Below are 61,776 nucleotides of genomic sequence, written 5' to 3'. Positions count from 1 at the left end.
TACGCTATCTCTACAGGAAGGAAGAAATAACCAGTATATTTTGTTGTTGCTGCTGTTTTTCATTGCTTTGTTTTGTCCTGTATTTGTTTCCCCTCATCTTGTATGTATGTGTATATATATATATTACACTACTTTCCTGTCTTTTTATTTTCCAATCTCCCTTCCTTTAATATGACTATGTATTAATAATTTTACCATTAATAATACTTACATTCCTAGCTTATGTAAACTAACTCCTCTTTTTTCTATCCTTATGGAGTATGTGTAATTGATGTTTCCAGGTTTTTTTTTAAAAATGTGTACTTAGTATGTGTGTGTTTGCAAGATGTGTGTGTGTATAAGGGTGTGTGTGTGCCACAGTGCGCATATGGAAGTCAGGGGATAACTTTATGCAGTTAATTCTTTTCTTTCACCTTTATGAGGATTATGGGAACTGAACTCAAGTCTCCACCTGCTCAGCAAAGTACTCTTGTTCTCTGAGGCATCTCAAAGGCTCTTTGTTTTTAAACTAGATTTTAAAAAATTATTTATTGTATTTTATCAAGTCATGGTACAATGTAACTAAAAAGCAATAGCAAGAGAAACTAAAGAAAATACAAAAACATTAATTTCCACTCTGATTTGCATATCTCCTCCTGTCTACTTTCCAAGGTGCTGTTTGTGCTTGTCTTCCAGGGCTTTCAGGTGCATCATTAAGTTATTAATTTGCATTATCTTGGTTTTTTTGATGCAGGCACTTAATGCCATAACTTTGTTCTTAGGACTGCCTTCATCGTACTCCATAGGTTTCAGTATGTTGTGCTTTCATTTTTATTCAAGCCTAAGCAATTTAAAATTTTCCTTCTTGATACCTTTCTTGACCCTAATTATCATTTACCATTCTGCAGTTTAGTTCCCATGAGCTTGTGTATATTCTGTAGCATCTATTGCTGTTGATGCCCAGCTGAATTCCATTGTGGTCAGACAGAATGCAGATTATGTTGTCAATTTTCCTTGCTTGGTGTCCTAGTATGTGGTCAGTTTTTTATAGAAAGTCCCATGGGCTTCTGAGAAGGATGTGTATTATTTAGTGTTTCGTGTAATATTCTGTAGATATCCATTTGATTAACGATATTGCTGAACTCCAGAGTTTCTGTTTAGTTTTTTTTTTCCTAAGATGACCTGTCTATTGGTGAAGTGGGATGTTGAAATTACCCATGATTGCTGTGTTGAAGTAAATCTGTGGTTTTAGATTTCAGCATGCTTCTTTCATGAAACTGGGTACCATGTAAAATATTAATGAAATCATGAGTAAAATTCCCCAAATCTAGGGAAATAGAAGTCTAACCAGATACAAGAGGCACATAGGACATCAAACAGAGAAGGCAAGGAAAAAAAAAAACACCTCGCTGTATTGTATTACAGTCAAAATAGTAAATTTACAGTGTAGTTGGTTTTTTTTTTTTTTTACTCTTTGGAGGCCTGCCACCCAGCTGCCAAATAAATACATGCAGACTTATTATTATTTCTGAATGCCCAGCCTTGGCTTGGCTTGTTTCTAGCTAGCTTTTCTAACTTAAATTATCTCATTTCTCTTTAACTACGTTTTACCTCTGGGCTTTTTACCTCTTTTTATTCTAGATATCTTTCTTTCCTTCTTACTCCGTGGCTGGCTGTGTGGCTGGCTATGTGGCTGGCTGTGTGGCTGGCTGTGTGGCTGGCTATGTGGCTGGGTGACTGGCCCCTGGTGTTCTCCTCTCCTCCTTTTCTCGATCCTCTCTTGCTTTTTTTCAAGATTTCTCCTCCAATTTATTCTCTCTGCCTGGCAGCCCCACCTGTCCCTCTCTCCTGCCTAAGTACTGATTGTTCAGCTCTTTATTAGACCAATCAGGTATTTTAGACAGGCAAAATAACACTGTCTTATAGAGTTAAACCAATGCAACAGAAAAGAATGCAACACATCTTTGTATCATTAACCAAATATTCCACAGCATAAACAAATGTAACACTGTGGGGACTCACAGAGGCTTCCTAGTAAGGCCTCACTCAAGGTCAGAAAGCCTGAGCTTGCTTTATCCAGAAGGGCTGCATAATGGGATGATTTGGTCAAGGGCATGGTTACCAAGTGTTTTGAAGGGTTTACACTTGTTGGTACTTTATACCTCAACCTTGAAACGGGGAAGTCTTTTGCGCCTTCCCTTGCTGATGTATAAAAAGCCCATCATGATTAAACTTGTGGGGGAGGGGGAGCTGGATATTGACCCAGAGCCCTCCCGAAGCTATCCTGTGTCTCTGTCTTTCTTGTTGGCTCTGTCTATATATCTATTTATTACTTCCCCATTCTTCTCTTCTCTTTCCAAGAACCCTTCAACAGGCTGGAGCTGACCTCCAACATAACACATCTTAAACTAATATTCCATGACAGGACAGAACAAAAAAAGTATGTAACTGAAAAACTTTGAAAGAGAAGGGCCAAGGCAATACAAAGACAGGCCCATCAAAATAACTGCTGACTTTTCAGTCTAAACTATGAAAGCAAGACCAGTGTTTTTCAAATTCTTAAAAAAAAAAAAAATTACCGCCCCAGGCTAGTTAATATACCAAGCAAACTTAATTGATGGAAAAGAGAAAAACTTTCCATGATATACGCAGGTTAAATGAATTCATGAGCAAAGCAGCACTACCAAGGACACTGGAAGGAATATTTCCATCTGAAGAGAGAAATAAACACACCAAAGAGACCACAGGAGGGGGAAAATCAATGATGCTCCTCATTAAATAAAAGAAAATCAAGAAACTTCCAGATACTACAAACCCAACAAAATGGCAGGGAATGTGATAGTTTAATTTCAATGTCAACTTGCTACCAATTAGATCATCTAAGTAGGATTCCTCAACTGAAGAATTGTCTTAACTAACTTAATTGATGTGGGAAGACCTATTCCAAATGTGGGAGCACCTTCTGGTAATATCCCAGATAAAAAGGGAAGGGGTAGAAGGGAAATTATTCACTTTTTGCTCATTCGGTCTTCTCTCTGGCCACCAAGCTAATTTATCTTGTTGCTGCTGCTGATTCCTCTGCTGACTTCAGAGCCAGCATAAGCAGGCTTTCATCAATGACCGAGGACCAGTGACTCTCCAGTAACTTCCCATTATCTTCGGTGCCAGGTTTGGGCTGTGAGGCACCCAGCCCTATGGTCTGAGTAACTATCAGGTTCTCAGATGTGCTTTAAGCAGTGAATACTTGCTTGACAGAGAAGTTGTATCCCCCCCCCTTGGATAAATTCTATTAACTAACAGAGTGAACCGCCAATGAATGAACATGACACAGTGTTACCAAGTTCTCTTACATAGGGCATGAATGTATTGAACTGTGCCTATACTACACAAAAGGTACAATTTCCTGCCCAAGTATGCAATCTCACTAGTAGTTTGCCTGTGATGATGTCTTTCCCAGTGTGGTTTGAGGCTCATAAGAAGATAAAGTCCTTCCTCTGTTTCCCTCTGTTTTTCCATTTGTGGATATTTTGAGATGTTATTTAAAGTGCCAACAGTATCAATCTAATCATGTCCCATAACTTTATTACCCTCTCTCTCTCTCCGAGCCCCCCTTCCCACGTGCTTTCCCACCGTAGGCCAGCATTGCACCTTTCTCACGGCACGGATCTGCCTGGAGACGGGAGCGAGGTTAACAGAAAATGCTGGTGGGCGCGGGGAACCACCACTCCCAGAATCCTCCGCGCTCCCAGTGCCCACGGTTTCCTCTTCCGGTCCGGCGGCCGAGGAAACTGTAAAAGCTATGCTGGGGACGCGGCGTGGAGTTTGATTCACCTTCACCTGCGCGGAGCACCCGCTGACCCCGGGCTTCCGCCCGGAGAGCTGTCCGACATGAACGGACGGGTGGATTATTTAGTCACGGAGGAAGAGATCAACCTGACGAGAGGACCCTCGGGTAGGCGCGGGACTCGGAGGGAGGAATTGCTGAGCTGGTTGGTTGGTTTTTGGAGCCGGGTTTACCTGGCTGGAGAGCAGGCCGGCCCGACCGACCGAGTGGCGTCCGAGAACGCTATCGGGCACGAGTCCATTTTTTTTTTTTTTTTTTAGCTAGTTAACGGACCCTGGGACTCCGCTTCACGACCCAGTCGAATTATCACAGGCGTTTATGGCCAGGAAAGGTTTCTTCCTGCTGGTAGTAATCGAAAAGTCTAGAAAAACGCCCGCTGTTTAGTCAGCCTGTAGTAGACGCCGCATCCGTTATTCAGGTCCCCCTCATCATTCCTCTTTCTACGTGGGCCCGTTCAGGTAAAAAGGAGAGCAATCAACGGTGTGGTTTTCTGGGTGCATGGCAATTTCCCTGGTGCTAGGGACCCTGTCTGCATTTCTGGGAAATGAATTTACAGTTTCAGCTGGAATGCTAAAGCAGGAGGATAACTATTACAGAAGTTTCCAGACCTAGCGCCACCCCAGAATTATTTGGACTTTTTTTTTTTTTTTTTGCTTTTACTTTTCTTTAATAAACAAATTAAAATGAAAATGCTGTTTTTCTAGTCCCATCATGAGGGATTTGGATTCAGTATGGATTAAACAATTCTTTAAGCACTTCATGTTATTCTGACAGGAAAGTTCCCTTCCCACTCAGCCCTGCGGTGCGGTCTTCCTCATTGATGCTCATGGTTGGGCTGGCCTTTTGACATTACTACGAGTGCTACTGTCTGTCTCCCTTGATCTTGGTTGTTTTCTTTATGGCTCTAATAGTTTAGGTAAAGGGTTAGCCACTTCCGGCCAAGTTTTTGATCTAACATTTGATCAGTTTTTTGTTTGTCTGGTTGGTTTTAATGTATTGGCAGAGTAATTTAATTGATGTATGCTATAGTTTCTTCTCTGTAGAATGGAGATGGTTATGAAATGCATAGTGTTTCACATATAGTGTTAGGGTGAAGCCAGTTACTCCCTGGGAAATATTTAGAACCTTGTCTTAACATATGGCAAGCAGTGTTTATTTGCTACTATTGTTATCATTAGTGAATGAATGTCCAGATTGACCTTAGTAAATTCTGCTAAATACTGAATGAGAAGAGTTGAATAAATCATTGGTTGCTGTGAATTTCTATTCTACTTAGAATACTCTGTCAACTTCTCTCATCTATAAGTTTGCAATAGCTTAATCACTACTGATAGATTATTCTGTATAAAGCACAACTTTCAGAATTAGTCATTCTTTTTGTCTTCCTGCTATGAGAAAATTGAAAGTTGGTCTTTGTTGGGCCCTGGCCCCCGTTTTTTTGGGGAGCTGTTGCCTTGCTTGCTGACCTTGAACAGATGTCTTCCCTATGCTAATTCCCTGCTGGTTTCCTTCCTCCTAAACAGCTTACCGAAGGTGAATGCTAGAATGTAAAACATCTGTAGTTTATTTTTGCCCTCCCAGGTTCTTCCGCTGTACTGTAAGTCTGTATTTAAGGCTTCTTCCCTCCTTCACTAAAGGACATTCTACTGAGTCGAATGACCGACCCTCTGTCTTGTCTCTTTTCAATCCTCAGCCCCTGGCTCGTACATGGTGAATGGGTAGTAACGCGGGCGTTGCTACAGGTCCTATTTATGGGAGTAACTCACTGCTAATCTTTGTGGTTTATATAGAAGCTCTGTCCTGGTTGGGTGTTTTTTTTTTTTTTTTTTTTTTTTAGTCAGCTTGGCAGAAGCTAGAATTATCTGGGAAGAGAAACTTCAATTGAGAAAATACCTGGCAAGCCTGTGGGGGCATTTTCTTGATTGATGATTGATGTGGGAGGATCCAGCTCACTGTGGGCGGTGAGTGCTACCCTGAGCAGGCAGTCCTGGATTGTAAGAAAGCAGGCTGAGTAAGTCATGAGGAGCAAGCCAGTAAGCGGCACCGCTCCAGTTCCTGTCTCCGTGCTCCTGCCTTGAGTTCCTGCCCTGACTTCTCTTCATGATAGACTGTTACTTGAAAGTGTAAGATTAAATAAGTCCTTTCATTCCGTAGTTGCTTGTGTCTTGGTGTTTTGTCATAGCAGCAGAAACCTAAGATAAGCTCAGAAACTAGTTCAGAGGCTTTTCAGTATGCCCAAGTGTCTTGAATTTTCTTATTTCATACAATTCTTCTCTCAGTATCAATGACTTTTAAGGTTAACATGGTAGAAATGGATTTTATTATATTTATTTAGTTATTTGTGTGTGGGGCTGTTGCACCCAAAGTCTGATGTCCCCAAAGACCACTAGGAAACTGATCTGAAGCAAAGAGTCTTCTCATTCACGAGTTCAAACCTGGGCCCCTCGTCGGTTCTAGCGGTGGAGTGAGAAGGGACCCCACGCAGTAACAGGATAGGATTTTTATAGTGGTTAGGGTCGGGGGGGGTCTAGGGGAGTTCCAGCTCTATATAGTTACAGGCTCAGGATTGGTGCTTACTTCAGGTTGGTGATTCTTGGTTTGAACTGATTGGAGAGTTGGCAGCTGCAAGGAAACTGTCCTGTCTTCTAGCAGTTTATGTCATCGTATCTATATCATTAGCAGGTCCACTTTCTCTGACAACTAGACATCCCATTTCTTATCTGTAGGAAACAGCTATGGTATATAATCTATCATATCCTTTAGGTTATGGCAGGAAATGTCTGGAATTCATTTTTTATGTGGCTCTTAATTGTCTGGGTCTAGGGGGCAGCACATCCTCTGATGAGTTTCCCAGGGCCTGCTGCCCCCAGTCTGACCCTTCTCTAAGATGGCTGCAACTCTGTCATCCTCTCAGGGCAAAGGGGCCTGTAGAGCTCAGAGGACAACTTTCAGAAGTCAGTTTTCTCCTTCTATCAAGGGGGTCCATGGGATTGAAATCAGGTTGGCAACTTGATGGCAAGTACTTCTACCACTGAGTCATCTAACCCACCAGCCTCAGATCTTTAAATAAAAGTCTATTTTTATGTACTTTTCATCTTTTGATACTTCTTTTTCTTAGGATCTAATTGCTTTACAAGTCCATAGGCATCAAGTTCTTTAACCTAATTATCCTACCATGATACTACTTTTTATGATGTTTGAGGTTTTTTTTTCGTGCCTTCAGGCAAGAACCTAATGTACTTTGATATAGTCTCTTTGCAGTAGTATCACAGTATTTCCAGGGTCTTCCAATGAGAGCAGATTTCTGATATTATTTTTGCTCTAAGCACTTAATTCAACATAATATCACTGTTTGAACTTTTGGACATTTAAATGGGCATTGCCTAAATTCTAAGCATTGATCTTACAGATCTAAAGTTTCTAGTTTTAGTATTTCCTTCAAACATTTAGAGGTAGGGAAAGCTCCAAGAGACTATTAAATAGAGGAATAATTATATCTAGGTAACATGTTTTTACACAAAAGCAATTTAATTTCTGTGTTGTATAGTTATTTGTTTAAAAATAAAGAATGTATTTATCCATTGAGTGGCTTCTGGAATTCATAATTATTTCCAAATATTAGTCATTGTTATTAGTCAGGGTTCTCTAGAGGAATAGAATCAATAGAATGAATATGTATATTAAAAGGGAGATTTATTAGATGGTCGTACTTGATAAGGTCTGAGCAGTCCAACAGTGCTTGTTTTCCCAGTGAAGAGGTTGAGAACCTGGTAGCTACTCAGTCCATGAGGCTGGATGCCTCAGCAGATCCAATCTGGTGCTGAAGATCTGGAGGATTCCTGGGGAGCCACTGACCTTTAATCCATACTACAAGCCCAAAGACACTGGATTCTGATAGCAGGGAAGAAATGTAGCAGCAGCAGAGGCAACAGCAGTAGGGGAGATGGTCTCAACCAACAGGGTGATTAAACTCACCAGGGAAGTGTGAAGGGAATAAGGCTTTAAAAGGAAGCTTTTTCCCTTGGACTGCATATCTGGTTGACATTAGAAGGTACTTCCTACACTTGAAAATCACTTACATGTTCGTTCGTGGTTAATCTCCTAGTTGATTTGAGATCTAGTAAAATTGAAAACCAAGACTAACCATTATATTGATGTAAATCATAGCACTTTCTAAGAAAAAGTAATTACAAATTTAGAATTGAACTTGTTAAAAACAATCATTGGATGTTTGTTGGTTCAGTAAACAAGGAAAGGTTTCAAGTTCCTGCTTGTGGAACTAGTTCCTGGTCTGTGGCACTGCTGGTCTCAGAATCTTCATGGTGACATCATGAAGATACACAGGGAAGAAGTCAGTAATTACCACTAAAAACTGTGTAATTTTGATAGTGCTATGGGAGTCTTTCTACAGGAGAAATATGAGAAGCCTCTGATTCTACGTATACAGTTCTTTTTATAGGCAGCATTGTCTGGTTTTACTGGGTGAAGGTGTGTATGATTGATTACCTCTTTGTGCCAGAATGATGTCAGACAAGAATCTTGGATATTTGCAGTTTTGTAAGGCAAATGAACCTACTGAAAAAACAGACAAACAAATCCACAATCATGGGAAAATGACAAGAATGAAATGAGTGTCTAAGTAGTGAGAGGGAAATGGCATGTAGTGTGGTCTTTGTCCTGCGCTTACTTCCTCAGCATTGTAAGAAAGGTCTTGGCAGTCTTTGATTCAGAAGGCTGTTCTGCTTTTTGTTCTTGGGCTCATTCCTCTTGTTATTTTAATTAATTAGTCATTAAAAAAAAAAGATTTACAAGCCGGGCGGTGGTGGCGCATGCCTTTAATCCGAGCACTCAGGAGGCAGAGGCAGGTGGATCTTTGTGAGTTTGAAGCCAGCCTGGGCTACCAAGTGAGTTCCAGGAAAGGCGCAAAGCTACACAGAGAAACCCTGTCTCGAAGAAAAAAAAAAAAAAAAAAAAAAAAAGATTTACAAATGTTTTAATCTGTATGAGTGTTTTGCCTGCATTAGTATGTTCACCATGTGTGTGCCTGGTGCTCACAGAAGCCAGAAGAGGGTGATAAAAGCCCGAAACTGGAATTATAGGTGGTTGTGAGCTATATGGGTGGGTTCTGGGAACTGAACCCAGGTCCTCTGCAAGAGCAACAAATGCTCTTAACTGCTGAGCTGCTATCTCTCTGGTCCCCAGGTTCTGCCAGTTTTCGATTAGCTGGTGATCTAAAGAATTGTTAAAGGCAGTTAAAGGCAGTAGTCATAATACCAAATGCTTTCAAAGGTTGAACAGTACATCTTTTATCCTTTATGAACAAGTTCAGCTTGGTTGTACTTGAAAACTCACTTTTTCCTATATCAAATTTAGAGATCTTAAAGTTGTAAAGACTCATTACTCTAAGCAATATGACAAGACTAACTTATTCTTTCTACCAGAGATTGAGCACAAAGACAGTTCTACTGCAACTGAGTAATATTAGGATTCCAATATTCAGACATAAGGGATCAGTGTGTTTCAGCAAGTTACTCCCAGACTGCCGTCTTTAGAAAGGGAAGAAGAAACACTCCATTTCCCTATAGTCTTTAGAGGCCTTTCAAAGGAAGGGATAGTTAACATAATACTTTCATAAAGAATAATTAAGGAAGTATCTTTCTGGAAGTGTATTAATTACTGTATATTTTGTACTTGTATTTTATATTTTGTCCTGGCAAAATGAGTCTCTGTTTATAGTCACATAGGCTTATTTAGTTCTTATGGAACTCTTAAGTAGTAGGTATTTAATCTGCACTATCAGATTAAGACATTATCTTAGGGAAGTTAAAGACTTTCCCAAGATCTAAGGCCAGTAAGAATCAGAAGATTCTACTCTAGGTCTGTTGATTCTCTTGTACCAGGTATTTCCTCCCAACACCTAAGAAATTGCTGACCTTTCCCCTGGCTTTGATTTTGTTATGGCATGCCTTATATCCTCCCGGGATTTGATGCATGCAAAAAGACTGGAAAAATCCATTGTGGAGAAAGTTTGTAGGTTTTGACGTTGGTAGAGCTGCAGGCACATGAGGATGAGGACCTGAAAACAGAACATTACATCAAAGTACTTAGGATTTTTCAGTCATGTGTGTCACCTAACCACTAACTGCAGTTATTGCTAACAGTTTTCTGATTTGTTCCTTCCTGCATCTCTTAAATAGACTGGAGACTAGAGTGCTATACGTTTGCTCTGTTTTCTCTGACTGTAGGAAATTTAGCCCTGTATGGAATTTACAGTACAATAGAGATATAGTATTCACATGCAGAGGGTTAAATCTCATTGCCTATACTCATGTGATTAAGGACTGTGAGGGGTATGTATGTAGCAGGAAAGCAAATGAAGAGGGATGCATGGAAGAGCATGCCAGTCTGACCCTGTATTGTTTTTCTCATCACTATAGCAAAATATCGACAACAATGGTTTAGGGAAGGAAGGGTATATTTTGTTTTATAGTTTGAGGGCAACATCCATCATGCCAGGAAAGGCCCAAGAGCAGGAACTTGAGGTGGCTGGTAATATTCCCCCCACAGTTAGGAGGGAGAGAGAAGAATGCTGGCATTCTGCTCACTGTTTTCCTTTTCATTCAGAGTTTATCCCAGGCCGTAGAGTGGCTCCACCTTCATTCAGGACAAGCCTTCCTTTCTGTTAAGGTTTCCAGGCACACTCTCATAAATATAGCCAGAAGTTTGCTTCCTAGGTGATTTTAAATACAATCAACAATAAAGATAAACCATCCCAGACTTCATACTGGAAAAGAGCTGTGGGCCCTTTTGGTAGTTTAAAGAAGATTGAACTTAGTGGCTTTATAGTAGGGACAGGTTTTAGTGCCAGGGTCGGGGGTGATAATAGCTTTAGCCATAATAACAAGAAGAAAATTAGAAAAATGTATTTCTAAGAGATCAGTGAATACATAAATCTGAATATAGGAGAACTTTAGGAGATTCAAGAGAGAAATTGCTGAGGTAAGTAGAGATTGAATTGTGGAGAATATGCAGTGTAACTGTGGAATCAATTTTTCCCTTAGATTCCATCTTAATATCTTCCTCCTCCTCTTCAATGGTTAAGACTGAGCTTAAGAATCATTTCTGGAAGTTGTCTTTACCCAGGCTAAAAGCCGCCTTATTATCAATGTCATATATGAATTGTAGATTACCTTCCGTGTATTGCCAAAGGCCCCCCCCCTCCCCCCCAGTAAGGAACAGGTAGAATGGTTATCTCCATTTTACAAATGAAGAAACATTGAATTCTGTTGTCACATAGCTCTCTGAGGCAGAATTGGACTGTGTGGAATTAAAATCCAGACTAAATACTGTAGGTTTGGTCATTATTATTTGCTTTTTTGCTTGTATCTTGTCTCTGTACTTCACTTTGAAGCATTCTTTTTTTTTTTTTTTTTTTTTAAAGAACATATATTTCACTAGGAATGGTAGTGCATGCCTTTAATTCCAACATTTGGGAGGCAAAGGCAGAGGCAGGCAAGTCTCTGTGAGTTCAAATCCTGCCTCGTCTACATTGCTAGTCAGTGTAATATAGTGAGACCTTGTCTACACAACACAACTGTTAGAAAAAGAACATATATTTTATTTTTGTTTTCCTAGTGCTTTAGTTTGTGACACAAAGTGGTCAGTAAGTGCAATTACCAAACTGATAGATGTAGAATATTATAATGGGATACTTTTAAGAGAACTAATAATGCCACTGCCCAGCTTTCAAAGTCAAACAGTGGTCTTCACTAGATGCAGTTAAGAAACACTGAAAGGTTGGACATAAGCTGTTATTACTATAGCTAAGAAACAGCTAAGGTGTCATAAACAAGAGGAAGGAATGGCTGGAGAGCCCTGCAAAAGAGAGAAATATATAATTGTGTTTTGAGATTATGTTAAGGATCAGATCTAAGAAGAAATTCTTAAGAAAAAATGTTAAAGTAATATATGTAGGCATTATTTGGGATAAGTAGAAAAGCAAGCTCTTTGGCACTAAACTATAGAAACATTTTACTAAGCAGAAAAGTAGCCAGTGATTATATTTGATTAAATGCAATATCAAAGGAAATTGAACCAGAATTGTTGCTTTCACAGGATTAGAAAAATAAAGTAAAACTGTGTTCAATATGTACCTACATTATGATTAGGAATTGCAAATACTATAATATAGAACGAGAAATCATCTCTGGTTCTAATAGTTTTGCAGTACAATAGGAGAATGCCTTAGCTTTCTACAACTATGACAAAAATTCCTGATATCAATAATTTACATGGAAGGAAGGTTCATTTTGGTTCATGGTTTCAGCCTTTGTAAGCTCTGTTGCTTTTAGTCTTATAATGAGTATATAAGAAAGTTGTTCATTTCATGGAAGCTAAGAGGCAGAGAAAGGGCATTCCCCTTCAGTGACATAACTTTATCATTAGGTTCTACCTCTCTATCACTTCTCACAAATGGCACAGTCTGGCAACTGAGCCTGTGGTACGTGAGTCCTTGGTGGAAAACACACCTAGACCATGACCGAGAGTAATGATGGACATGTGCTAAAAGTACCTCCTCCTAAGAAAAGGAATGTAAGACCTGTGAATTTTCATAAGGTATGTTCTGTTTCTTATAGATTCAGATTCAGTGGTACACCGTGGGGGTGGAGGGTACCAATAACTAGAGGTGCCTTTCACAGGTGTTTTGGAAAGAAGTTAGATAATGTTACTCTCCCCTTGTACCTCAAACTATGGTTTCATGCCCCTACATATAAAGTTTACTATGTGTTGAGTAAGAAGTAGTAGAAAAAGATTGAAAAGATATTAGTTCCACAGTTAAAGAAAAAGAGGCCATGGATTTGAGAGGTAGGGAGGTGTACATGGAAGGGTTGGAGGGAGGAGAGGAAAGTAGGGAGTGTTGTGATTATATTTTAATTTAAAACATGAAGAAAGGCAGTCGTAGTAAAATGGGTCCGGATTGTTATAGGAGGCAAAACTAAAGAGATTACATAATTTCATTGTGGAAAATAAGAGAGCCAGGGGGAAACATGGTCTAATAGATGAAATGCATAAATTCAGTACCTAGTCAGTTGTTTATTACGAAGTAAGAGGAATAATTATGTTTACCGAGATAGTTGAAAAACAAGCTTTCAGAACCATGGAAAGAGTTTATACTGCATATTTGGAAAGATAGTACCTTCAAACATCTTTGCTAGGCTGTACTTTTTTTAGCCCATCAGATGAGATACCAGGAAGATAGGATACGGAAGGACCAATCGTGTGTAATGCTTTTTAATGGTTGCATCATCTTTCTGTTCTCTGAGGTTAAAGGTTTCCTTTATTTGTCAGTGCATTCATTACTATAATTCTAAGTGATAATCCCAACAGCGAGAATAAGACCACTACCACAATTTGAGCCAAATTTGAAGCAAACTTGATTTTTTTATTGGGGTGTACCCAAGAGCTGGCGGGTGACTGCTTCCTAAGTCAGGTTGAAGAGAGCAGCCCTGAATCCATTTCTTGGGCCCCTTTTAAGGAGTAAAATCATTGAGTAGTTTTACAGAAGAGAGACAATGGGGCAATAAGGAAATACAGAAAAAGCTCACAAACAAAAACCAAACTATCATGTAGTCACCATGTGATTAGGGAAGGTTCAGGCATGGTCAGGAAGGGTAAAGGTATCACAAAAACAAGTCAAGGTCATGAGTTGGGCAAGGTCAGGTTCCAGGAAACAAAGGGCAACTTAGTAAATAGAAACTTATTTTTAACAACACAGCACAATGGCTTCTGCCTTCAAAATGGAGTCCGGCAGGTTCCTCAATAAGTAACAAACAAGAGACATTTTATATTAGGAACAGAGTTTCTCTAAAGAATGTAATTGTTGGGATTTAAAATGCCTTAATTGTTTAACCTCCTGAATTGCTCATGTGAGCCATCTATTTTCTATTCATTTATATTTATTGAGCAGCTACTGTGGAGACAAGTTTCTGTACTAGTCACAGAGAACTGAGTGTCAAAATAGAAGAATATAGTATTTAAAAATCAGAGTGAATCTTTGCATACTCTCATTTATTTAGTCTACTGTCAGTCTTGACCGTGATATCACTGTATTAATCTGTACTATCATTTTGCCCCAGATATTATCTTGCTCCTTTGGTGGAAGAAAGAATAAGAATGACTGAATGCCGATTAAGCTTAACCATGTAATAACGAGACTTGGTACAAGTTACTTCTCTTTATGTGTCTATTCCAAGTATTATTAGAACTTAATTACATACTTGAAGATTATATATTTTTACTGTTTTATATCTTTATAATGTTAATACTGCACCAGGTATTTCTAAGCACTTTACCAATAATATAATAATAATAATAATAATAATAATAATAATAAAAATAAAAATAAAATAATATTATTTAAAGTGCTTAAATAGTGCCTGCCCTTACAACTGCTCTGTCTAGAATAGACTTTAGTGGGGCAAGAGCTGCTTGCATGTAACCTTAGAAATGAGGCCTTGAACACTGGAAACAGAAAAGGGGAGTGATATTCAGGGGATCCTGGGAGGTTCCATGAGTGTGGCTTCCCAGTTGTATTTAGAAGAAGCAACCTCACAGCAGACTTACTGGTTTTCTGCCTCTTAGAGTTTTTATGCCCCTTCTTTTGAAATGTTCCCCGAGCCTTAGTTGTAAGGGTTGGGTTGCCGATGTATCAATAGGGGCTAGGTACCCCGTAGTCAATTGTTTGCATTTTAACCAGTGACACCCGTTGACCTGCCAGTGTGACTGGGGAAATCTTATGGAACTCCACCCTTACCTGAAGAGCCACAGGCAATTTGATAACTGCTGAGAGAGGGAGAATTAGTCATTCCCAGGGATGAGGTTCTTGATTGGTTATTCAGTAGCGGGTGGTCAGCCCTAGAAACATTATACATGCAGACAACACTGAACAGACTCAGCAAGTTATATTTGTTAGTTTAGATGTATATGTAATAACAGTGGTTAAAGAAGGGGAGGCCACATGGATTTTTGAGGCAGTGAAGTGAGGGGTACATGGGAGGAGGGAAGGGAGAAAAAGAAGGGGGAAATGATGTAATTATAGTTTAATAAAATAAAACTATTCATCTGTAAAATACCAAATAATACTTAATGTGTTTGGTAAGAAGATTAAATGAGACAGTGGGCATGTAGAATGTGTAAGCATTGCAGCTTGAATGGAAAGGTATCCTGGCAGCTGGAAGCCAAGGAATACCACAAAGTCGCACCACACAACAAACCTCACACATGAGATTTATTGAGAGGGAAAAAACCAGGAGGGTGGCTGCCTTTCCTCAAGCAAGAAACAGCAGCAAACTGAACAGGATAGAGAGCTTATATAGAGCTTCTTGGGAAGGGGGTGGACATTTTCAGGGTGGAGTTTTCCAGGGTGGAGATGGTGGGATTTCATGTTCAGAGATTGGGCTTTTTGCTCTGTAGGGTGGGGCCAGCGTCCAGCAGTTAGGGCAGTTAGAATATTCTGTAGGTGGAACTTGGCAGTTAGAGGTCCTAGGGGAAGGGGCCTGGCCATTCCTGTGCAGGGTGGGGGCAGGGTCCAGCAGTTAGGAAAGTTATTCTGTGGGTGGAACCTGGGCCACTCAAGTGGCTTGAGGGGCTTACATCCCCCCCTTTTTTTGTATTTTATTAATAAACAATCGGGTCACAGGAAAGGGGGTGATGTTATCATTAGACTACTTCCTGCTAAATCAGGGCATCGAGGTTCTTTGGGCAATCTTGATCTTCATCATCAGGATGTAACCAGGTGCTGCAGGTCTCGGACTCCATAGCTAGGGACTGGTAATCTTGTAATAGTAACTGGTTAAAAGTCTGGTTAGACATCTCTTGGATCTGTGTTGAAGAAATCTAGACAAGAATTTTATAAGGCAGGGTGCAACTAGTAGTATTAAGAAAAGAAGGAAAGGAGAAGTGAGAAGGGCAGCATCCAGTTTGATATTGGATCATCAGTGATCCACTGGCCAGAGGCATCAAGCTGTTTCTTAGGGTTTGAAGGTCTGTCTGAAGGTGTCGGATATTATCTTTTATAGGTCTGCTAAGGACAGCCTACATCTGGCCAATGTCGACAGTCATCTCTAGTTTGATCACAGAGAAAGAAGGAATAGAGGACCAGTGTTATAGAAGTTGATTTGGGTGTCACAGGGTGTCACTATCTCCTTTTGGCAACCTGCTGGTGAGCAGTCTCCAGACCCCACTGTACAAGTGGTCTGGTTGAACCATTAAGTATGGATTTAACAATAGTATAGAGGGGAAAGAAAACTGAAACATTTTCCATCATCCTAAGTCCCTTTCTTATACTTTCAGAACTTTCATGAACTGCCTTAAATCAATTTCTTATAACTCCAGAACTTTCATGTACATGCCTTAAATAATTTTCTTATACCTCCAGAACTTTCATTTACATGACACTTTAAAATACTTAATTATACCTTCAGAACTTTCATTTACATAACACCTTCTTATACCTTTAAAACTTACTTAAGCTTTCACATTCTAAGATCTTTATAATATTTGTACGTTCCTATATGAGTACATGAAGGTACAGTATTAATACCTTATTAAACAAGTACTGTTGTTTTTTTTTTTTAATTCTGTCATAAACCTTGTTTTTATGATTTTTGTTTTCAGGACTGGAGTTATCATACAAGAATAGAGAAAATATGCATAGGTGATAAGCCCCAGTGAAGGAGAGATGGATAGGGGAATTATAAGGGACTGAATCAGCCTTTGACAGCCTGATAGAGTGTAACCCTATAGGACAGGCTGTTGATTATAGGTGAGGGTCTCTTGAATGATAAACATCCGATATGTAAGAGCTGCCCCAGATAGGTGTAGATAAGAAGAAATAGAGAAGAAGCAAGTTTAGATATAGGAGAATTTTGGATTATTTATTTATGCAGTGGCAGAAGTTGTCATCATTAAAAATTGAGAATGCCAGTTTTGGCTGTTTGAACTGTACTAAGGCTAACGAGAGGCTTTCATAAAATTAGAGTCCATGGAGGAAGAGGGGAAGGGTCACAAAGTGAACTCCGGAGTTTCTATAAGACCCAAGTGGGAGCGGGGAGACAGGAGGGACTAGGTCACAGAGGTCCAGATGGGCTTCAGGAAGCTGTGGGGGCTTAGCAGGCAGCTCCTAGAGGGAGGCAGCCAGAAAACAGGGATGGTCCAATAGTTGCCCACATGGGAGGCCCTGGAGGGTGTAGCAGGCTCCAGGAGCCAGTGAGAAGACGTTTACCAAGTAGGTGAGGAGAGATGGATGGTCAGAGCAGGTGGAGGAAGAAGCAGCTGAAGAATTTGGAACCAAATATGATGGATAGCAGAAGCCAGCAGAAACAAATGGTCTGCACACATCTTAAGGCTCCAGTCAGCATCCATTGAGTCATTTTGAAATGTTAAGACATGGGTGTGGTGATATATTGTGCACCCCAATATATTATGTACCCTAATAGTGTACCCTAATAAACTTACCTGGGGATCAGAGGACAGAGCCAGCCACTAGATTAGACACAGAGGCCAGACAGTGTTAGTACATACACCTTTAAATCCTATCATTCAGTAGGCAAAGATCCATCTGGATCTCTGTGAGTTCAAAGCCACACTGGGAACAGAGCCAGGTGTGGTGGCACGCACCTTTAATCCCAGCACTTGAGATCTCATGTCTTTGCTTGGGAAGGACACACGCCTTTAATCCCAGGAAGTGATGGCAGGAAGCAGAAAGGTATATAAGACCAGGCACTAGAGGCTTTTTAGCAGCAGTTTAACTAAGACCCATTCCAGTGAGGACTCAGGTTTTCAGTCTGAGGACACAAGATCAGCTGAGAAGTTGGCAAGATGAGATTGGCAGTGGCTTGTTCTGTTTCTCTGATCTCTCAGTTTTCACCCCAATATCTGGCTCTGGGTTTTTTTTTTTTTATTATTAAGAAGACCATTTAGCGATTCGCGTTTCACGTGGGCAGTACAGGCTGAAGGGAAACTACTGTTGAGTTGGTAAGTCAGAGATCCTGAACCAAGTGGTAGGTTCCATTGGTTTTTATAACTTCAAGTATAGGGGTTTTAAAGGGAGAAGTGGGGGGCAGAAGATTCTTTCTTAGGTCAGAGATGAGAGGCTTAAGTCCCCTGAGGCTTTGGAAAGAAAGTGGGTATTGAGCCTGGGTTATGTATTTGGTGGGGTTTTGTAGTTGAATAATAAGGGCTGTGATGTTTGGCTATAGAGGGGTTTTAGGTGTCCCATACCTAGGGATCTATCCGAGAGGTTGGAAGAGAAGAGGTGTGTCAGATCGTATGGTTTGGAGGAGGAGGAGGAGGAAGGGAATGGCTGGTGAGCCTGGGGTCAAGAGGATGGGGGGAGCAAAAGAAATAGAGGCTCCTGTAGCATGAATCTTAAAAGTTCTTATTAATAAAATCAAACCTGAGGCCAGTTATTGGGGTCCATGCTGGTTGATCAGAGAGACAGAACAAGCCACAGCTATCTCACCTCGCCGGATCCTCAGCTGGTCTTGTCTCCTCAGACTGGAGGCTTCTGTGTCCTCATCCCAATGGCTCTCCGCTGAACTGCTGCTCGAAAGCCTGAATGCTTAACCAGCCAAAACCTTCTAGTTTCTGGTCCTCACGCCTTATATATATCTTTCTGCTTTCTACCACCACTCCCTGAGATTAAAGGCTGTCTTTCTGAGATTAAAGGCGTGTGTCACCATGCTTGGCTATTTCCAATGTGGCCTTGAACTCACAGAGATCCAGAGGGATTTCTATCTCTGGAATGCTAGGATTAAAGGTGTGAGTGCCACCATTTTCTAGCCTTTGTATCTAGTGGCTGTCTGTTCTCTGACCCCAGATAAATTTATTAGAGTACACAATATTTTGGGGAACACAATACCACCACAGGCTCCCACATTGCCTAGGAGGTTCTTTCCCATCAGGAGGATGGGTACATGTTGGCACCATTAGGAAGGAATTGGTAGGGGAAATACCCCTCAAGATACCGCTAAGTGCTGGGGTTTTGTGAGCCTGGTAAGGCTGTCTTCTTACTCTAAAAATAGAAGAATGAGAAGGAGAGGTGGGTTGTCAGAACTTTGTCAGGACCAAAGAAGTGGGCCCAGTGTCCATAAGGAAGGAGATGAATTGCCCTGATACTGTGGTAACTACTTGAGGCTCCCTGTCAGAAATGGTAGTGGTCAGGCCAAGGGAGTCTGGCCCCCCCCCCCCCGAGTCGTTCATGGCCAGACCAAGGAGGTCAGATGAAGGTTGATCTGGGCTTGATGTCCCCATGCCGCAAGGGACATGGTGCAATAAATACCCCAATGCCCTTCTGGATGGCACCTTGCACATGGTCTGGGTGGTTTATGAGGGTTCGGACAGGCCCAGGTCCAATGACCCTCCTGACTACATTTGAAACAAGGATACAGAGGTTCTCGGGCTTTAGGAGACCAGGGAGCCTGGGCTTTGGACAGCTGAGAGGCCTAAGCTGTCATTAGGTGTTTTTGTTTTGGGGGCTTTTTCATCTCTCCCATGGTAAACCTTGAAGGCCACAGTGAAGACGTCTGCCTGTGGAGTCAGGGGTCCTCTCCCTAGACGTTTGAGTTTGGCCCTAGTATCAGGGAAATTCTGGGAGAAGTAGGTCATAAGGAGCTGTTTCCCATCTGGGGTCTCAAGATCCAGATTAGGATATAGCAAGAGGGCCTTTGTAAAGTGGTCTAGAAATTGAGGTAGGTAGGTAGGTTTTTGTGCTTTTCCTGGATGACTCCTTGGACTTTTTCATAATTTACCACCTTAAGGGCGGCCTTGTGGATGCTGGCCAGGAGGCAAATTATAAATCGATTCCTAGCTAGGACGCCTCCTGGGGTATTGTAATCCCATTCAGGGTCTTCATCGGGGACTGCCATAGCCTGGTCCCAGACTTGCCTATGCTCCTCTTGAAGAAGATTGTTAGCAAGAATCATATAAACAACATGGAAAGTGAGGTTGTAATACTCAGTAATATATTGAATATACAGTCCGTTTTCATAGAGCAAGGCCTTACATGATAGTGGAGTGCTCTGCTTTAATGCCACATACTCAGCCCTGACTGGGTGGGCAACCTGTTGCTGAGGAGGAAGAAAGGGAAACTATAAAGAAAGAGAAGGGACTACTGGTTGAGGCTGATAAGGGAAGGTTCACTAGTGTGATAGAAAATAGTGGAGGAATTATTTGGTTTGGGCTTCATTGCTAGGAGTTGTTTCCTCCTTGGTTGGTTTATCTTAAAATGGCATCATACCGCATGGTTCCTTTAAGATTACCTAAGTATGGATTTTTAACTATTAGCCCCAGTGTTACAGGTTTTTCAGACTTGTAACTTTACCCAGTATGCTTACAGATCTTTGAGGCAAGATTTATACCTTAGCAAAAGTTTTAGAGAACAAAATCAAAGTTTATGAGATGAGTAGCAATAGTCCCCACTGGGAATAGTCTGTCCCTTTATCTTGTTTTGCTTTCCTTTCTGTCACATAGCAGGTGGCTTGCATGATATGGGACAGAGATTTTGGAGGAAACCTTTTAAACAAGCATGCTTGGGTCTAGAGGAGCCATACCCTAACTGTAGAGCCAGCTTTTAATTGAAGTGGGACAGTATAAAACAATAGTCTAATGCCACTCATACCTAAATGACACCTGAATCCCAGTAGAACTGAATCCAGTAAGCTAACAAAGAAGGCTTAAGATGGGAATTTTTGAACCCTGGACACAGCAGACACTGCAGGAAGGAGCTGAGTGAGAGATGCACCAGCCAGGGAGGAGTGTGTGCGTGCTGCAGCTGGCCTGCTCCTGTGCTTTCTCCCCCTCCTGCTGGGTCTGGCCCCTAGCTCCCACTTTGCAACAAACTTGCAGATCTGTCTATGGTAACTTAAAAGACAGGGCATTTACACAGTGTGTGTGTGTGTGTGTGGGGGGGGGGAGAGACACTAGACAAAAACAAACAGGACTTGGAGCAGAGAAATAGGGAATGGGGAAATCTCTGTTTCCCCGATCACTCACAGTATATGTAAAGGTCCCAAATAATAATAGGATCTAAGGTGCCATTAGGTGGCCCTTTGGATTGATTATCTAAGGGGTACTGAAGCCAAATTTGATTGCAAAAGCGAGTATTTAGTATCCTTCACGTCGGGTGTCAGGTGGAGAGGCTGGAGGTTTTCTAAGAGGCATCCCAAGGGGGAATGGGAGGGTATGGAGTGCTGAGTTCCCATGGATGAGAGAGATGAGGGGAAAGGTCACTACTGCCTGTAGTCATGGGCATTCTTCCCTGGACTCAGGGAGGACCTAATGAATGAGGACCAAGCCATTTCAGAGGGTCATCACCCAACTCAATGGGGGTCAAGTGTAGCAAGCTTAGCCTGGCTAAGCCAGTGGAGAGACTAGGTGCCTGGTACCAGGGCTTCCACAGAGGTGAGAAGGCGAGAGAAAACCGAGCTCCAGGGGGGAGAGTCTTTCCAGTGGAAAGGACTGGAAAAAGGAAACTTGTGGCTCCTTTTTGTGGAGCAGAGTAGCACAGGAAGGGATGCTATAACCCAGTTAGGCCCAAGGAAACTGCTGGATTGCAGTTCCATGGGTGGAGGAATGTGGTCAGGTGAAGAAGGCCAGCCATAGCTTTAAAGACAGCACCTGGGGGTACCTCCACTTCCAAGAGTACTAGAGGGGCGCCAGACACTCAACAGTCACTTCCTTAGACTCAGAGAATCATTTAAACCGACCAAAGGGAAAACTTAACCTAATTGATTCTGGTGGATGGGGTGCTGAGCAATTGGTTAGACAGAAGGTGAGTCTGTTGCTAATGGACTGGAGATGAGGGATAGGGTCCCAGTGAAGCTTACACCATGAGAGGAAATGCAGGCGCTAGGAGAGCCTGAGTCATGGCACCAAATGAAAGCATTGCGGCTCGGATGGAAAGGTATCCTGGCAGCTGGAAGCTAAGGAATACCACAAAGTCACACCTCACAACAAACCTCACACAAGAGATTTATTGAGAGGAAAAAAACCAGGAGGGTGACTGCCTTTGCTCAAGCAAGAAACAGCAGCAAACTTAACAGGATAGAAAGCTTATATAGAGCTTCTTGGGAAGGGGGTGGACCTTTTCAGGGTGGAGTTTTCCAGGATGGAGATTGGTGGGATTTCATGTTCAGAGATTGGGCTTTTTACTCCGCAGGGTGGGGTCAGGGTCCAGCAGTTAGGGCAGTTAGAGTGTACTGTGGGTGGATCCTGGTGGGTAGAGGTCCTCAGGGGAAGGGTCTGGCCACTGGAGTGGTTTGAGGGGCTTACAGAATGTATACCATATTATTTAGTACATATTAAGTATTCTATTGCTATTGCTCTTAATGGTAAACTGGGTCCAGACCTAGAGTCAAGAAGGTATGTCTTGTTTAGCTTTCCAAGACTCTTCAATTGGACACATTTTATCTCCCTGCCACTCCTATACTGTTAGCATTCTTTTTTAAGAGTCTGTTTTATTCTATGTGTATGAATGTTTGCCTGTATGTGTGTCTGTCCGCCACATGGATGCTTGATGCCCCTGGAGGCCAGAGGAGGGCATTGGATCCCCTGAAGTAAAGTTACAGATGGGTTTGAGCTTCTGTATGCTGCTGGGAACTGAACCCAGCTCCTCTGTGAGGATAGCAAGTGATCTTAACCAGTGAGCCATTTGTCATTTTTAGATTTTGTTAATTAAAATGACATCTATGTCATTTTATATTTTTATATTGTGTTTTTAGACTGCTCATATAAGATAATTAAAGACTTATTTTAATTTTGCCATTAAAGAAAACCAGTTAAGTTGCACTCTTATTCCTTTTCTCTTTGCCTATAACTTATTTGGGACCTCAGGTGCTGCGACTGAATTACTTACACTCTTCGGCTTCGGAGGATACTGGCAAAGAATGTCCCTTTCTGGTTTTAGTCTTTCAATGTAATGGCACAGTGTATCCTCTCCTAGGTATCCACTGCAGTGTATCTTTACACATCCTTAAATATTCGTGCCTTTTTGTAAATAGGTAATACAATTTTGTATGTGTGTGTGTTCTTATTTATCTAAATAACACTTCAGAATTTTATTCATGTTAATGTACATAATTATTAAATGATTCTAATTTTTAACTTTTAATCTACTCTCTAACCTAGATAACTGTCACTTCCACACTAGTACATTGTGGGTTGCAATGAATATATTCTTGTATTATTTTTTATAGGTGGGATAATCACATTTGCCCTACTTGGGGTGTTTTTGAATTTTAAAAGTGAATCTTAACAATACTAGGGCAGTAGATGTATACCAAAATTCCCAACAAACCAGAGTATATGCCCACTCCGCTTACAAAATATTTTCTTGGTTGCTGCTGATAGTTAGCTGATATATACTAAATAACTTAACTAATCTATCCCCTCTAGTTGTTCTCAGCTGATAACCTGTTCTAGTTGGTTGGTACATTTGCTGGATAATTACTACAGATTTAAGTATTACTTTTGCTAAAAAAAGAAAAAACAAAACTATCTTTTATCTTTTGTGAGTGTTTTGCATGAATGTATGTATGTATGCCACATGCAAGCCTGGTACCTTCAGCGGTCTGAAGAGGGCTTCTGGAACTGGGGTTGTAGATGGTTATGAGCCACTGTGTGGTTTCTGGGAATCAAACCCAGGTCTCTGGAAAAGCAACCAGTCCAGTCCTCTTAACCACTGAGCCATCTCTCCAGCTCTCTATGAACTAGTTTTGAAGAGGATTCTTAGGAAATAAATTACAAGTGAATCTGAGTTCTAATCAAGTCTTTTATATGTATAGATGGGTGACTTTTTTTTTTTTCTCGAGACAGGGTTTCTCTGTGTAGCTTTGCGCCTTTTCCTGGAACTCACTCTGTAGCCCAGACTGGCCTCAAACTCAACAGAAGTCCGCCTGCCTCTGCCTCCCAAGTGCTGGGATTAAAGGCGTGCACCACCACCGCCTGGCGATGGGTAATTTTTTAATCCCTATGTTTTCTCAGTTTTAAAAGAATTTTCATGTCTACATCATCCTCCTTGCCCCACCAGACTCTTACTTGGAAATTTAACAGTCACTAGTTTATTGACAGAAACTGATAGTGCCTTTCTCCAGTGTAACAGTTACTATGTGTTACAAAGAAATTTTTCAGATTTTGTTACTGGAGTCTAACAATTATCTTTGAAGAAGAGAGGGTAGAATTTGTAATCCTTATTTTCTAGAAAAGAAAGCAAATGAGATTTAAACTGATTTGTTGCCATCCACATCTGGTAAATTTTGGAGTTGAAACTAATTCTTCTGACTTATGCATTATTTAAAGGGACAGGGAAAAGGATACATTTGTTTGTGGTTCAAGTCAGAACTGAACAGTTTAGTACAGTTTAGCTTTCCATCTTCCTTAGGCCATAATATAGTGGCTGACCACTAGTAAATGGTCAGTGATTTTTATTGAACAAATTGGACTAGGAATTATGTAAATATATATAGGGCTAAGATTTTTATCTGTTTGTTTATTGGTAGAGCTGTGCATTGCCCAGCATGCTAGGCAAGTGCTCTCTCTATCACTGTGCTGTATCTCCAGCCTCCAGTGTGAGCTATAATGTCATTGCTCACTGCTGTGGTAACTGTCATTCACTCCTGCCCAAGTTTTAAGGTATAGATGAGTTCATTTTTGTATATATGGTTGAAGAAAGGTCTTTAGTTAATCTAAGAGTTCTCATTTTAAGTGATTTGGTTCACTTAAACAGAAATAACAATGTGTTAAATAAATGTACCACTATAATGTGGTACTGGGCGGGGGCGGGGAATGAATAATAGATCTTAGTAAGGTTTCTTTTACTGCTTTTTAGATGCTGTTTTGTAGCTTTAAATAACCTGGAACAAAGTCCGTTTGGCAAATCACTATGTTTCATTTGTCCACTTAACACTTGTTCCTCATTTCCAAGATCTTCAAAGATGGTAACTGTTTGGTGAGAGACTCACACCATAGTGGAAACATTGAATTTCACTGGAAGCCTTTCCTCTGGTTTGTTTCAGCACTGAGAGAAACTGATTGGCCCCAGCCCCTTGCTCAAACCTGTCATTATTTCTAAGTCTTTATGAAGCCTTTCATGATCTGGTTTCTGCTACCTTACCAGCCCCTCCCCACTTAACCTACAGTCATGAATTTAAATTAAGAGAATTATGTAAAAAATGAATAAGTAGTTTAGAGTTCCTGTTTTTTCTACCCTACCCTCCAGGAGTATGAAAACAGTCTTCTAGAAGTAGTTCTTTCTGTTGTGTGTATCATAAATCCCCAAACAAATGCAAACAAACAAAAACCCACAAAACTATCTGGTGGCAGAGTCTCCATGTACAAGGTATGCTATTTAAATCATAAACTTCCTGATGTTTCTTCTTTGGTTATATTTCTCATTAAATTGTGGATTGATTTGATAGTGCTGTGTTAGTTCTTTGAGTCTTAGCTTCATTCTACCCATGGAAAGGACTTTAGAGAAAGCCTACATCTATCTCTTTAGTGATATGGTCTCTACTGAGATCATTAGGAGACTGATAACTGGCTTTCCCTTCCCATTGCACTAACATATTTTTGTTTTTTAAATTGTTTCCAACTGTCTTCCTTCTCTTTGTACTGTGTCCCTGAATTATGACTGTAGTTACATAAAGAAGATAGGTTCCTTTTTCTCTCTTATTTCTTTTTCTATTCTCTCTTACCCTTTCTCCCTTTTTCCCCTTTTTTCTTTTGTATATAAGTTTTAAAAGTTTCCTCAAAGAAATCAAATAATTTTTGTAGATTAAAATCCTTGTCACAGCTTAGTGGTTGGTTCGTGAAAATTAAATTTTAGTTAGTTAAACAGCTAACTTGTTTGCTTACCATATTTTATTATAGTAAGAAACTTAGCTATACTGTATTAACAGATTTGAAAATATACCATATATTATTTTGGGCAGACACAGTCTTGTACAGCAGTTCTCTAGAATCTTTCTTCTGTAACTGAAATATTTTACTCTTGTAAACTAATTAAACTCAGAGAAAGAATAGAATAGTGGTTACCAGGGACTAGGAGCAAGGAGGTATGCAACTGCCAATCAGTAAGGAGTTATTTTTTCTTCAGTGAGTAAACTTGGCTATGTGCAGGTATGTGATCAGTTGTACTCAATGTAGAAAGAAAAGAGTGAATTTGGTGATTTGATTCTCCTGTAAAGCAGCAGTTGCTTTTCTAGTTCTGAGGTTTCCTGCTAACAACCATATCACTACTCTCCTATCCCAGTACAAAATAGAAAAAGAGAAACTACCAAGACTGCATCTTCCAAAACACTAGCATGTACAGGTGTTCTCAAATCTTGACAGAAGAAACACATGAAGGAGAGGCTTCAGTTAGCAACCCTTTTCTCACTAAATTGATAACATTTTATTTGATAATTAGTTAAAAAACAAAGCTTTTTGTGAGCACAGCTAACCCTCTTACACTAATATAAGAATACCAGGATTTGGGTCATCTGAATATCACCAACAGGATCAATATTAAGTCTGAGCAGACGCACTTATGTCTTACAGGACTCGCCATTACTATTTTCCCACGTTATGTATAGCTCAGTATATTCGACCAGTCATTTTGATCACTGTGTATGTAATTTCAGTACTGCCTGGTTCAGATTAGCAGTCTAGGTACTTTGGCCTTTGTTGATAATGACTTGCTGACTTTGCTAATGACTGTGTTAACTACCAACCTTACAGTCTGAATTGCCAACCTCTCCTCCCCTCTAGACCATTTTTCTCTCCTTTCTTCTCCTCTAATCTTTCTTTCTTCTTCACCCCCTCTCCTTCACTCCTCCATGATTTTCTCAGGGCTGGGCTTCAACATCGTCGGTGGGACAGATCAACAGTATGTCTCCAACGACAGTGGCATCTACGTCAGCCGCATCAAAGAGGATGGGGCTGCGGCCCGGGATGGGCGGCTCCAGGAGGGTGATAAGATCCTCTCGGTGAGATATGACTTCGGCTCCCTTTGCTATACTTTGCTCCCTTGACCTCCTTCGACCCCTTGCTTGGGAAGATTTCTATCTGCCTGTTTGGAAATGAATTACCTAGATTGTATTATTGAATGGGAAGAACATTGATGAGTCTTCCAACTTTACCATTGGTCTTAGAGGGTAGTATTCTTGCTTGACAGATAAGGCAAATTTAACATAGAATGTGAAAAAGCAAGTAGAGATGAAGGATTGGTTTGGAGAAAGGAGATTTAAACCCACAGTTTTCATTTTTGTCTTGTTAACTTTATCACCTCTTTTTTGTTGATTAAAACACTTATTTGTGCCTTTTTTTGGGATGCTGTCAGCCTTTACTAATGGTCTTAACTTCAAAAAGGGAGGTAAGGATTACGTTTCTTCCTTCAATTCAGGGCCCTTCCTTTCTCAGTATTAAAATGAAAAATTGAAATAGAGTTTGGATATCTGCCAATTGTGCTCCCATTTCATCCTGTTAATGTCTCTTACTGTATAGTAATCATGAATCTTATTTTCTTATATACTCAAAGACAGTATTTAGATTTCCTTTTAACTTTCCATATCTTAGTACAGTGCTCAACATAGGCTTAACATGAGCAAATCAGAAAATTCATGCAAACTTAGAAAGGTTGACTAATAAATACAGTCATATGGGCTCACAGAACCTTAGCCTTTTAAAACCATTTATTATTTGAAGTATGTGTATGTGTGTGTAGGGGGATATGTGCACGTGAGTGCTGGTGCCCATGGGAGCAAGAGGTATTGGATCCTCCTGGAGCAAGAGTTACAGGCAATTGTGAGCTGTTCCATGTGGTTGCTGGGAACCGGACTCAGGTCCTCAGAAAGAATAGTACATGCTTTTAACTGCTGAGCCATCTTTCCAGCCCCGGACTCTTAGTCTTAGAATAAATTGAATACTCCTAAAGTAAATCAGAGTCCAGGCAGAATAAAACTTTAAAAACTCCTATTTGTGGCTGTCTCTTTTATTTCTGTTCTACTCACTGACTACAGTGTTGTTATTATGTTACCAGTTGTGGTAGTTGGGGAAGGTTAGATTATGCTATAGATTTTTTTTTCTTTTTTCTTTTTTTTTTTTTTCAGGGCTGAGGACCGAACCCAGGGCCTTGTGCTTGCTAGGCAAGCGCTCTACCACTGGGCTAACTCCCCAACCCCTAGATTTTTTAAAATTAATATTTTGGGCTGCTATTGCTTAGTTTATTTGTATGGAAATAATACACATAATGGGTATAAAGAATGGGAAAATACTGAGAGAGTGAACTGTTGCCGAGGATTTCCTGGGAGATAGACTAGCTGCAAAGGACTGTTCTCAAATTAAGAGACATGTGAAGTAGGATGGAACTTCTCATGGCAGAAGTGCCCCATTTCCACATGTGCTGTGCATCATGGCTCATGGTCTAAAGAAGAGGAAGTTATTTCCTACTTTGTCTTATGAACTGAATAGGGCAAAAGGGCCAAACTGGTAAAAGGCTGAAGTAGATAAAGTGTAGACCAAGACAAGATTTGATTAAGATTTAATTATTATGTTGGAGACTCGATTTAGAACTTCCATAAAACAAGAATATCCTTTTAAAAGATTTTCTTATAGTTTTGAATTTTTGTCTTTTGAATTGCCTGTCATAGAGTTCAGTTGATTAGTGGTAAAAGTCATATGTGTGAAGTTTCCTGGTCCTCTTAGGTATCAGCTTATTGGATACCTCTCTGCCATCTAATTCATTTGGTAGCAGTATATAAAGGCAGGAAGAATGTTTACCTTTTTTTTACTTGACATCTGCATATTTGAGAGATCTGGTTCAGTTCTGAATGTCTCCTGAGAAAGACACACAGCCAGGCATGGCAGCACACACCTGTAGTCCTCTAATACTCAGGAGGCAGAAGCAGGAACATTTTGAGTTCAATTATGAATTACTTACTTAGCAAGATCCTGTCTCAAAAAAAGAGATACACATAAATCAGGACAAGTAGTTATGAAAGGTTTATAAAATAATTTAGGAAGCTTAAGAATATGTCCAATATATAATTACCATGGATGGCATTATTTTAGTTCAGCTCACTGACTGCCATGTTTCAGCCCACTAATTAGACCACAATATAGGGACAGTGATAACTGCTTTTGTTATGAAAACAATAATGAAGAATTTAGGAGTAGGTATTTTGTCATCCTCAGAAGAAAGAGGTTGTAAAAATACAAATCAACTTTGCAGTAGGACAGAAAAGAAAAATTGTGGGTGAGTTGTTAAAGGTACAATGTATAATTAGTATTTTGACACAGAAATCACAATCTCTCCAAACACTAGCACTATGAGTGAAGAGAGACTTGCAAAGTATAGGGTTCAGCATAGAGCTTAAAAAGAGAGCCACGTTCTTTGGAAAGCTTTGCTTAAAGGTGAATTACCTAAAAAAGAATTATGAACAGTTTCAAAGCACAAAATGACAACTTTCAATGTAATCATGTCTAATATAGTGGGTATAATCATTATGCTCATTTTGCAGCTAAGAAAACTGAGGTTGATGAAGTCAGGTGGTTTACACGGTACATAACTAGTGTTGGGGAAATAAACCTTTCATCTGTCTGATTTTGGATCCTTTGCTAAAACTAATACTAATAGTAACATTAACACTATATTGCCACCGGGCGGTGGTGGCGCACACCTTTAATCCCAGCACTCGGGAGGCAGAGCCAGGCGGATCTCTGTGAGTTCGAGGCCAGCCTGGGCTACCAAGTGAGCTCCAGGAAAGGCGCAAAGCTACGCAGAGAAACCCTGTCTCGAAAAACAAAACAAAACAAAAAAACACTATATTGCCTTCCTAAAAGGTAAATAAAAAGTAAGATTAATTACTCTAAAAAGGAAGTTACATAGTGAATAAATAGTAGATGATAGGATGGCTTTGTAAAAGAACTGAAATTAATCTTTCTATGAAGGATTGAATTAATGCTATAACCCACTTTTAATCTCAGCACTCAGGAGGCACTGGCAGGCTAATCTCTATGAGTTCAAGACCAGCTTGGTCTACAGAGCAAATTCCAGGACAACCAGGGCTGCACAGAGAAACCCTGTTTCAAAAAAAAAGGAAGAAAGAAAAGGAAAAAAAAAAAATCAAACAGAAAAACAGCCGAACAAGCAAACAAAAAAGATGCAAGTAGTGGCTGTTGCTTAGCCAAGCCATGACCGCCTCTTTCGTCTTTAAAGCGAACCTTGTCGGCTGTTACTTTGAAAAGTTCCATCTGTTTAACTTGCTTCATCTCTAGTGCCTTAAGTTTTCATTTCTTATTGCCTGTGATGTATCTATAAAATGTAGCTAAATTACTGGTTAGCTTATTTTGTTCAGTTAGTTATTTTGCAGTTTTAGGGACTGGGTGCAGGGCCTTGCACATGCTAGTTTGTGTTCTGCTATATCTCTTCAGCCCATTGAGTTTATTTCTAATTGGTTTTCCTATTTGTGTGGAATACTTTCTGTGTTGTAAAATGTGCTCTGTGCTTTTCTAACATTTCCTAAATTATCAGACTAAAACTCTGTTCCTTTTTTAGCACACAGGCACACATAGAGAATGTAGATAATGAAGAGAGTCATTAAGTATGAATTTCCTGTTAGTTATCACACTCTTAATTTACTCTTCTCATCCTCCCTAAATATGCTCCATATGTTGTCTTGATCAAGTTCTGGAATGGAAAAACTGTATGATATATTGTGCAGTTTCTTCTTTTCTCATTAGAAGTGGAATTTAATTTTCTTTTTTTAAGATTTATTTATTTAGCCGGGCGGTGGTGGCGCACGCCTTTAATCCCAGCACTCGGGAGGCAAAGCCAGGCGGATCTCTGTGAGTTCGAGGCCAGCCTGGGCTACCAAGTGAGCTCCAGGAAAGGCGCAAAGCTACACAGAGAAACCCTGTCTCGAAAAAAAAAAAAAAAAAAAAAAAAAAAAAGATTTATTTATTTATTATGTATACAGTGTTCTACCTGCAGGCCAGAAGAGGGCACCAGATCTCATTACAGATGGTTGTGAGCCACTATGTGGTTGCTGGGAAATGAACTGAGGACCTCTAGAAAATCAGTCAGTGCTCTTAACCTCTGAGCCATCTCTCCAGCCCCGGAATTTAATTTTCTATGGCCACTGCATATGATTTATACCAAAAGATAATAAAAATTTAACTAAGCAATGTAAACACTTTTAAAAATATAATCATTTACACTCTGAATGAAACAGAAGCAGGGGTTCATAATGAATCTGAAGAACTAGACATGCTTCACCCATTGTTTGTTTTGTGTGTGTTGGTAAGAATGGTTTGATACTGGAAGCAGGGAGGATTTTTTTTTATGGTAAAGAAACGGTAGAAGTTTCTCATTTCTCCTGTGTGCCTGAATGAAGGGAGGGAAGCTAGTAAAGAACAGTCATTCCTCTGTGTACTTTATATCTTTATGAAGTTCATGGCAATGTAGCTGGTTCTTATATACCACAGATCTGAGTGTTCCATTTTGACCAGCCCCCTATAAAAGTCCTAGTGGTGGCAGAGATTGGGCCATTAGTCAGCTGCATTTCGTATTGTTGATGAAGGAGTTTGTTAATCATATGGAAGGAAGTTAGTGAGAGATTAAACAGATGTGCTGGAGAACTTTTCACACTAGTATAATAAGTCAAGAGCACATGTTTTCCTTACTTAGCAGTTTCATTTGTATGTTTTGAACAGTACAATAGTTACTAACAGAATTGTATTGTAGGAAAGTGGATTGTGAGATAACATTTAAGGTAGGAATGGGGAGAAACTGTGGAAAGTAAATCAGAAAAAAGTCACTATAATTAAGTGTCCGTAACCTAAATTGGCAGCCTTAGGAGAGAAAATAGTATAAAGTCATGGTGTTTGACTGCAAGACAGATATTACATGTGCCAATTAACTGACTACAGAGTGTTTAAAAATTATACATCTAAATGAAGGGGTAGGAGTGTCATTAAGAGAGAAGTTAGGATATTCTGCTTTTGTGGAAAGTTATATAGACTTTGAATATACTGAATTGGATTCTACTTAGATAATCCAAATTATCTAAGTATCAGCATCCAGTTGGACATTGGTAAATCCCAAAGTAGAGTTATTTTGGAGAATATGGTGGAAATGGTGAAAGATGACCATGTGAGAAAAACAGAAAGAAAAATAGTTAACAATCAAGAATTTATACCTACCTTGAGAGAGAAAGAGAGAGGGAGAGACAGAGACACGACAGAGAGACAGAGAGTGGCACAGTAATCAAGGAAAAAAACCAGAGAGCTAAGTATTCATCATCTAACATAGGAGATGATTACCAAAGGAGGTGGTCTACAAGTTGTGAGAAAGTGGTAAGAGTTGTGTATTTGAAGTCCCATCTGACCTTCAGGAGAGATTGTTGTTTCACTTTATATATGAAGGGAATAAATATTTAATGGATGTGGAGGAAGTACACACAGTACATGTACACAGTTTTGTTTGTTTGTTTTTATTGTGCATGGTGTTTTGCCTGTGTGTATGGATATGTGTATATCACGTGTGTGCCGGGTGCCTGCAGAGGCCAAATGAAGGCATCAAATCCCCTGGAACTGGAGATACAGATGGTTGTAAGCTGCCATGGTGCTGGGAATGGAACCCAGGTTGTCTGGAAGAACAGCCAGTGCTCTTGGCCAAAGAGTCATCTCTCTAGCCCTGCAAATGGTTTTTTCAACAATTTTTTTGCAGGGGAAGAAAAAGAAGAGAGGAAGGGTTCAGCTATGTACATCCATTGCTTTCTTTATAGAGGATAGTGGCTTTAGTTGAGAAGGAGCAGCAAAAGATAAAATGAGAAGAGAGCGACTGAGTTTTGTAAAGACAGAGTAAATGGGTTATTCTTGATAAATATAATAGACTTAATTAGAGATGAGGGAAAAGGAACATCAAGGGAATATCAGAATTTGAGGGAGAAGATAAAAGGGAAAGAGTGAGCTGCCTTCAGTATTCTCACAAAGGATAAAGCAAAGGAATCTGCTGAAGGGAATCAGGGTCAGGATAATGGAGAAGATGTTTAACAGATATTGATGAGTATTTATTAATGAGTTTGCTTGGTGAATAGAATGGTCTTAAAGATAAGCTGTAGCAGCTAACTTGGATCTGTGTACAGAATGTGACCATGCTTTTCTGTGGGAATACTCAACTGAATGATGGCAAGGAACATAGATGCAGTGTATTCCCAGGACTGGAAAGGTGTCAGGTAACCAGGACAAGAGACTCTAATAATTTATGAGGTGCTTTGTTGAATTTACAGCCAAAATCCTAGATGGGCAAATGCATGTAAAATATGAAGAGGTTAAAAGCACTGATAACAATAAAGAGGAAATCTAATAGAGGAATAAAAGTATGAAGAGCAGAAATTGTGGCCAGGTTTTAGGGTTGGATATTTGTCTAGTATGTCTAATGTTAATGTCTGAGTTTGTCTCAATTGGTAACTAAAGAAATTATAATTATTGAAAATATTCAGTCTTTAAAATAAAAGTGTTGGTAGCTTCACTTATCAAAGATACTAGCAAGACTTAAGAGTAGAAGGAACACTATAAATCTGTTACAGAAGGAAGACATTAGGTTTTGATGGGGCTAGTGGTTCACGATGACACTGAGATGGACTTCTGTGGGGTGATCAGACGCTTCTCTATGTCTTCTCACTAATGCTATCAAGCCTGCCTCTGACTACTCTTTCTTCTGTTGACTACTCTGTCTCACCTATTGTGAGTGGGACATTTCCCCAGCTGCTGTGTTTCTCAAACTCCATATCCACTTCTCAATAAGTGGATTTGGTCAGGACCATTTACATAAGCTCCCCCACTGGACTTTTCCTGGGCTTCCAACAAATGCGAACAGTACACAGGCTTGATGTGTCTCAGTACCCTCTTGACCAACGCACTCTGTCTAAAACCTAACCTAAGACTGTGATGAGAATGCTGAGACGAGCAGACATGTAAATAGCTTCAGCTTCAGCTAAGGGGCAGTTAGCAGGTCAGGGTGGGAAAATGGGAACAGTCAAAGAACAGTGAAATGCAAGGGAACTTCTTCGTTCCAGTATTTAAAATCTCTAGCCCTAGCTTCTACACTCAGGATCTCTGTGTCAATTACTTCATCTAGAAAAGTTAGTATAAAAATGCAGTCTAGCTCATAGGGTAACTGTAGGAATTAAATTTGATAGTGTATGTAAAGTACAGAATCTACTAAATCCACTAAATATTTTTACTGCTAGTGCTGTTAATAGTGACAGTGACATGTATAAAAAATAATGCAATCTTGCACAAAGTGGCATGTGTTGAGTTACTGAGTGCAGTATTGATACCACTTGTGATTCCTAATACCAAAAAGAGTACTAGTGCTTTACATTTGTCACCTCTGTGTAGTAGGAATGACCTACATCAAGTCATCTTAAAGGTGCGTAGCATCATATAAATAGATATTTAGTAAATGTGAGGACAGGAATATACATGGAACCAATGGAAATTGTTCACAATAAGATAAGCTCACTAGAATGGGCTAGTGTAGATTTACACAATATGGAAATAAATTTGGGAACATAGAATTAGGTTTCCAGGGCTGAAGCTAGAAATGCTGAGGATTAGGAATATAAAGGATAAGGGGATAACCTAGAAGATTCCTGACGTTAGCTATATAGAAACAGACAAATATCCACAGGTGCTATGCAGATACAGTAACAGAAACCCATACATCCAAACAAGATAAGCACAGAAGCTCAGAAGGAAGAGAAAGGAATCTATTTAAATCTGGGTTCATTTCAGATGGTTCATGGATCCTAAGTTGTAGGAAAACCTAACTTTGAAAATGAAGAACTTCCTCATGAGTGCTAAGTAACTTAGCCCATACTCCTAGCCCTTGGGATTTGCCTTGAAAGAGTTTGGTTTCATTTTTAATAAAGGGATGGTTGCCTGCATGAAAGTAAATTGTTCACTTATGAGACTTAGTCCCTTGCCTTTCTTAGCTCTCTTTCTTGCTGTTTTTGAAAGGTAAATGGCCGAGACTTAAAGAACCTGCTACACCAGGATGCTGTAGACCTCTTTCGTAATGCGGGATATGCTGTGTCCCTGAGAGTACAGCATAGGGTAGGTATCACTTCCAGCCAGATGTGGGACAGTAGGCTTTCTCACTGCACTTGTGAATAAACTTGTGGATGTAATCTTCAAAGTCTGCTTTATTTTTTTCTTTTGCTATTACTGCATTGTAGGGTTTGTCTAGCATACGCAGGAGTCCTTTGGCATTTCTGTTTATCAGTAAAAGAAGTGTATAACACTATACTTAGAACCCAGGTCCTACCTTCAGTGTAATTTTTTAAAAAAATTAGTCAAATGAAAAATGGAAAGAAAATAGAATCACTTCACTTTTTTTTAAAGAAAGCACTATTTGTGTACCTTTGAAAACTCTTATTTATGACTACAAAGATGGTTATGTTTTCTGTCTCCTGTTATAAGGCTTCTCCTTCCATGACCACATTGGCTAAGACCTGAGTGCAACTTGAAGGGCAACTCTTAAGAAAAAGGAAGTGGAATTGAGACTCCTTACATCTGCTTCTTTTTTCTTTCTTTCTTGTTTTTTTTTTTTTTTTTTTTTTTTTTTTTTTTTTTTTTTTTAAGACAGTGTCTCTCTATGTAGCCCTGGCTCTTCTGGAACTCACTCTGTAGATCAGGTTGGCCTTGAGCTCAGAGATCTGCCTGCTCTGCCTCCTGAGTGCTGGGATTAAAGGCATGCACCACCACTGATAATTTGGATGATAGGAAGGAGGTCTGAGTTCCTCTTACAGCACCAAGGATTTCTGAGTTCATCTATAGCCCAAGTTCACTGTGCCTATGATTCTTTCTTAACTTGGTCTGTTCTTTGCTAAGAGGCCAAGTGAGGATTCAAAGGCTGAAGAAAATTAAAAGGAGTAGTAAAAAACTGGAGAAACAGAAGCTAGCTTGAACTACATGGTGAGACTCTTGTCTGAAAACAAAAACTAAAGAAAAGAAAAATAAGAAAGGCAAAATATAAAGCTATCCAAGAAAGCAACCAGAGTTGCAAACAGAATGTGAGTGTGACAGCATTGCAAACTTAGGCATGGGGGACAAGACTCCATCTTAGGAGCAAGAGGATGACTTGGAAGCTGTATGGTGTTTCTAAATAATGTCATTGCAACTGTGTTGATACTGTCTGGGTCTGCTCTTACTGTATTCTAATGACTGATAGTCTTTGTAAGTAAATATTTCCAAAAAGAAGTCTTCTTTCTCTCCCTTTGCTGCTCAGCAATATCCAGACTTCCTGAAGGATCATAGGTTTCATCTCATCCCTTCATTTTTTCTGATAGGAAACATATATAGCAAGATAGAGGCATTATAGAAACAGAAATGATTTACTTTACCCCGTGAGGTCCCATTAAGTCAGTACCAAGCAAAGTTAAATGCTTCCCTATCAGAACTATTTTTCCCAGAGTATCTGTGAAAGTGATGCATCAGCTAGGACAAGACCTCCTTCTGCCAGGTTGTGTGGGGTTTATAGCTTTGGATGGTGTAAATTACACCTCCAGGTAATTGTCAACTTGGATATTTTAGTTGTGGCATATGCAGTAGTCAGATTTAATATTTCTCCTTCTCTTTCAGTTACCAGTGCAGAATGGACCTATAGTACATCGAGGTGAAGGAGAACCAAGTGGGATTCCTGTAGCCATGGTGCTGCTACCAGTGTTTGCCCTCACTATGGTTGCAGTTTGGGCCTTTGTGAGATACCGAAAACAGCTTTGAAATGCTTGCGGTCTTCCAGTGTGTCCAATGAACTATTTCTCTCACTCACCTTCCCTGCCAGTCTCCTATATCCTTTATCCTCTACATAGCCAACACATGATTTAAAGTGACTGATTACCACTCAAAACCTTGCTGTTCAAACTCGCCAAGACTTCAAATTCTAATGGGAGAGTAAAGGTATTATTTGAAGAAAAGCTTGTGGGGGGAGGGAGAAGCCTTGCTAAGAACAAATGAGAAGTTACATATTTTACTAGAACTGCCAATAAAAATTCAGCTATCACCCAAAGAGGAAAAGCTCAGTCTTCCTGTCACCATGGATGACACCTTTTTCTTAGCTGGCATGTTTGAAGGCTAGCTGTGCTACATGGAAGGAGGAGCTGATCTTTACTTTTTTTCTTTTCCTTTTAATGCTTTTCCTTGTGAAGTGTTTGTGGCCTTTAATTTGTAACTCTATACCTAGATGCCTATATTGGACACAGGCGAATGAAGTTTGTTTTTTTTTTTAAACTTACTTCAAAAAATAAATATATACAGTAGTACACATATGCATATATGATAACATAACACTGATGCCTTATAAGAGGTGAGAAAACCATACTAGTTCCTGGGTTTCTAATGAACAATTTTTTGGGACTAGGGGGTCATCATATTCCTTCATATATAATCAAGACTCATATTAACAGTGAGTTCTGGATTGTAAAGAGAACCTCCTTGCACACTTGTCTGTAAGTCATTGTCCACAAATTACAAACATACACAGTGCTAAGGGATGACTGTCAATGAAGCACGTCAGGAGCTCTTTGCAGAGCGTGTATAGTGGAGATGGGAAAATGACCTTTAAAAGAGAAAGCTCAATTATTAGGGAAATAATAACAGAAACAATGGATTGGAAACTGTAGAACAAGTGTCACACGGTAGCTATGGTGATGTGGTGAATTGTACTAGAACAGCTCTGCTCAAGTCAATCTGTTCAAAGACTTTGAGGTATAAAGACAAGTTCTACCAATCTCTGAACCAGCCTAGTTGGTATTTAGCAGTGCTGTTAAAGGGTCAAGTGGGATAGATGTGGGCAGCAGTAGGGCCCAATGAACCAGAAGGGCCAAAAGTTGTCTTGATAGACGACTGAAAAAAAGATCATGCCTCAAGGTGGCACTTGAACCCTCAAGGCTGCTTCACAGTTTTCAGTTTCTAGTATCAGGCAAAACCTTAGGAACTGCCTTTCTGGTAGAATAGACCTAAAACCAGCCTGCTTCTGATTAAGATAAGAAGGCCTGAATTGATGTGGTTTTTGGTTTTGTTTACCCACCCCCTACCCCCCCCCAAAAAAAACCCTCTAAACACTAGCTTTGATTTTAATAAGTTAATGGACCATTTTTCAGAGAAGGGGAAAGAATAAGGTTTGTTTGTTTGATAGAGGGGTCAAGGAAATTTGTTGATTGTTTCCAAGGAAAGCCTGAGACTAGAGTGTGGATGACTAGATGCCAGGGAACAGCAGGGATATTGGTGAGGTGGGAGCCATCCTGTTCATGTAGTGTCTGAGTTGGTTTTAGAGTGCCGAGGATAGTTGAACCAAGCCTAGTTTTTTTTAACAAAATAATTTTTATCTTCTAAATATATTGGCCAGACTGTTATTTTGACAGAAGATTATGAGTTTTCCTGACAATCTAGCAATTACTTAACAAGTGTTGGTTGCACATTAGTTTTGTCAAGACACCTGTACAAAGAAGGGAAATAAATGCACAGACTTCATCTGAAAGGACATTGTGATTACAGTTAGGAAGAGAACAGTTAAAATGGAATTAGCCATGTAAGTGTAAGTTGTTTATGTTGTAGACAACAATAGAAAATAGCTCCTGCGAATTGAGCCTTCCATAGAGGAAGGGACAGGTTAAAAGATCTTTAGGTGCTAATCATCTAGTAAGAGCATTCATAAATAGGTGAAAAAAGTCTATCAGGTCGAATAATAAATGAAACCAGTATGGAAAGAAATGTTACCATGCAAGATAGAGCACAGTGTGGTTGACACTGTTGACAGATGATCAACAGCTATTTTAAGGAATTCAGAAAAGGAAAACTGTTGTGTGGTGGCATCAGAGTAGAATGGAAAGTCTTAAAAAGTCTGATGAGACTTTGCCTCTGGGTAAACTGTTAATACAGGGAGAGATTTGCTTTTAACAGTCTTCACATAACTAAGCCATTCAGTACTTTTTGAAATTGATTTAGTAACAGGAGTTATTCTAAGTCCCACAGAAAATGCAAAAACATATTGTAGTTCTTGCTGCAACCAGCACCACTGTGGAGGCCCAGTGTCTGTACCCTCCTTGTGTTCGATGGCATCTAAAGCGGCTTCTGCCATGGGCCTATTTACCTCTAGTTTTCACTTCAGGGTTTGGAATTTATTGTTGAAAGACGGTCACACTTACAAATTGAAACAAATGGCAAGGAGGATAGAAAGCTGTTGTGTTGATATATGTAAATACAAAACATCTTCGGTGGGAATTTTACTTCGGTTGATAGGAATTCTGATACACTTGGGTCTCTTTGGGAAATAAACAGCACTTGACCAAAACATTTAAGATTTAGGCAAATACTTTAGTATTTCACTTTTGGTTGTATGTAAACTAAAATTAGCATAGATGGGATGTTAAGAATCCATTATAGATTGTAAAAAATTTATGTTTATCATAGACTGACTCTGATATTCCTATTACCTTATAGACTATATATGATGCTTCTACCACATAAATTATAATATTTAAAGTTTTGAATATTGATTATAGGTATACTTAAAGTATTTTTCTTGTATTTATCAATGTGTTTTTATATATAATTCTAATAGATATTATTTGCTTCAGTCGTTTCTGTTTCTGTTTCCTGCAGTTTTCTGTATGAATGATTTCATGTAATTAATTGGACCATCTAGTCACAGGCAACAGATAAAAATAGTATTTGTAATTACAGTCTATGCCAGGGCTGTACTAAATTGACTGGTGACACTATATATAACCTTGAGATCCAAGTATTGTTATAAAGAGACTGAGAATGAGAGAATAAATTGTTTTCCAAGATTGTATAGGTGGTAATAGAGAATCATGATTTAAACTCAGGACTTTGGGTGACAGTATTAGTAATATTCCCATTGCTAACAGTTCTCAAAGCAAGGTCTCTGGACAAAAGCATCAGTTTTCCCTGCAAATTTTTGGGCATCATCCCATACTTACGGAATGAGACAAGCATGGCAACCAGCAATTCTGTCCTTTTAGGTAACTGACTAATGCTGAAGTTTGAGATTCACCCCTGTCTAGTTAGAATCACTTGGACAGCTAGCTGGTCAACCCACATTAAATAAGGACCTTTGAGACTAGGACTTGGACAATAAAATATGTTTCACGAGGTATCTAAAATGTGCAGCCTCTATTGGAAATGTTCCATGGCATTAAATTATCAGATCACCTGCAGATGAGGCTCTAGCCAGAATCAAGAACTTGGCTAAGTTCAGAGCCCAGCTCTCTGAGAGGTAGAGTAAGAAGTGGAACATTGTTTTCCTCCTGTGTGCTCAGGACAGACTGATCAACCTCTGGTAACATGTGTAGCCATATAAGAACCAAATCATAGGATTGTGACTCTAATAGACTCTTGGATAAAATTTGTATTAGAAGTGAGAAAAGTTAGTGGTGTTGTTTTTGTCTCAAATTTGTTTTGAATGTCACCACTACAAGAATACATACAAAAACTGTATTTTAAAATCTCATTTTACTTCCATCTTTTCCCAATGGGCTTTCAATAAAGACCAGAAGAACTGATAGACAGCTAAAGAGGATTGTAGGTATCAAGATTTGAATGGGAGATCACATTGAACAATCTGATAAGCCCAATCACGTGTTGTTTTAATTTCAGTAGTTTAAAATTAGATATAGGCTGTTTGTGGTATTTTTTATTGTGCAAATAAGCAATTAAAATGCATTTAGAGGCCAAGCATGGTGGTACATGTCTTCAATCCCAGCATTTAGGAGGTACAGGCAGAGGCAGGCAGATCCCTGTGAGTGGAGGTCAGCTGTGTGTGTGTGTGTGTGTGTGTGTGTGTGTGTGTGTGTGTGTGTGTGTGTTTCAATAAAGATTTTATTCTACCCACTTTTAGTGGAAAGTATCTTTGATAAAGATTTTTTTCTCCATCTAGCAGATAACCATCAACACCAGTATAGCAATATAAAGATAAAATTTAGTCACTAAATTGAGATAGCCCAGCATCTGAGAGTGGGTGACCTTGATGTTAATGTATCTTTCCAGCATCACTGAGAAGTACACATTTTGAGTTCTTAAGCTCTCTACCTCTCACAGTAGTTTAAGGGTTGGCTGTTAAACCAGGCTAAGCCTTTTTTTGCTATTCTTTTTAACTGCAAATCTTTTTTTTTGAGATTAGTTCTCACAGCCTACACTGCAATTATGATTAAGGGGTGTGGTGGAGAGACAGTATTTTAAAGAATTCTGCCCAATGGGAACCAGATTGTGAACTGCCATTGACTCTTGTGTTGGTATCTATATATAGAATACAAAGCACGTGCCTGTTTACCTGATGTACTTGATATTATAGAAATCGACAGAAGAGTGCTCTATTGGTATAAGGAATTTAGCCCCAGTAAACACTAATGCCTGTAACTATAACTTCCCTCATTGTTATATTCTATTTTAACAGAGGAGAAAGGGAAGGGAAGAGGACTGATGTAGGTTTTCAAATGCCATTTTGTTATTAATCAGCAGATTGATTTACCAAAGAGCTGTGTAAATATATTGACTAGTCACAGGAAAATGGGATGGTCCTTTTCATAGTTGGTAGGTTTGCAAATGAAGACACAGATTAAATCCTGTTTTTGTTTTACTTCTGTGTCTCCAATACTAATTTGAATGAATTTGTTATTACTGAATACTTGTACACCTTCCAGGCCATTTAGTTCCTGGAAAATTATCTTCCTTAAATGCTGTATGTTGTTTCCTTTCTGCTTTGATTCTTATGTTCCCCTTGCATCCCTGAATGTAAACAGCAGCTGTTTCACAGGTTAGATGCCTAAGAGCTACTTGGTAAACAAGTAGACATAAAACCACATTAACTAAGAAGTATCACCACAAAGCCAGTGTTGATGCTGATTTCAACCTCACTGTTTGATACCAGTGCATCCAGATTTGCCCGTTGAACTATGACATTCAATAAAGACCTGTTTAACTTGTTTGAATATCTACAGTCTTGGATTTTTTTCTTTTGGAAAATATTAATAACTATTTCCTTAGTTTTCTGTCACTTTAAACCAGCAACGCTGATGGGACAATGGGAAGAGAAAGAAACCTAAATTTGAAGCTTACTTTTGGCAGAACAGGTAAACATCAGGACTCAGTACTGCTAATAGAGGTGCTCACCAGTGTTGTAGGTATTATCCGAAGTCCTGTTGTTATGTCCATTTTATGATGAGATGAACAAGGCATAAAGAGGTTAAGAAACTTGCCTAGTTTCCTTCCAAGTAACTTGACAGTTACTAAATGTCAGCTAGGATTTAAAGGCAGGCAGTCTGGCTTCAGAACATTATATGGCTGAACACTACTTTCCAGGTGCTAGATGCTATCTTTTGCTGCCCATTCTCAACATCAGATTCTCAAAACTACAAGGCAGTACAAATAGTCCCATCTTTATAGATAAAATAACTTGATGTTTAAAGAAGATAACTTGTTCCAGTTGTGTAGCTGTTTAGTTACCAGATCTAGCAGTTTACTTAAAACCAGTAAGGACTCCTGTAGTCTTGAACTACTTCAGAAAATGAAAGCATATATTTAATTTGATCCAATCATGCTGTTACATTTTTCCATTGTGGGCCATAATATGAACTTAAGTGTACTAAGGTAAATGCTTTCTAGGCAAAGTAGCAGCACCATTCTGTCTTTAAATTCAGTGTTTGAGAGCAATTGCCAACATTTACTCAACCTCTTCTATTACTCAAACCTAAGATGGGAGGCAGAAACGGGTTTTTGCCATAGTTTAATAAGGACTTAATAGATGTGAAAATTAAGCTTTATCCCGTGAGTTTGTATAGAGCTGAGTTTGATTTTTTTTATAAAGGCAGTTTATATTGTTGATCGTTGATGTCATAGAGTTTAGACATAGCTCATTTGGTGGTCTGTAGTATATAGGATGACTTGTGAAAGACAAGGTATGTCGGTTATCAGTTACATACTGAACCATTGCAAAAAAAATGAGTGGCTTACTGCAACAATGGATCAGTAATTCTTTGAAAAGTGAAAATTCTGTCTAGTGATTATTTCTTCTGCTGCTAACATTGGCTGTAGTCACCACTGGCTGAACATAACTGCACCTAGATGAGTACTACTGCACAGAGATGGGTGGTCCAAGATGGTTTTTCTTCTATGCCTGGCAGTGCTGACTGTTGACTGGAGTGCCTTGGTTTTTCTCCATGTGGCCTCTCATCTTCTGGTTGAGCAGATTAAGCTTTTACACAGCATTGAGGGTGGGGTCTTCAGAAGAGCATTTCAAGGAGGGCAAATCCCAATGCAAAAGTATTTGTCAAACCTAGACTTTTGTCCCACTTGTTAGTATCTTTTAAAAAATGTTTTTTTTTAATTATTTATCTTTATATCTTCAGATGTTACCAGATTTCCTGGCATTTTACAAACATTTGGTCACATCAAATTAGTGAATGAAATGTTCATTTGCTTCCCCAAATCTTTATTTCCCTGCCACAGTCTGCAGCTGGCTCAACATGAGAATTTAAATACAGCACCACTTTGATTTTGTCCAACAAGGCCTCCACAGTGTGTCAGACAGACTTGGCTTAAATAGGACTCAAGAGGAGTGAGATATATGTCAGCAAAGAGGGAATCCATTAGACATCAAATGATTTCGCTTCAATACTCTGTGTTGTGGGGGATAATCTTCCATTCCAACTGTCCTGAGCAGTAGGCAAGACCCTCCTCCAGTTTCTGTTGAAGCTGAGGATAGTGGTCATCTCATCACTCAACTGGAAGTCTTCCAGGATGGAGTATGGAACGAACAGCAGCAAAACAACAACAACAACAAAACCAAACCACATCACCACCACCAAAAAACATCACCAGACCGAAGAGAAAAAAAAAAAAAAATGTAGTGAACCATGGAGGCACAGCAAAGAGAATCTTATTATGTATTAACCTATCTCCCAGTGCTATGGAAGATTAAGCATCACTCCCCTCTCCCCGTTAGCCCCTTTCTTTCTGACATAGTTGTTAGCCTAAAAAGGTAAGGAGCTTCTCCTGTGGGACAACTTGGGAATCGACACCAGAAGCATTTCAGCATCAGAGCCAGAGGCAGATGGAAAGGTTTCCTCTGCCTCAGCCTGCAAAATGGCAGAGTGGGTGTTCCGCCAAGTTATTGTACTTTCTACCTTAGTTGCTGTTCCCATTAGATGGCCTGTTCCTTTTTCATCTCCATGTTCTTTGAGCCATCCAACACACAAGCAGGTCGTAAAGTTGCTTAGCCAATGGAAAACAGAATTCATTAACTATAGGCAATCGCACATTAATAGTACTAACATAAAGGTTCGGTTATAACTGATGAGCCACGATTTAAGAAGTCTTCATTAACCTGGTGAATTACCCACGCTACTTGTGCATTAGTTTCAAAATAACACCCCTGCCCTTTAGCTGAATTTATTTGTCAAGCCAGAAGACACTAGTCAAGATCCAAAATATGTGAATTACAGGTTTTCCAAATCAAAAATGCAATCGCCCCCGGCGTCTGCAGCGCCCCGGAACCAAAGCTCAGCAGCCTCTGACTTCCGGGGAGAGGGGGGGAGCGGGAGTGTGTTAGGACGAATCGATTACTTTGGACTGGCGGAGGCCTAGGAGGCGAGAACCCGGCACCCGAAGCCAGTGCTGAGTCCACAACTTCGCTTGGGAGACGGCCGAGGCCGCCGGCTTCTAGGCGGTCGCGCTGGGGCCGCTCCGAAGGGGCTAAGCCGACTGCAGCTTCAGCCATGGTTGCGCCCGCCGTGTTGCGCGCTCTGCGCAGGAACAAGACCCTTCGCTACGGAGTCCCCATGTTGGTGAGTGGCTGCGGCCCGAGCGGGGCGGGGCCTCCGGAAGGGGCGGGGCCACCTCTGCCTGGCGTGTAGTGTCTGCAGGATTCCTGTGGCAGGGGCCTGTGCTAGGAAGGGACTGCTAGAGGTGTGAGCTGTTAGATTTTCCCCAGTCCACACTCAGAAGTGTACCCCGCGTTCCCCCCCCCTTTTCCCTTCATGAACGTGCGTGTTGTCACTATTCCCGTTTTACAGTAACCTTTCCTGGGGTTAAAGGTTGAGGTTGGCAGAAGACCAATCAGAGCTGGCGCTCCAATAATTATGTTCATTTGTTGTTTTATCATTGACAATTTGCTTTAGCACCCTCCGATATCATATTAAAGAAAATAAATAAAAAGTTTTAAAAATAGTTTCATTACTTTGGTACGGCAATTGGTACAGGTGAAGTTCCAGCCTTTGTATTTGACCAGTACTAAAGGAGACTTCAGAAATGTAATAGGTTTTTTAGTCATCTTTGGTGTGTTTTGATTTTGTTTTCATCTTTAGGAAACTCTGCAGTCTGCTTTAAGAGTTTCAGAATTAGCATTAGTTTTTATAAAATGACAACAATTCTTGTATACAAGGCATGTGTAAAATTTGTTTTCTGGAAGTTCCTCTGCTGTTCAGAAGCACTGATTTTAGCCACTGACTTGCAATCACACATCTGTCACTATGGGAACCAATATGATTTTCTTCCTTTTCAAAAACATAAAAGTCAAGAACGTCGTGAAAGACAACAAACGAAACCAAACCAAACAAAACCCCCTAAAGGTGAGGCTTTCTGTGTAGACTTAGTTTCCTGCTCTATTTTCAGAGCTAATCAGCAAGGAGATGCCTTCACAGTCAGTTTTTAAATGGTCAAATCAAGTGTTAGGAAGACACACTCTGGAGCTATTTAGACAAAACTTTTAAACCTAATTTGTTTTCTAGTCAGCTGCCCTTCCACTAGTAAAACAAAGAGCACTTTCTATGCCCACCCAATCTGACAGAACCTCCTTTGAGTTCTGAGACTTTCTTTTCTGTTTTATCACACCATAGTCAGGTGTGCCCTGGCAAATTAAGGAAGCCTCCAGCCATGTAACAAAAGCAACTTCTTCAGATGAAGTATTCGTTATCATCTTTTACCTGATAGGTGTTTAACCGGCCATTCCTTTCTGTTTGTTACACACAGACACCACACACACACACACACACTCTTCTAGTGTATGTGAAATAGCATTATTTTTATTTAAAAATTATGTGTGTTTTGAGAATTTCATAGATGAGCACTGTATTAACATCATTTCTACCCCTCCCTTCCCCCTCCAACTTCTCCTGTGATCCTCTTCTCCATCTCAAATTCATGACTTCCTTATTGTTGTTACATGTTGTATGTATATGTATAAAGACAGCCTGATGAGTCTGTTTAGTAATGGTCTTATGTAATCCAAAATAGCATTCTTTTCTTAAAAGTAGCTAAGAATATTTTATATGCATAATTGTTAAACATAAGCTTTTTATTATGGCTGCTGTTTATCTCAAAATCATGGGAGTTAAGAAGAGAAAGAGCCCTAGAACCTGAGGAGTGGCTCTCTAGACTGCGAAAGAGGAGACAGTGGGAGAGAGCATGCTTGGAGAGGAGAAAGCATCCGGTTGGGACAGTCCCTCTAACTGAGGTACTGATCTAGTTAACATGGAGACTGTAAAGCTAATGCTGTTTTTTCATTTGTTTTGTTTTTCTTTTTACACCCCCACCCCTCCCCCAGCGTTTGAACACCTATCACAGATGCTCTCCCCATTTGTTGTCTTTTGAGTTTTAGGATTTTTTTTTCCATTTTTTGGTGAGACGTTTTAAAGTTATAACTGTGAAGTTTTGTTGCTTTTCTCAACCTCAGATTTTAAATTTGTATCTCATGTATTTATACTTTTTATTTTTAATTATTTAATCAATGATATAGGGGTCAAGCCTTTTCCCCCAAATGGCTAAGCTTTTGCTTCTCTGGCCTGAGAATTATAGCCGGTTCAGTTTCTGGTAAAATAGCAGTGACAGTTTGAAATCTCTCTTAAGGGTTTCTGCAGTGAGAAATGTGGCGCACACTGCAAGACTCCTTTATCATTTGATAAGAAAATAAAAGGCAATGTTTTCCAAATGTTCAACTTTGCAAAAATCATAAAGTTGAAATAAATTCTCCACAGACAAAGCCAGCATTTTATTCCTAGGTTTACCCTATGTAGTCAATAGTATTAAAAGAAAAACTTGAGCAGCATTGGCTGCTCCTCAAAGGTCCTGAATTCAATTCCCAGCAATCACATGGTGGCTCACAATCGTCTACAGTGAGATCTGGTGCCCTCTTCTGGCCTGCAGGCAGAACTCTGTATACATAATAAGTGAATGAATAAATAAATCCCTAAAAAAAAAAAGAAAAGAAAAACTTGAAGGGTAAGAGAGGTGGGTCCCAATTAAGAGCCCTTGCTGCTCTTTCAGAGGACCAGAGCTTTCCCAGCACCCATACCAGGCTGCTCATGATTGCCTGAAACTCCAACTCTAGGGTATCTGATGCCCACTTCTGACCTCCACAGGTACCCACATGTACCTGCCCATACATAGACACATGTACACATATGCATTCATACATACACAAATGATAAATAAATCGTAAAAGGAAAAAAAAAAACTTTAGGCAAACAATTTTACTGATTTTGCATAAGCAAAGAAAGCTTATGAGTCAACTGAACCAAGCTCATGGGAACTCACGATCTCTGGACTTGACAGCTGTGGAGCCTGCATGGGACCAAACTAGGCCCTCTGCATGTGGAAGGCAGCTTGGTCTGTTTGAGGGGCTCCTAGCAGTGGAATGAGGATCTATCCCTGGTGCATGAGCTGGCTTTTTGGAGACCATTCCCTGTGGTGGGATGCCTTGCTCAGCCTTGATGGCAGAGGGGAGGGGGGCTTGGTCCTGCCTCAACTGAATGTACCAGGCTTTGTTGACTCCCCATGGGAGGCCTTATCCTTTTGGAGGAGGGATGGGGGGTGGCTACTGGGGGGGGGGAAGAGGAGGGATGGGAGGGAGAACTGTGGTTGGTATGTGTAATATAAATAAAAAGTATTTTTTAAAAAAGGCTCATGAATCAAGTCTCACTGGCACTCAGAACCTGAAGAGGTTCAGAGAGTTCTGTACTACTGAGTTCTTTCTTTTATAGACAAAGAAACTACAAAAATAAGTTAATTGGCTAGAGTTAGACATTTGCAGTTTTTTTTGACTTGGTCTGATCAATTAGTTGACCAGTCAAGTTTTCTGTTTGTTCACCTTCGAAGGTTATATAAATTCTGTAAAGGAATTTAGGTACGGAGACAGTTTCACTCCAAACTTAATACTTTGCAGTAGCCTATCACTTAGTTGGGTGTGCTTTTATTTCCTCTTGAATTTGGAAACAAGAGGATCAGAAGTTCAAGGTGACCCTCAGGTACATAGCAAGTTCAACCCCATTTTGGCAAATAAGACCCTGTGTCTTAGTTGGTGTTCTATTGCTGTGAAGAGACACCATGACCACAGCACCTCTTATAAAGGAAAACATTTAATTGTGGCTGGCTTACAGTTTCAGAGGTTTAGTCCATTGTCATCATGGTGAGGAGCACAGTGGCATGCAGGCAGACATGGTCCTGGAGAAATAGCCTAGAGTCCTACACCCAGATCTGCAGGCAGCAGGAAAAGAGAGCTTGGGCTTCTGACGCCTTGAAGACCACCCCCAGTGACACACTTTCTCCATCAAGACCACACCTCCTAATCCTTCTAAGTAGTGCCACTCTCTGATGGCTAAGCATTCAAATATATGAGCGTATGGGGACCATTCTTATTCAATTTGAGACCACACCATGTCTCAAAAACCAGCAAACCAGAAAAGTCAGACACATGTGTGATGATTTATAGCCATCAGTAATGATCTATTAGAATTTTTCCAGGATAGTATAGTAGCCTTCCTTGCTGAGGTTTCATTTACTGTGTCTCAGTTGCTGTCATGAAAAAGAAAAGAAAAGAAAAAGAAAAACATGGGAAGTTCCAGATAAAAATAATTCATAAGCTTTAAATGGCATTTATTACAATATATTGTCACTGTTGTACTTTATTATTAGTTATTGTGCTAATCTTATTGTTCCCGTTTTGAAAATTAAGCTTTAATAATAGGTATATATGTATAGGAAAATACATAGTGTATTTAGGGTTCAATATTTGTCCAGGTGTCCCTCTAATGCCTTTGAAGGTAACCCCACCACATCTACTTTTAAGTGATGAGCAATAATTTCCTAGGAGAAGTACTCTAGGTTTTTTTATAGTCTGTCCTAGACTCTGTTTAACTGAATGAGCTAGTCTGAGGCCATCCTTCTTTTTCCTATAGCTGTCCTTTTTCTTGGTTTCAGTTGTTGGTTGTTGGAGGTTCCTTTGGTCTTCGGGAATTTTCACAAATCCGATATGATGCTGTGACGATTAAGGTAAGAATTATAATTGGTTTTTGACTTGTGTCCAAGTGTATGTTTTTTGGTTTAGAAGAATTATGTGCTCAGTTCATTTAGCAATATTAATCTGTCTTGTCTTGAAAACCTAATAGATGATCTTTGCACCCTCTCTTGTTTAAAATATCACTAATGAGCCATGAAAGTGAATCACATAAAGCATTTGGTAACAGTTCTTTGTATTCACTAGGGAATTTGTAATATTATTGTTTCTCCCCCCAGATATTCTCAGATGTAGTTGTTTTTAGGATTCATAAGGAACTAAAGAACATGGATCAACAATTCTTATTTCATTTTATTTCTCTAATTATAAATTCACTATTTTATTTTAATGCCAGGGATGTTATAAATGTATTGTCATTTCTCATTAGTTACTGATACTAAAATAAAGTAAAATAGAATATTTTTATTATAAATGAAGATAGTTATCTTTTATAGTGTATGCATTGTGGTAGGATTATAGTGGGTCCTCTGTTTTACAGGTGTGGTATACTATCTTGCACACAGTCATTGTGGTCATTCCAGAACAGAACTAAGATTCTCATCCTCTGTAATTACACATCCACTGTCAAATTTATGCCATATGTTACATAAGAACTCTGGTTCATTAATTGAGAAATGTGTTATAATTTGGGGAGAGGGAACATATACCTGATATTTGAAGATTTTTCTAAGTAATATATAATGTATCATCATATGCCAATACAAACATTGTTCACTTTGGTAATGGACCCTCCATTGCTGCATTACACCAAGTAATATGACTAAGTGTGCATTTTAAATACACACACACACTTGTGAGTAAGACAGTCTGACTTGCCGATTGTGCTTTGTTACAAGATGGCACTAGCTTAATATTTAATGTAAATACTGTGACCCTATTTTTAAGGTAGGATAATCATAATAGCAGTTCCTATATGATCCAGATATCACTGGAAAAGAAAGCTAAATAATTCTGTTACATTAATGACAGATGAAAAGGACACAGACAGCTGGATTAGGGAGTTAAATAACCCCTACCCTAGTTAAACAGCATACTGCACAATATGCAAAAAGAAATTGCAATTGGGTATATTGGATACAGGGATGGGGACACATAAGAAGACTGAATTTCACATGTCTAGGATGAGACAAGCAAGTACTTACAAATCAACCCTAAATTGGTTCATCTTCAAACACCAATTCTTAACCTCAAACAGTAAATATTTAATTAGCTGTGCATACCACACTAACTTATTATACTTGGACTGATCTGCAAAACTCACAAAAATTCCATTTTTCTAATTCCAAAGGTGCAACCAAATATAGCCTAGAGGTGAACAAAAGGGGAAGTTCTGGTAGCAGCTGTGTTGTCCAGCAGGAACACAGTTGATCCAGTTCAGTCTTAGCAGGGGTCATGCTTTCTACTCTATTATACACAGTGATAGCTCCAGCTAGGGGTGGAACTCAGTGGTAGAGCACTTGCCTAACATGCAGCAAGCCCCAGGCTTGACCTGCAGCACAGTGAGAGAGAGGGAGAGGGAGAGAGGGAGACGGAATCATGGAAGCAAGACATGTTTTCCTTAACTCTTAGGTACTCTAATGTGGGGGGGGGGGGATGGAATTTCTAATTGTCATTTGGATTCTTTGAAGATTTTAAGGGAAAAAAATGCAGTGGTGGGCTGGGGGGGGTGTGGAGAAACATAAAACAAAAAGGTTGATGTTTTATAAAATGCCTCCCACCTCAGTTTTCTTTCTGCTTTCTACCTGGGACTTTAAGATCCATAGAGTATGCTATTACTATGCCTAAGTTCAAGGGTTGTAAGAGCTGCATATTTCGTTAAACTATAGTTAACTGCATGTGGCTGTTAAGAGCTTTAGAGGGTACTGTTAAACTATGTGTAAGTTCATGGCCTGTATGAGCTGCAGAATATACTATTCATCTATGTCTAACTCTTTTTGTATCTATACCCACTCCTGGATTCTACTGTCTTATCTTCTAATCACTAACTCTGTCTTTGGTTTCATTATTTTTTTTTTTTTTTTTACTAGACCTGTCCCTTAACTTTACGATTTGGTACATATTTTCACTTCTGAACTGTTTATTTAATTCTTTATTATGTCTGTCAATACTCTAGAGAAATTTTCCATAATGTCATATTTTATCCCCTTTTTCTAAACACTTCATGAATTATAATTATTTAAAAGGCCCATCTCCTATAAGGATATAATTATCTCATTTTTTCTTCAGTTTTTTTTTTTTAGATTTATTTATTTATTATCTATACAGTATTCGGCCTGCATGTGTCCCTGCAGGCCAGAAGAGGGCACCAGATCTCATTACAGATGATTGTGAGCCACCGTGTGGTTGCTGGGAATTGAACTCAGGACCTTTGGAAGAGCAGTCGGTGCTCTTAACCGCTGAACCATCTCTCCAGCCCTTTTCTTCAGTTTTGACTGTATGATTGATTATGTCTTTGAATATGCCTTACAATTATTTTCAGTTAGATATTGATTATTGTTTTTAAGTAACCGTAGATGTTCTAGATGGCATTGCTTTCCTTCAGAAACAATTTGTCTTTTTTTTTTTTTAATCTAGGTGGGTAGAGTGGAGTGCAGTCCCCTTAAACTTGGGTGTGAGCCAGGTCCTGGCTTGTTTGGAGTTGGACTTAGCCTTAGCGCATCTCTGCTTCTTCCTTATTCTTAAGACCTGACCCCACCTGGCTTTAAGTCAGGACTCCAGGAAACTCAGTCTGGTGTTCAGAGATTTTCAGCTTAGCTGTGAACTCTTGTCTATGGAGTCTAGAACATAGTAATTTCTTTCAAGGACATAGATGTCTGTCACGTGTCATTTGCTTTCTGCTTTTGTTACTATAGCCCTGTGTGGTGATTTTTCTAACCTCTAGTAGCAGCATCTGCCTGGTGTCCAGCCTTGGTTCCTCTTGTTTTTAAATTAACATGTATACTGTACAGAGTAGTAAGCTTCATCTTGGCATTTCCATTCATGTATGTAATATGCTTTGATAATGTTGGCTCCTTCAGTATCCTTTCTTATCCCCCTTCTCCCTCTTCCCTTTTTCAACACACATTTCCAATAATCGTTTTACTTTCTGTCCTTATTTTTTCCACAATTTTTCATATATGAAAGCAACATATGATACCTGCCTGTGACACCAACTAACTAACCCTTGATTGTGATTCTGTACTTGTTCCAGGCTTGGTAAGTGTCGCCAAGGGAGAAAATGGGTTTCAACTCCAATTCTCAGCTCGTAGGAAACCCTCTTACTATAGTGGGATTTTCTCTGTTGAACCCTACACTGAAAATTTAATTGCATTTTAAGTTGATTTTATTTTATTTTTTCTTGTTTTGCAAATTAGTTTGACATTAAATGGACACCGTTAAATTTACTTTATATAGAAAATAGAAGCACAAGATGGTAGCTTATGGAAATGTTAGACAATGGGATAGTGTTTGCTGATAAGGCAGAAATGGAATGTGACCAATAGCACTGATAGGCTTCTGGAACCCCAGGCACACATGTGTTGGGATTTTTTGATCTACTTGTCATAATATACCTTTTTTGATTTGTCTCATTTGTCTCTATGCATCATTCTAATGGGATCATGGGATTATTCTGACTCATCACTTTGTTCATAGGCTCTGTTAAGTCATGCATACTCAAATAGTCCATTGACTTTATTTCACCAGTCCCACCTTCCTTTGTGACATGCAGGTAGCAGGTATGAGCTCCAGTGGGCCACTGTGGAACCCTAAATATCCCATCACTTACTCTTTATTCAGTCTGTGGAGGGGGTTCTTTTGTTTTTCAAGTACATTATATAGTAGCATTTTGAATATTTCCATGCTTCAAAATTTACATGGCTGGTGAATAATGCTGCCCCTGGAGGCAGAAGGCCAGTGCTCAACATGTTTCTTTCATGAGTTATTCAAGCTCCTGTGCCTGCTTTCCTTACATGTAATAATGAAGAAGAAATTTATGCTCGTCTTACAGGTTTTGTGAGCGTTAAACTAGATGGTGTATGTCAAGTGCCTGGCGCACAAGTGTATAAATCAGTGGATGTTAGCTAGAGTTGTGTTCTAGTTACCACAGTGGACAGTAGAGATTTTGACGTGTGCTTTAAATTGGCTGAACTGTCCCAGCCATCTTTCCTATGACTTTGTTTGTTTGAGACAGGGTTTCACTATGTCCCTGTCTGGCTTAGGACTCACCATGTAGACCAGGCTGGCCTCAAACTCACAGAGATCCCCCTTTTTCTTCCTCCTCAGTGCTGGGATTAAAGTCACTCCTATGACTTTTGAAAGTAAAAAAATGAAAAAAAATTAAAGTGAAAAATGAATGTAAAAGAATTAAATAATGTATGTCTTTTTTCTTTTCTATAGGTTGATCCTGAATTAGAAAAAAAACTGAAAGCGAATAAAATAACTTTAGAATCAGAATATGAGGTATAGTATGTTAATATTTTACGTTTTATAACAGTCTCACTAGTCATGACTGGTTCTCTTTCTCGAGATAATCAGTAGTGAATAAAAAATAACTTTAATCTCAATGTGTGGTAAATGGTCTGCACTTTGCTTCTCTTATCCATTGTGACCCACACCAGCCTTTCAGCTGTTGCTGTGCAGGAGCAGCTCCTCCTTTCAGCTGTTGCTGGGCTGGAGCATCTCCTGCTTTCAGCTGTTGCTGCGCTGGAGCAGCTCCTCCTCTCAGCTGTTGCTGTGCAGGAGCAGCTCCTGCTTTCAGCTGTTGCTTGGGCAGCTCTGCTTTCAGCTGTTGCTGCGCTGGAGCAGCTCCTCCTCTCAGCTGTTGCTGTGCAGGAGCAGCTCCTCCTTTCAGCTGTTGCTGTGCTGGAGCAGCTCCTCCTCAGCTGTTGCTGCGCTGGAGCAGCTCCTCCTTTTCTCTTGTCTTCCCAGCCTCTTCCCATTCATTGCGCTCTCAGAAACAGAGTGGAGACTCCTTCTGTCACTAATAGTTTGTCAGTATGGGGAAAGATAGATATGAGGTCTCTCCATAAGCAAGCCAGGGAAGTTCTAACCCTCAGAAAGCTTGGTTTGGAGGTGGTTTATTGGCTGACCTTGTCCTGGAGCCTGTTGAGTTTTCCCTTCCTGCTCAGCACTTAGTGATGCCTCAACCAAAGCCACTGGGTGTCGGCACTAATGTGTTTAACTTCCTGGTTCTGTAGAAAATAAAGGACGCCACTTTTGAAGACTGGAAGAATATTCGAGGCCCAAGGCCCTGGGAAGATCCTGAACTCCTCCAAGGACGAAACCCAGAAGCTCTTAAGCCTAAGGCAGCCTGACTGTGCTCAGTTTTTCAATAAAATGATCTCAATGGGCCTGTACTCCACTAGGAAGATTCCAGATCTGTGCAAACCTGGATGTGAGTAATGTGATGGCTGAAAATTTTGATTAAAAAGTCAAATATAAATCTATAAAGACTTTCCAATCAGTCTACTTGCAAATGAAAGTAGCAGTGTTGAAAACACACACACACACACACACACACACACACAGTAAAAATATGACTACTGTTATCATAACGTGCCACACATCCTCTTTTTCTATCAGCCACTAGTGCATCTGCCTCGTTTTGGTTTTTGTTGAAAATCATTGGCTTGAATCCAAATTTTCCCAATAAAATTGTGACTTTATGTTAAACCTATAAATAAATGATCATAATCTAGTAATGGTCTTTTCTTTTATTCCTAATACTTTATAAACCAGCCTCTGAAACCCTGGAACCCATTAAGGAAATTATATAATTGACCCAATTCGTGTGCAGTGCATGATGGTAAGAAGATGTGACACACTGGTTGAGGTTATCAGGTGCCTGTGTTGTGCCTCAGCACGGCCTGGGAGTCAGTTCCAGTTTGTTTGTTAGATCTGCTGCGGTCAGATCCCTAAGCAAAGTGTTAGGGAGGGAAAGCAGGATTTGTTCTTATTACCAACAGCTCGTTTTCTCTTTTTAACCACTGCTTAGGCAGTCTCAGTCCTCCACCCTATGTAATTTTCATGCTGAATTCTAAATACCTGAAGTTTAAGCTGTAATAGTCCTGCTGTCGCTGCTCCTCCAAGTGATAAGAATACCCCACTTTTCCCTCAATCAAAACTTCAGTTCATTTCAGCAGGTTACTTTTAGTAATCTTATAATGTTCTTTAGTGGATAATGACAAACTGATTTCAAAGTTAGTGTCTTAGTTACTTTTCTATTGCTGTGATTAAACGCTGTGACTAAAAGCAACTTGGAAAAGAAAGGATTTATTTTGCTTACACTTTCAGGCAGTAGTCCGTCATTGAGGGGACTTAAGGCAGGAGCTGATGCAGAGGCCATGGAGGAACACACTTTACTGGCTTACTCTCCATGGCTTGCTCAGCTTCCTTTCTTATATACCCCATGACTGCTTGGGTAGCACCAAGCACAGTGGGATAGGTTCTCCCACATCAATCACTATTCAAGAAAAGGACTTGCAGACTTTCCTACAGGTCAATTATTATAGAGGCATTCTCTTGATTATGATTTCTTCTTCCCAGATGACCCTATCTTGTGTCTAGTTGATATGAAAACCAACCATAAGAATCCACACCTTGTCAACTTGACATACAAATACAGCACTTATCAAGCTATAACCTCTCTTGTTCTTTCCATGGTGCCATGCTAATATTAATATGACAATGTAAAACATTCCAACTTTTCAAAATCTAAATCTATAAAAATGTTCAGTCTCTTTAAAATATCCAGTGCTGTGGGATGGTCTTATGAGCTAGCCAGGCACATACATCCACATAAAGCCTAAAAAAAGCTTTAAAAAGAGGGCTTCTAGACCCACAAAAACAGGAGCCTAGAAGAGCTTCCTAGTTCAAGTCTCTCATTATGGGACTCTGTACAGAACTGCGTCCCCTGGCCAGGGTGGGCTTCAGCTAAACATGGCAGGCCCCCTTGTTCTCTTCATGGGCCACAGTACAGAGAGGCTTCTCGCAGCTGTTGCCTGCTGGCTTAAGCTGCTAATGCAAGCTCCAGCAGCACACTATGTGGCAGAGTTAGCTTTTGCTCATGTAGATAAAAAGGGCTAAGAAACACAAAAACAGATTTAGACAGAAAGGCCTCTAAATAGGTCATGATGTGTTTAAAAGATATGCTTAGGCTTGAGAGACCCCCCCCCCCAGAACTGATCCAGGACATACCCAGACACCAAATTCTCAGCACAAAGGAGATGTATTACTCCCGAAGGACAAGCCAGGTGGGCAGGGCTGGGCAGGGGGGATGGAGGGAGGCTGCAAAGGCAGCAGCAGCAACAACAAGAAAAGCAAGAGAGCAAGAGAGGGCATTTCTGCAGGAGTGAGGTTTTTAAGGGGAAAAGCAGGGAGTGTTGCCAGGGTGAGTTGGTAAGTCCTGATTGGACGTGTGAGCCAAATAATTACATGTCGATTGTTGGACCTTGGTGTTTTGTCTCAGGAATGAGTCACTGACTAAGTAGGGGAATGGACCTTGGGGACTAGCTCTAGGACTGGAACCGTTCTGAGCAAGGGGGAAGATGGGGCGAGAGGGCGAACCCTGCCTGCAATGTTTGCCGTGCTCGGGCCTGTTAGAGCTCTGTCAGCTGCGCCATTTGCACACATGTATGTCATGGACATTGTCAGTGGCCACGCCAGAGGAGCTGCAGTCAGCAATGGAGCTGATGGAATACAACCCACCAGATAACAGTGCTGTGGTGGGTGCTCCCCGGAGGGGCAGAGCCCAGAATGCCCCTGGCTTCTGCTGCGCTTCCTCCTGCCTGCTGCGGTCATGCTCCTGCTGCATTTGGCATGGTGTGGTTACTATTTGAAAGGGTCCCTCTGTATCTAGTACAGTGTGATTGCTTCGTGGAGAAACCCCACTCCTCGCTGGGCGATCGACTTTCCGACCATAACAAAGATGATTTTTTTTTTTTAAATAAGAGCACTGATGCTTAGTCAAATCAATAATTTAACTGAACTTTCTGAGTCAGCTTAAAAGATACAGGTGGAGGAGACAGTGAAGATGACTGGGGAAATGGTTTGGGTTATTCTGACAATTGCTCCAATGAGAGATACAAAAAAGGCAAAAATAGTCTAGAAGTCACCTTTCCCTTCATTAGATGTAAGATGTGCCAGGGACGGAAAATAAGAACCAGGAAGCTTCATGTACTATAGACCTATGAATTCTGCCTGTGGTGAAACAGGCTGATGATCAAAGAATGTAATTAAGCCCATACACCCAAGATTAGGCCTGAGTTCCTTGGCCATGTAGCTTACAGAATTAAGCATAGGTTTCAGTCTGCACCTTGAGAAAACGAAGTTGTGAAAGGAGACTAAAAGACCCTGTTGTGTGCAAAGAAAATAGATGGTGGCTGGCCACTTGAGTAAAGTGTTGTAGGGATCCTCTGCACTGAAACCGCAGACAGCGGCCTGCCACTACAAAAGGGGCTGGCTGAAACAGACTTGCTTCAAACTTGGTTAACCAGTGAAAAAAGAATCATTGATTTGGGGTAAAGATGTTATGGTAGGAGAATCAATACAAAAGAAAATGTTGAACTACCTATGGGCTTCTGAGAAGACCATCAACCTTGTGATCATAATGTGATTTCTTCCTGTGAGAAGATTCTCATTTGTCTTTGGAGATTATGCCCTGTGACGTGATTTCCTCCTTTCACAGAAATCTTTGTGTTAGGAGCTATAAAAGGGATAAGAAGGAGAAGAACAGGGAGGAAGGAGAAGGAGGAAGAGGAAGAGGAGAGGAGGAGGAGGAAAAAGAGAGGAGGAGAAGGAGGAGAAGGAGGGAGAGAAGGAGAAGGAGGAGGAGAGAAGAAGAGGAGGAGAGGAGAAAAGGAGGAGAGGAGGAGAGGAGGAAGAGGAGGAAAGGAGGAGAAAAGAGGAGAGGAGAGGAGGAGAGGAAAGGAGGAGGAAGAGGAGGAGAAGGAGGAAAAGGAAGAGGAGAGGAAGAGGAGAAGGGGGAGGAGGAGAGGAAGAGGAGGAGAGGAGGAGGGAGAGGAGGAGAGGAAGAAGGAGGAGGGAGAGGAGGAGGGGAAGAAGAGGAGGAGAGGAGGAGGGAGAGGAGGAGAGGAAAGAAGGAGGAAGTGGAGAGGAGGAGGAGAGGAAAGAAGGAGGAAGTGGAGAGGAGGAGGAGGGAGAGGAGGAGAGGAGGAGGAAGAGGAGAAGAAGAAGAGGAGAGGAAGAGTCATCCCAGGTTCCTATACATTTACTTCTTTGGAAGTGTGTTCATAGACAAGGTGACTGAGAACCAGAGGGCAGCTATGTAGGAATTTCTAGATCCTATCCAGGCTTTCTAAAGAAACATTCTTGTTAAACTGCATCTGTGTAGGTAGGAGGGAAATAGAATTTTTATTAGCAGTTCTCTAGTTCTATTTGAAAGTCACTGACATAGTAAGACATTGGCAGCCACTATGGACCCTTTGAACATAATAGAATTAAGTTCAATGAATAACAACAAAGAATAGTTATAGTATTTGCAGGGAAAAGGGTGTGTGTGTGTGGGGGTCCTGGTCCTCTTAAGTAGGGAATGCTAAGTCCAGGAAAGAAGGGGGTCACATATTTGGTCCTGGATTGCTTATTTACTTGTATCATCTGCCCCTCAGAAATGCAGTGATTCATGGAGAATGACTGAATCAAGAATAGATGTAATTCCATTCAGCTCCTCCACAGAATCACCCTTCTCCAAACTTCATCACACCTTCAACCTGCTCTCTCTCCCTTGCTTTCCTTCATCATCCTCTTTCCATCCATGTCTTTGCCCAGGAGTTCTTTGGAGCAGCAGTAACCACTTGTCTGAGAACACTTGTAGCATGAGTGATGATATCTAACTGTAGTAACACTGGTGCTACAAGCTGTAGGGTTTGGGCTTACAAAGTGATCAGTTGGGCCATCTGTGGAATCCGGCTTGCTCCTGGCTTCATAGTCACCATGGTTGACTCTCTGAGCAACTTAAGCCACCCAGATTAGGTTGATACTTGAAAGCAAGAACCCCTAAATGGTATAAATATCTATAAAGCATTCACTGTATCATGAGATCCACTGCTACAAAATGGCCACTGCGCAGTCTGTCCTTCCCAGAAAGGAATTTAGGGTGGAATTAAAGGAATCTGGCAACTTGAGAGATAACTCCAGAACTTATACTATCAATAGGAATAGATGAGGTCATTTAAATAAACCTCTGAGAAAATTAGAGAACCTAGGTCAAATTCATATTAAAAACTTGCATGGAGGCATGGAACTATATCTTGAAGACAAGATAGGGCCATTTATCTAGCTGGAAACAGACAAAGAAAGAAAGAAAGAAAGAAAGAAAGAAAGAAAGAAAGAAAGGAAGGAAGGAAGGAAGGAAGGAAGGAAGGAAGGAAGAAAGAAAGAAAGAAAGAAAAAAGAAAAAGAAAGAGAGAAAGAAAGAAAGAAAGAAAGAAACAAGAAACCCAGGGAGCTAAATGTGCAACTGTGAATTTGGTGTTAGTTTTCCTGGGAAGTGTTTCCTGATCTGAAGGCTGTATGTGAGATGCTGCATAGCAGGACAATACTAACAGCATCATTATACAGGGTAGGAAGACCCAAATCCTGGGCTATCGAGAGGGTGACCTAAGAAGCCATCTTGGCTTTTCATTGGAAGGCCAGAGAACTGCCTACCCATTCAAATACGCTTATGGCTCTGGAAGAACACCATTGCAAATGCTTTGCAAATTCTTCCCTTGGATGCACACAGCACTTAGAGTGCCAGGGGTTACTGACTATCAAGGGTGGATTCACATGGTATTTGACAAACTGGTCGCTATTCAGACGTTCCTGTTAACCACAACCCAAGGTGTCTGGCTCCTTAACTTTTTTGTGGATTCTGATTTCTTGATCTGTAGCTTGGCTACTCCCACCATCTCTTGAGTCTGAATATATTCTAACTTTAGGTATAAAAGACAACAAAGTTACTTTGTATAAATCTTTAAGTTGGACATGAAACCAAGAATGTAACTATGTGTTGCTGTCTGTATTCCCATCGTCCAATGCAGTTAAAGCTTTGCCTGGGATGGCTCCTCTAATTTAGCACTTATACTCTCTTGGCTAACTTTATCACACCGGGTCCTATTTTTCTCATCAGCTGAGGATAAAGTGAATAGATATATGTAGAACACTTAGGATGACACCTGATGTCTCAGATCTAGTCCAAATAAGGGATATGTGCGTGTAACAGTTCATGTCAAATGTGTGCACATATGTACAGTCACTTAAGTTGAAATTGATCCTTCACAGTTGAAAATGGAATTAAAAATGCTCTCGACGTCTGGTTCCCCACTTTCCCTTCATTAGTGTTCTCTTCCCAGGGGTCCAGGGTATAAATGCTGCAAGTAACATGGGAGTAGGAAAGCTGGCAGCGGATGAGGGACAGGGGCGAGTTGAATGCTGCCAGCCTAGGATTGAGACCTGTTTGAAATGTCTCCATTTTATTTTGGACCTTATCTACAAGGTTGCTTTTCACATAGATGCCATAAAGGGCTTTATAAGGCAGATTGACAGCATGTCAATAGCAAGAGACCTTAATGAGATTGGCACTAAAGAAAGAGTGTGTCATTTAACTGAGGAAACAGTGCATACAGACCCAGCTTGGGCTTAAGAGGAGCATGGCTGGGACCAGAGGTAAGTAGAGCAGGGAAATATTTACAGCATAGTTTCCTGGCTTTTCTCTCTCTCTCTCTCTCTCTCTCTCTCTCTCTCTCTCTCTCTCTCTCTCTCTCTCTCTCTCTGTGTGTGTGTGTGTGTGTGTGTGTACTGAGGGCCTTACACACGCTGGGCAAGCACTCTAACACTGAGCTATTGTACCATCCCTTCCCTGAATTTTATCTTTTTACTTATAGCTATGTTTTAAATGTGCACGGCTGACCTCAGAGGTCCATGTGTCAAAGGCATGGTCTCTCAGAGCAGCAGGATTGGGAGGTGGTGGAGCCTTTGAAAAGTGGAGCCTAGCAGGGGTCCTTAGATCATTTTCGGGGTATGCCCCTAAAGGGGTTATGGTATTCTCCCAGGCCTATCTCTCCTTCACTTGTTGCAGTGTTATTGGTTTATTTTGCCATGTTTTCCTAGCCTCTGTCATCTGGTTCCCTCAGTAGAGGCCCTAAGCAAAGAGGCCATCAAACTTGTACTAGAATCTCTGTGGCTAACAGATCTTTTCATACCCTCTTGGTACATGTATATGAGATAAGGGTGTCTATACATCCAAAGCAAATTTTGAATGAGGGTCCATCGTAGCTCTACTGAGCATCCACAGCAATTTTACTGACTACTTACAAAGAACCATGTCATTACATACATGTCATTAAAATGCAGAAGTGCCTATTTTTGTCTGTTCCTACTGCTATGACAATGATTGGATGACTTATAAACAAGTTTATTTCTCGTAGTTATGGAGGCTAAGGAGACCAAGATCTATGTACCAGCAGTCTTTCTACATTTGGAGAAGGGGAATCTCTGTCTAAGATGGCAGTTTGTTGCTGAATGAAACCTTACATAGTGGTGGTGGTGGGGAAAGTTGTGTCCTCAA

The 61,776-nt window shown here is 40.2% G+C and overlaps 2 protein-coding genes and 1 pseudogene across 2 annotated transcripts; 2 read left to right on the top strand and 1 right to left on the bottom strand.

Moving 5' to 3' along the window:
* The first annotated feature begins 3,731 nt into the window (after nt 1-3,731).
* On the top strand, nt 3,732-39,719 carry LOC114698702 (synaptojanin 2 binding protein). The gene is made up of 4 exons (XM_028877506.2): nt 3,732-3,931; nt 26,708-26,844; nt 34,883-34,978; nt 36,506-39,719. The coding sequence occupies exons 1-4, from the start codon at nt 3,868-3,870 to the stop codon at nt 36,644-36,646; spliced, it is 438 nt and encodes a 145-aa protein (XP_028733339.1). The 5' UTR covers nt 3,732-3,867; the 3' UTR covers nt 36,647-39,719.
* LOC114699077 lies at nt 37,292-37,410 on the bottom strand (annotated as a pseudogene).
* Nucleotides 39,720-44,463: 4,744 nt separating the features above from the next.
* LOC114698693 (cytochrome c oxidase assembly protein COX16 homolog, mitochondrial) lies at nt 44,464-54,913 on the top strand. The gene is made up of 4 exons (XM_028877495.2): nt 44,464-44,727; nt 49,136-49,207; nt 53,610-53,672; nt 54,410-54,913. Exons 1-4 carry the CDS (start codon nt 44,659-44,661, stop codon nt 54,524-54,526), a joined length of 321 nt encoding a protein of 106 aa, XP_028733328.1. The 5' UTR covers nt 44,464-44,658; the 3' UTR covers nt 54,527-54,913.
* Nucleotides 54,914-61,776: the final 6,863 nt, after the last annotated feature.

This window comes from Peromyscus leucopus, chromosome 14 (assembly GCF_004664715.2).
Source record: "Peromyscus leucopus breed LL Stock chromosome 14, UCI_PerLeu_2.1, whole genome shotgun sequence".
NCBI classification, from domain to species: domain Eukaryota; kingdom Metazoa; phylum Chordata; class Mammalia; order Rodentia; family Cricetidae; genus Peromyscus; species Peromyscus leucopus.
This window is presented reverse-complemented; position numbering and strand designations above follow the sequence as displayed.

Bases quoted from the DNA above. Each gene is read 5' to 3' on its own strand.
- LOC114698702 (XM_028877506.2), top strand. From the start codon at position 3,868: ATGAACGGACGGGTGGATTATTTAGTCACGGAGGAAGAGATCAACCTG. The intron at 3,932-26,707 runs GTAGGCGCGGGA...TGATTTTCTCAG, and splicing joins CCTGACGAGAGGACCCTCGG to GGCTGGGCTTCAACATCGTC. The intron at 34,979-36,505 runs GTAGGTATCACT...CTTCTCTTTCAG, and splicing joins CCCTGAGAGTACAGCATAGG to TTACCAGTGCAGAATGGACC.
- LOC114698693 (XM_028877495.2), top strand. From the start codon at position 44,659: ATGGTTGCGCCCGCCGTGTTGCGCGCTCTGCGCAGGAACAAGACCCTT. The intron at 44,728-49,135 runs GTGAGTGGCTGC...TCTTGGTTTCAG, and splicing joins GCTACGGAGTCCCCATGTTG to TTGTTGGTTGTTGGAGGTTC. The intron at 49,208-53,609 runs GTAAGAATTATA...TCTTTTCTATAG, and splicing joins ATGATGCTGTGACGATTAAG to GTTGATCCTGAATTAGAAAA.